This window comes from Arachis hypogaea, chromosome 16, assembly GCF_003086295.3.
Source record: "Arachis hypogaea cultivar Tifrunner chromosome 16, arahy.Tifrunner.gnm2.J5K5, whole genome shotgun sequence".
Classification (NCBI taxonomy): domain Eukaryota; kingdom Viridiplantae; phylum Streptophyta; class Magnoliopsida; order Fabales; family Fabaceae; genus Arachis; species Arachis hypogaea.
In genome coordinates, this window is record NC_092051.1 from 124,535,993 (window position 1) to 124,608,081 (window position 72,089).

General features: G+C 35.5%; 5 protein-coding genes and 1 long non-coding RNA gene across 7 annotated transcripts in view; 1 reads left to right on the forward strand and 5 right to left on the reverse strand.

Moving 5' to 3' along the window:
• The window catches only part of LOC112754860 (uncharacterized), a 3,387-nt gene extending 2,450 nt beyond the window's left edge, over window positions 1-937 (reverse strand). Inside the window, exon 1 of the long non-coding RNA XR_003178790.3 lies at window positions 327-937. This is a non-coding gene — a long non-coding RNA (uncharacterized lncRNA). The remainder of the gene's footprint in view (window positions 1-326) is intronic.
• Window positions 938-14,671: 13,734 nt separating this feature from the next.
• LOC112757483 (protein MAIN-LIKE 1-like) lies at window positions 14,672-15,391 on the reverse strand. Its single transcript, XM_025806061.1, has 2 exons — window positions 15,321-15,391; window positions 14,672-14,978 (listed from the first exon to the last, which is right to left on the reverse strand). The coding sequence occupies exons 1-2, from the start codon at window positions 15,389-15,391 to the stop codon at window positions 14,672-14,674; spliced, it is 378 nt and encodes a 125-aa protein (XP_025661846.1).
• Window positions 15,392-35,836: 20,445 nt separating this feature from the next.
• On the forward strand, window positions 35,837-37,896 carry LOC112754861 (group 2 truncated hemoglobin 3-2). 2 transcript variants are annotated; one of them, XM_025802656.3, is made up of 4 exons: window positions 35,837-36,206; window positions 36,280-36,410; window positions 37,197-37,341; window positions 37,426-37,896. In XM_025802656.3, the coding sequence occupies exons 1-4, from the start codon at window positions 36,070-36,072 to the stop codon at window positions 37,508-37,510; spliced, it is 498 nt and encodes a 165-aa protein (XP_025658441.1). In that variant the 5' UTR covers window positions 35,837-36,069; the 3' UTR covers window positions 37,511-37,896. The 2 variants fall into 2 exon arrangements, with proteins under 2 accessions (XP_025658441.1, XP_025658440.1); XM_025802655.3 differs by having other exon boundaries at window positions 35,898-36,206; window positions 37,197-37,896.
• A 1,965-nt stretch (window positions 37,897-39,861) lies between these two features.
• LOC140180205 (uncharacterized) lies at window positions 39,862-41,604 on the reverse strand. Its single transcript, XM_072220648.1, has 2 exons — window positions 40,876-41,604; window positions 39,862-40,314 (listed from the first exon to the last, which is right to left on the reverse strand). The coding sequence occupies exons 1-2, from the start codon at window positions 41,602-41,604 to the stop codon at window positions 39,862-39,864; spliced, it is 1,182 nt and encodes a 393-aa protein (XP_072076749.1).
• Window positions 41,605-41,708: 104 nt separating this feature from the next.
• Window positions 41,709-42,395, reverse strand: LOC140180206 (uncharacterized). Its single transcript, XM_072220649.1, has one exon. It carries the CDS (start codon window positions 42,393-42,395, stop codon window positions 41,709-41,711), a length of 687 nt encoding a protein of 228 aa, XP_072076750.1.
• Window positions 42,396-51,405: 9,010 nt separating this feature from the next.
• LOC112754862 (large ribosomal subunit protein uL10) lies at window positions 51,406-53,733 on the reverse strand. The gene is made up of 3 exons (XM_025802657.3): window positions 53,334-53,733; window positions 53,157-53,225; window positions 51,406-51,913 (listed from the first exon to the last, which is right to left on the reverse strand). Exons 1-3 carry the CDS (start codon window positions 53,577-53,579, stop codon window positions 51,665-51,667), a joined length of 564 nt encoding a protein of 187 aa, XP_025658442.1. The 5' UTR covers window positions 53,580-53,733; the 3' UTR covers window positions 51,406-51,664.
• Window positions 53,734-72,089: the final 18,356 nt, after the last annotated feature.

Genomic DNA, 72,089 nt, shown 5'->3' on the forward strand with positions numbered 1-72,089 from the left:
TTCCAAGTTTTCAAGTGCTTATACACAAGTGAACATTCATTTTTCTGCATCATGTTAAAAACAGAATTTCCACATGTACTTTCTATCATTCATTCACATAATAAATCATCATTCATCATCATCCAACTGGGTTAGTTATAACAGAACCCATCTCAAGCACAACAACTTATACTACCAACTAATTCAATCATAAAACATGGCCTTGCCTTCAAGTAAATTCTGCACATAGCAACTTAAAACCCCAAATAACATTATCAAACCTACAATTCACCAACAGCACCATCAATCAGTCACAAACATATCCTTCTAAACACTCAAACCCTTACCTCTTTTGAAGTTCAAAATTCTGTTTGTGCTTCTTCCTTGAATTAAAAATCCTAGCCACACAAAATTGAAGTTTCGGTCACTCCTCCCTTCTCCCTCAACTCCGTTTCATTCTTTTCTTTCTTCTGTTTGTGTGTGTCTGTGATGACCCAGATGAAGCAAGCACTCATATAAGTAGAAGAAAAAGTGGAGGAACTTGTCCTGTCTCTCCTTCTTTCCGTCTTGGTTCTGCTCTCTCTCTCCCTCTCTTTGCTGCCTTCTGTTTCTTACGTTGAAAAAGGGAGACCCAATAGAAGCGGTGGGCGTATAAATAGGAGAAGAAGAAGTGGGGTGAGGTAGTGAAGAGAGTTACGTGGTTCTTCCTCCAGAGAACACCTAACTAAATCCCATTATCATATGAGGAAACCAAGAGGTGTAACCTTGGTTGGGGGGAGGCTTCTCTCTGTTTCGGTCATCACAGGAAGAATGAAGAAGATTAGGGCTTTAATCATGGTTAGATTTCTGATGATGCATATGCTTATGGTTTGGTTGAACTGGAAAAAAAAATGGTTTAATGTGTGTTGGTTCATACTTCACAAATCTTAATGATATATCTATACTGTTCTTTTCACTTATCAAGTCTAAATCCACCTTATTATTTTATGGTGAGGTGATTCTCGGATATTTATCGAATTTCTCATCACAGAATTTCTGAGATTAACTCTGTAGAAAATCGGGGTGTTATAGGGGGAATTAGGTTTAGTTTTTGTTATGTTTTCTCTTAGTTTCTAGAGAGAGAAGCTCCTCCCTCTCTCTAGAATTAGAAATTTTAGCTTAGTTTCCTTTTAATTTCAGCACTTTAATTCTTGTTTTAATGTAATTTCATTTATGTTTCTATACTTTATTGTCTTTATCTTCTTCATCTCTTTTATTATTTTCTCTTTTATGTCAATTTTTATGTTATGAACACTCTTGTTAATTTTGCTTCTAATTAATACAATTTATGTTTTCATGTCATTTATTGCTTTCTCTAGTTGTTATTGTTACTTTATTGCCTTGCTGGTTTTAGAATTTATTTTATTGTAATTTAATATTATTTTATTTTCATGCACACCAAGTGTTTGGTAAAATGCTTGGCTTAGTTTTCACTTAGTTTTTCTACACTCTTGGCTTGGAATTGTTGACTTCGGTGTCCCTTGAGTTATTGATGTCCATTCTTGTTTGATATCTTAGAGTAGTTAGTTAATTTGGTTTCCCTTGACTCTATGTGACCCAAAAAAAATTTTTTCGGCCTTCTGTGCGTGGGCACAGCCCTGTGCCCACGCACACCTCGAATCATGCCCTCTGGTGGCGGCGTTTGCACGCACTGTGCGAACGCACAAGCATTTTGAGTTTTCCCATTGACGCGTACGCGTCCCTCACGCGTACGCGTCACCTTGCTTTTTCCCTCAACCACGCGTGCGCGTCCATCACGCGTACGCATCGACATCCCTTCTTCGCCCAACCACGCGCACGCGTCTAGGACCGTACGCGTGACTCCTCGTGCATGCGCACATCCCTTTGTGCGTATGCACGCCCTTATTTTCTCACTTTTACACTTCTTTTCTTCTCTTCTCTCTAGTTCTTCTCTTCTTTTCTCTTCTCCTCTCCTCTTCCCCTTTTCAAACAACCCTTCACCACCCACCGTGCTCACCGTTAGTTAGTTAGTTTGTAGTTAGTTAGTTGTTATTTGCTTAGTTAGTTTAATTTTCTATTTTGATGCTAAGTGTTAGATAATTGAGTTGATTTATTGAGATATTGCTGCTGAACTATAATTGTTGTTACTATTTATTGAGGTTGTGAATTGTTGCTTGGTGTTAAGTTCTTCATGTTTGATTTTGCACATCCAAGTTCTTATAACATTGCCTTCATGAACTTCTTTGGACTTCTAAATTGCATGTTTGATCACCATGTAATTTGATTTCATTATCTTTAGATAGGCAATTTGTCCTTAGTTGATGCATTTTTTTTGTTAGGTGGTGCTTGTTTATGATTGACTTCTTTTATTTAAGTCACCTATTTGATGCATTAACATTGAGAATTGTGAAATTGGATCATGAGCCTACCTAATGACACTTTTTGAGCTTTTTAAACTTTGTGGACTATGCTTGTCATGTTTTCCATTTCATGTCAATTAGGTGTTGCTTTATTATCCAATTCACAATTCCTTAACTCTTGCTTGAATACTTCCATGCTTCTTTATTGCTTGTTTGTTTATCTTGGCATACAAGTTTCTTTTATAGTATTTCAAGCACACTAGGATGAGTTAAGTGCATGTCATTTTGTATACTTGTGACCTAGTTATCCATGCTTGTGTGTGTGTGTTCTAAATCGTGCACAAATTAGAATTCACACACTTATTTTTCATGTCACAAACTACTTCACTCACTCATTCTAGTGCTTATCACCTCATTCTAACACTCCATGCTTCCTTGTACTTGCATTTACTTGTCTTTCCATCCTCTTTTCTATTTTCCATGGATGAGTTACCATAAGTGACAAGGAAAGCGGGAGGAAGAGCAAGCAGCAGCCGATTGATCCACCAGCTAAAAGTGGCAATCCGAAGTCACCATACCCCCGTTGCTCGCCTCTAGTTGCACCACGGACGGTGCAAATCCTTAAGTGTGGGAGGTCGTCTCCGAGCGACATCTTGGGTGACATACTCTAATTCTAAACACTTGCACATTTTACTTTTCTTAGCTTGTATATATTTTAGAGATTTAATTGCATTTCTCTTAGTTATTGCATTTCTTTGCATATACATAATAAGCTTAGTTAATATAATGAATTTTTCCAAGAAAAACATTCTTGATAGAGCAGTATCATCCTAATTGATTTGAGTTGAAATTTTTTATTGAAACTTGCTTGAAATATATTGTGGAACATGTTTTTGAGTTATGAACACACAACCTTGTGAGTTTTTGAGCCTCATTGTGTGGTTACATTATATAACCACTATCTTTATTCTTGTGTGTTATTCTCTTTTTATGATTGCAATCTTTGATTTGTTTGATTCTTTATGTCCATTGTTTGATGTATATATGCATTTATGTGATTGAGGCCACCTTTTCATTAAGCTCACTTATCCCAAATAGCCTACCCTTTTATCTCCCTTTGTTAACCAACTTTGAGCCTATTTCAATCCCCTTTTATTCTTAAAGTTAGCACATTACTAGACTTAAAGTGAAAAACAATAAATGTCCTTTATTTGGATCTTTGATTAGTTTAGGCTAGTGAGAGTGTGTATCATCTAAGTGTGGGGAAGCTTGAAAACTTTGGTTGAGGTAATAGTGGATTTGTGTACTTTGTTGGAAATCTTGGGAATTGGGTATATACTCATGCATCAAATGCTTAAGCCATATGTATTGTCACTTTTGTATATATATTGTAGTTTAAAAAAAAGAGAAGAAAATAATAGAAAGGGGACAAAATGCCCCAAAGTTTGAGAAATAAAAATGCATATGAGTTGTGATTAAAAAGAGAAAATGCATGAGTGTATGAGAAAAGTAAGGAATGGGTAGTTAGGTTTGCTTTGAGTTGCATAGGTTGTCAAGTAGGTTTGGTGAAGAGCTTAGACTAATCAAAGATGCAAATATCAAGCTCACTTAACCATATATAACCTTACCTTTACCCTAACCCCATTACAACCATGAAAAGTCCTCATGATACTTGCATGCATGCATTGAATAATTGTTGATTGTTAGATGAAAGACAAATCTTAGAAAGCATGATTAGAAGAGAAATGAGTGAATTGACCCTAAACACTTGAGTGATTAGAGCGGATACACATCCGGTGAGGGTTCAATTGCTCAATTGCATGTTTTCACCTTTGATTATCTCCTTCTTGCAAGTTTGTATATGCTTTTCAATAACTCTAATCAATTATGGATTTGACTTGATTGAGATTACTTTAGCCCTAATGTTCATATATGCTTTATTGGAGATTGATTTATTTTGACTAAGTAGTTGCATTCATATAGATAGATTGCATGTAGGTAGTTTACTTGCTTTGAATAAATGTAATATCCCTTGTTTCTTTCTTGAGTATAGCATGAGGACATGCTATTGTTTAAGTGTGGGGATGTGATGAATCCATATTTCATGGTATTTATTTGCTCTATTTGGGTGGACTTCATCAACTTTTTCTACACTTATCCATTGAAATAGCATAGTTTCATGATTTCTTCCTAAATTGTGCTTGAAAGTGAAAACATGCTTTATAGGCCTTGTAATTGCTAAATTTTATCCACTTTAATTTCAGATGATGCCTTGATGTGTTTGTTGAGTGATTTCAGGTTTCCAAGGCAAGTATGAGTTGAAGAAGTGACAAAAAGAGCATGCAAAAGGGAAGAAACTAGGAAGAAATAGAGTTTGGAAGATTTAGCACGCGTGCGTACGCACAACAAGGATTTGCGAGCGACGCGTATGTGTGGATGGATTTTTGCGCAAACGATGCGTATGCGTGACCCACGCGTACGCGTGACCTGAATTACGTCAGCTCATTAATTGCAAATCGCTGGGGCAAATTCTGGGCCTCCAAAACCCAGTCCAACTCATTTATGAAGCTATTCCAACCCCAATTCAAGTGGAAACAAAGGGGGAGCAATTAGAGTTAGTTTAGCATTATGTAGGTTGTTTTCTAGAGAGAGAAGCTCCCCCTTCTCTCTAGAACCTAAAGTTTTTAGTTTAATTTCCTTGTAATTGCTACTTTTAATTCTTGTTTTGATCTAGTTTTTTCTACCTTTCTTTACTTTATTGTCTTAATTTCCTTATTTATCTTGTTAATTTCTCATTTTAGTTGTCTTTTATGTTTATGCACACTCTTGTTATTTTCATTTACATTTAATGCAATTTTATGTTTCATGTCATTTATTACTTTATTGAGTTGCTATCTTTATTTTCCTTGCTTAGTATTTGTAGCATTTATTATTTCTTATCATTTTACCATGATTTCTTTACATGCCCACCAAGTGTTTGACAAAATGCTTGGTTGGGTTTTTACTTAGTTTTTCACACTCTTGGTAGGGAATTTGGGTGTTTGGGTGAACTTGAGTGGTGGATGTCCATTCCACATTGTGTGAGGGTTGTTAATTAATTTGGTCTTCCTTGACTCTATGTGACCCACTAGTGTTGACTTAGGACTTATGGATTGAGATCAATTACACCCTTTGACTAATTCTCAAGAAGGATTGGCTAGTTTGGATTGATTCCACACAATTGCCATGTTTGTGGTCCACAAATAGGATAGGAAACCTAGATTATCCACTTCTTGCCAGGAGTCCTTTTTAGCACTTAATTTCTATTTCCATTACTTTAATTGCTTTCCATTTAATTCCTTGCATGCTTGTTTCAATTCTTGCTATTTACATTTCTTGTCACTTGCTTTCATTCGCGATTCCCCATGCTCTCTCCCATAGCCAATAATTGTACATTTCATTGCAACTCCTAGGGAAGACGACCCGGGAGTTAAATACTCTCGGTTATTATGTATTGAATTTATCATTTGATATTGGGAATTAGTTATTGGTCTAGACTATACTTTCAATGATGAAATTCTATTTTGTGAAAATCTAGACTAACAATAGTTCTCTTTATCAGGAATCTTCGTCCTTTGCAGCTGATCTCAATTGCGATGGCGATGGAGAAATAGGTGACAATCAATCTTTTGGTTAGCTTGCTATTATGATGGTGGGTACTCCTGTTATGGTCCCGGATTCAAGGGATGGTGGAGAGCCAGATGTCGTCGAAGATGTACTACAGGATGACAACAATGTAGAACCTGCCATGATTGATGAGGATAGTGATGATGATTTAAAGAGGAGTATTCCAGTTGGAGGTGGTGGAGCGTCAAATTTGGGAAGTCAGCAATATTTCCCGCAGTTTTCGATTTTAGACTTGGAGGTCATGACATAGTAGGGGTTCCTAGGTGTACCATCTGGATTTGGGGCGTGACACAGGATACAACTGGTCTAATTGAGTTCCAAGTTAGTCAGCAGTTTCAGAATAAAGAGGATGTCATGTTAAGTATGAAGACTTATAGCATCCACCATGGGTTGAGTACAGATTGCAGGAATCAGATCATGTCAAATACCATGGAAAGTGTAAAGAGTTTGGAAACTATTGCCAATGGTTGATTCAGATCACTCTTCGCCAGCAGAAGGGTATTTGAGAGGTAAGAAGGTATAATGAACCTCATACATGTCTGGCCACGTCAATATCTAGTGATCACAAGATGCTTGATTATCATGTATATCTGCTTTCATCTTTTTTATGATAAGAGCTTATACGGCTGTGTCGATTAAGGTACTGCAGCATGCAACCAAGGCCCATTTTGGATTTAGACAGACTTACAGGAGGGTTTGGTTGGCTAATCAAAAGGATGTTGTGAAAATTTATAGATATTGGAAAGATTCATACAATGAATTGCCAAGATGAATACTAGGTGTGCAGATAACAATGTCAGGTAGTATTGCGATGTTGAAGATGAGCCCTGTGTGAGTTGGAGGTCAAGTTGACGAGTCATCATCTTATTTCCATCGGATTTTTTGGATATTCCCATCATGTATCGAGGCATTTAGGCATTGTAAGCCATTGGTTAGTATTGGTGGGACCTACTTGTACGGAAAATATGGGAGTACATTGATAGTTGCAATTATTCATAATGGTAATTCTAATATCATTCACATTGCTTTCGCACTTGTAGAGGGTGAGAATGCAGAGTCATGGTCATCTTTTTGTTTCACCTTTGGCAGCACGTAACGCCTCAACCAGGTATTCTAGTAATATCGGATAGGTACAATGGAATCAAGGCTACAATGGAGGCTCCTAATGGCAGATGGCTTCTGCCTAGTGCCTATTGTATCTGCCACGTTACCGCAAATTTTTACTTTAGTTTTAAGGGTAAGGATGCACAGAGGTTTTTAGTGAGCACAGCTTACGTGAAGACTGAGGTCGAGTTTGACTACTAGTTTGACATTCTCCGAAGCAAAGATTCTAAAATGTGCGATTGGGCTAACAGGAATGAGTATGAGAAGTGGACTCAACACCGGGACGAAGGCTGTAGATTTGGACATATGACAACTAATATCTCCGAGTGTGTTAACTCCATCTTGAAAGGTATAAGAAACCTTCCAATCTATTCACTGGTGAAGTCTACTTACGAGAGATTGGCCGAACTCTTTGTTTGTAAGGGAAGAGAAGTAGAGACTCAGTTAGGAATAGGGTAGCAATTTAGTTAGTATTTGATGAAGGCAATAGAGGCTAATTTGAAGGTATCAAGGTGTTTCACGATGAAGTTGTAGGGATAATTCTGATTTTGATGTGACAGAGACTACTCCGACTGGTAACTTTTCACTTGGCTCTTATAGAGTATCTCTAAGGGACCAGACATGTGATTGTGGGCACTTCTAAACACTTCATATATGTCTGGCTGCCCCTCTCCTAGTGTATAAGCACTCGAGCTGCCAAAAAAATATACACCCCTTCCATCAGCACCACCATTTAACCCACTATCATCACCACCACCCGTACCACTATCACTACCGCCCCACCACCATAATCACCACCTAAACCACTAACATCACCACCTGCTCCATCAGCACTTCCTCTACCTCAACGATCGCCTCTACTTCCATGACCATCTCTACCTCTACACCCTAAACGACCTCTACCTCGTCTAGAGGGTTAACCCCTCCCCTCCATAGCAGCAATCTCATCCTCGAACCACCTCCACTTACGCTCACTTGCTCATTTACTTACCTAGATTTGCCGCTCAACACGACACCTATCTGGGATATTAGGGACTTGGTCCATGGGAGGTGCCCGTCCCGGACCTCTTTGTGCAGCCTCTGATAGAATCGGAATAGCTCAGGGGTCACCGAGGAAGAACTCTCGTGACAAGAACCTACGCCCATGATCATACCATCACTCCAAGTATAACTGTGATGGACCTAGGTTCTTGACAACATCAAACCGGAGAACATGATGGCCTCTGTTAGCTCAGTGGAGGTGCCAAGACTATAACATGCTAGGAAACCAACAATCACCCCCTGTCATCCTTTGCCATCAAGAAATTGATATCCAGGGCTGCACGAGGTTGATGTTGTACCCCCTAGCTGTGGTAGCACCCGATCCACCTGATACTACTCTATCACTGCAAAGTAGATCAATGCAGTCACCGTTCTCCATAACATCGTATGTCGAGGCTCTTGTATCTCAGGATGCACTACCTAAACAACTTCAGGTGAGTTATAGGGCATCCATGTGAACTGTTAGAGGAAAATAGTGTCAAAGGTCATAAATTAACAATAAAATCCTCAGCAGTACAAACTATCAATGTAAGCCAAATGATCACTTACATCCCCCGCTTGCAACAAGTCTATCCTCAACCTCTAATGCGCCACTCTAGGCCCTTTCTTGCTCAATGTTGGCTGATAACCCAACCACCTGCCATCGAATACATTAGTTTAATAATAGCAAAGTAACCGAACGATTATTAATCGGCATAAGAAACATAAGTACCTCGAGACTAACGACCAGTGAAATGTATCAAACCCACCAGGCCTGAAACCCAAAAAAGGACAAAAGATCCATGATTGAAATAGTTGCAACAAACCAGCCAACTTAATGACGTGCCTATTGGCAACACGGCACATACATCGATATAACCATGAATGCGCGGCAGACCCCCACCTGTATCTACCCAAGTTCTCTAGCCTAGCTACATAAGGCAGCCACCGGATGTGAAGACATGTCCTAGACTTGTCCCCAATAGCTGAGTTGATAACAACACCATGATGTATGCACTCGTAAACCACCTCATAGTCTCTTCATCTGCATCCTCAGGCAGCTCACTGAATGTACCTTCATCCATGTACACTTCACGGTGAATTTGTCAATACAATCTGGTGGAGGTAACACACACAATTGCTCCTCAAACCAAGTCCATGGAGGTCGACCGCCCTTAATGTACGTCTCGAAGTTTGTCAGACATCCACTAACGCACTCACCGTCAATAAGAAGACCTAGCTGGTACGCCACATCTTATAACGTAATGATGTACTCCCCAAATGGCATATGAAAAGTATGCATCTCCAGACGCCATCTCTACATGAAAGCGCTAACTAACGGCTCATCCAGTCTAAACCAGTGGTCGTTAAGTCTCGCAAGTTGATTCAACCCTGCAATCTGTGGGTATGATATGATCCGCTTGTCAAGGGGCATACCATGCTGTCTCCTTATGCTAGTAATACATCGGGTCGGCTGCAATTATGGTAAAAAGAAGTTAATGAAATCGTGATCTTACATTATATTAGAAACTTCTTAACAAAATTGATGACAATATTATCCCAAAATGTCAAAGTCTGATCTAAAAGCATACATCTTACTCTAGTCTAACCTTACTAATAGAAACCAAATCCTCACTAAATTTATGTTCAACTAACACTAACATTTCTAATTCATAAAATAAACTTTAGGTTATGTCACTACTATCACCAACATTTCTAATTTAAGATTTCTAACAAAATTTGTTCTCACTAAGCGATCTAACATTTATAGCCAAACACTACTCAATAAATATTGCTAACATTTTTTATCTAACTAAAAAAAAAACTTATTTACTTACATCTTCGTTGATGTTATCAACAATATGTGCGACTCCGTCCAACTGATAGATACGATCCGAGTCGTCCTCTATATCCGGAGTTTTCAAGATTTTCTTAGAGAATTCTCTCTAGGTACATGTGGTTATTGTTTAGGATAAATATGGCTATAATTCGTATATACCTAATTCAAACTCTTTTATAGAGTTTGCCACTAGTAATTCGAAATAACTAGCTTCGATTTACCTAGGGCCGCACCTTGTATAAATCGAATTTGATGGATTCGATTTACCTTGGGCCTAAAAACTACTAAATCAAAACTACTTCATTCGATTTACTATGGTCTCCCCTAAATCAATCCTATTTCATTCGATTTACTATATTTTAAGCTAAATCGAATCTAGTCCATTCAATTTATATGGAGTAGCTTCGATTTACAGAGTAACCATTCAATTTGGACATGCATATAACGTGTATGATTTTGGGACATTCATATAATATTGAATGTCCTTCTAATTGTTTAGGTGCTTTACCTTATTTTTATTATACTCAGTATAAAATATACCGATTTATCATTCTATACCTCCAACTGAATTGCTGTAAAATATCATGATTTATCACCCTATATAACTCATTTAAATATAAATTTAAATATATACATATAATAATTTAAATAAAACAAAGTAGAACAAAATGTAATCAAATTTGATGAAAGACATCAAAATAATATTGGGACTTAATTCATTTTATTTAGGTGATTTAGTGAAAAAAGATATTTATTAATAAGTTTAACAAACATATATCTTAAGAGTATAAATTAAATTTATTATTATTAAAAAAATTTAAATTTTATATTTTAACAAATACATAATAATTACATAAAAAATTAATTTTATATATGAAAGTTCTCAATGACTTAAAGAAGGGGGTTGAATCTATGGCTACTTTTAAACTTGAATGACTTAATCACATTTACAAATTAAAACTTAGTTGATGTTTAGTCTGCAATGTCTATTATGCAGGATACAAATTTATTTTGTCTCATAATGATGGAAATAAAATTGAGCAGAGAAGAAAGAATAACACAGCCATGTATCTTGCTTCAGCCACCTTTTGCATTGTAACCTACATTCAATCTCCACCACAACTATGGTGGAATTTTCACTATCTTTGACAAAGATACAAATACCAATTCCAAAGAATTCTACCTAAAACCAAACTTCTAACCAAGCTTGATTTGACTAGGTTCACTACCTAGACTCTCAATAATAAGTGCTCACCCAACTTAGCAAGGGAAACCTCTCAAGATTCAAGAAAATAAAATAGAAAAGGTTACAAAAGAGATTGACATAATTTTGGCTTTTCTCCAAGCTAACTCTCTTGCATTTTCTCTCTACATCTTTTACTGATTCCTCACAAATATGCCTTTTTCATTGAAATAAAACATAAAATGCTAAAACTGAAGAACAGAACATTTCAATTAGTAACCACGAAGGAGAAAAAGGATAGCTGAAATGCTTTGAAAACACAAATGGTGTGTTTTTACTCCTTACTTCAATTTCTGGCCGTTTACCCTGTTTTGTATGTGGACAAAGCTTCCAAAACTTGAGCTTAGTGTGTCCGGTCCACTTCTGAGTAGTTGACCATCTATGAACTTTTTCTCTTTTTCTAATGAGTTCAGAATAGTGACGCAGATGGGGAAGCAATGGCAGCGGCAATTCATGATTGTAGAGTTGGCTTGGTTCAGATCTAGCCTCTTCTTCTCTTTCTTACCTTTTCTTTTTCCATCAATAATCTTCACCATTGATCTTAGCTTTGGCTCCAAGACTTGTTCTCAGCCCTTGATTTGAACAGAAAGAACGAGCTCCTTTCTCTTCTTCTTTTCCGAATTGAGCAACATTGAGAAGAGTAACTTCAACAAGCTAAATCGGTTGCATATAAATGGAATTGAAAATCTATGATATACTTCTGAATGAACATTTGATTTGATCTTTCCTTGCAGCTTTAGTATTTGACTTTTCTTCTTTGATGTTTGATGTTGAAGATCACCTTTTTCATTTTGTTGAACTCTAATATGAGATATCTTCATTTGTTTATAATGTTGTTTTTTCTTCCTTGGTTTTTTATCAGCACCGTTGGGACAATGGTTGGTGCAAAGGAGAATGCTTCCATTTAGCTTGGGTCCCTTCTTGGTTGCAAATTACTTGGGCCTATAAACCATTCACACACATCACAAATACAATTGGACTTTCAACCCAAACAACAAATGTTTATCATCATCAAAATTTATTAATTTTTCAAACTCAACAATATATTTTTTAGGCTTTTTTACTTAAATAAAATAAAGTGACTCCAAAATTACCTGATTCTCCTAAACCAATTTTGAAAATGTGAAGTTCCTATTTCTATTAATATATAAATCATTCCAGGGCTATGTGAATTAGATTATATATCAAACGTTATACCCTAGGATGATTTATGCTTAGAATTCTTCTCGAAAAATACACATAAATCGTCCTGGGCTAATAAACTTGTCAAAATAAACGTAAATCGTCCCACCTTGTGACGATGTATGATTTTTACTCATAAAACACAATAGTTTGAGATGATTTATATTCAAACCTAAACCTCAGGAGCCTTGTGATGATTTACATGTTAGAAGCTAACCTTCAAGACCTTGTGATGATCTACGTGCGGATTGATAAATCTCAAGACCCCAGAACGATTTATGAAGATAATGAGTCTATAAATAAACGAGTATGGTGAACAACGGGCCAAATATAAAGTGAGAAACATGGGAGAGATGGTTGAGAGTGTATTTTTGCTAGTTTATCACCGAGAAAAAATTGATAAAAACACAAGTGAGGGTATTACATTCTCTAGTAAAAATCAGATTAATGTGTTCATAAATCCGTCAATGAGTTTGATGGATTTACAAAATTGTATATTATAGAAGTTAGAAAAGTGTGGCAAAAAACATGTGAAGCAAGTTTTTTTTGGATTCCTATCTCACTCAGGCAAGGTTATGTTAAGTTTGGAAAATATGAGATTCTAGCCGTTGACGACATGCGAGTTATATTTCATGGTCAAGCTAGATTTCCAGATTTGGACGCTATAAAGTTGTTTGTGAGAATGGTTGATGTAGAGGGTAGCTCTGGTGGATCTGCTCTGAATCCACCAACCAGTGTGATAGAAGGGAGTTCTAGCGCCATTCCAGTAGGTCAACAAGTTACTGCCTATGTTTCATCTCCATCATTTACAGTAGATTTTCCCGTCTAGGCAGATAATGCAGATGACTTAGGTGATGTGCGTACCTTTGGGGAGCTTGCAGCTGCACTAAGAGCAACACCTATATTGGACGGTGCACCCGCATTCCAGGAGGTCAGAGATAGAGATCCACTTGCAGAGGCTACAGGAGATGATGGATCGAATTCGGAACCATCCATTATTGGTGATGATAGCAATGGCGAGGAAGACACAACACCTGTCGGGAGATTGCAACCCAGTCTAGCTCTCAAATAGAACAGTATCCTCCACACTTCTCTAATTTGGATCTTGAGGTAATGAATCAATCTGCAAATCCATATCAACAGCTCCCTGCTAGTCATAGAGACGATCTTGGCATGGTTGGCACAAACGAATTTCAAATCTGCCAGTAGTTCCAAAGCAAAGAAGAAGTTGTATTGACAGGAAAGAGTTATAATATTCATCGGGGTGTTGAGTATAAAGTGTGTAAGTCTGATTAATTAAAGTATCATGGAAAGTGTGTGCAATTCAAGAATGGATGTAATTGGCTGATACGTATGATTATGTGGTAGAGAAAAGGCTACCGGGAAGTTAGAAAGTATAATGGGCCACAAACATGTCTTGCAATAGAAATATCCACTGATCACAGCCAGCTTGATTATCATGTCATCTATGCGTCAATTCTATTGTTGATCATGGAAGATGCATCAATCTCCATGAAAGTATTGCAGAATGCGGTGTCATCAAAATTTGATTTCAAGCCCATAATAGCATATGCTCAGGCCTGATATATTAGGATGGACTACTTGGATAACCTCAAGAGCATTGTACAGGATCCAAATGAACTGCAATATGATAATTAATCAGATTCAAGTATTCTGACATAAACAAAAACAAGATTCAAGTATAATCAAAAGCGAGTAATGGAAGCTTATACTTACATCAACTACACTCAACCTATCTAGTCTATGTCGAGTAGCGATTACCCGAGGACCTTTCTCATCTGACGATGGTAAGTACCTACCTCACTTAGAAAATTTATAATGATAAGTATTAAACTCAGAAAAAATGTATATTTTTTTAGTGCACTATAAACCCCTTTCATGAAAAGTACTAACCTCGATGCAAGCAACCAGAGAATGGTGTCAAATCCTCTGGGCCTGGACGTGGGGAAACGCCAAAAAATCCAAGACTGCAGCAATGCTAGTGGCCTAGCTAGGTTCTTAAAATTCCGGTTAGCAACTCTGCAGAAACACTTGTACAACCAGGACAAAGTGGCCGAACCCCAGCTATACTTGCCGAGTTCGTCGAGGTCCGCAACATAGGAAAGCCATCATAAATGAACTCTAGCACCAAACTTGTCCCCGAAAAGCATCGTGAACAACAACATCATAATGTAACTATGCACATAAACCTGTACCGTGGCCTCTGATGCATTAGCTGGCATGACTCTGAACTTGTTCACCAAAAAACTCTTCGAACTACACCTGCGTAGGCTTTTCCCTCTCTATCAACTGCTCAAAGTCGCTGAGACATCCACTAACTGCAAATCCATCAACAGGGAGCCCAAACTGATATGCCACATCTTGTAAAGTTACTGTGCACTCCCCAAAAGACATGTGAAATGTGTGGATCTCGGGACACCATCGCTCCATAAATGCACTAAACAGTGGCTCATCAAGATTAATCCAATAATCATTCAGCCTTGCAACATGTAATAATCCAGCACTATCTAAGTACAGTAGTATACGGTCATGCATTATTATCTTCTGTTGCCTACGAGTGCTCCTAACACATCAAGTTGGCTGATAAAACAAGAATATACAGTTGCAACTCAACAACGCATAATAACAAAAATATATATTAAAAGTGAAATCCTTCATAACCCTACAACAACTTCACAATTTCTAAGTATTTTAAACCTAAAATATTAACAAATAACTAATTTATAAAGCAGATGATTTGTTTAACTTCATCACTAAAAATTTCTATCATACGAATACACTTATGGCCAGTTACAAACCACTAACAGACTGCTCTCGTGTGATATACATGATAAAATTACATTAAAAAATTTTAATATATTACTATCATCAACTATATAGATTACAAACAAGTTTGGCAACTAACCTCTCGTCAATAAACTCCGCAACATGCGCAATACCGTTTAACCAGTACATGTCTCCATTGTTCCCCGCCATCTGATGCCTAGGCATCTTTAGTTATTTTTAGGTTTCTTTTTCATTTATTTTTTTAGTTTTAAATCAAAGTTCTTATGTTTTTAGTGAAGTTTTCATGACCAATCATATGTTTGGATTTGTTTTGGAATGATTGTGTTTTCAGGATATAATTAAGCAAATTAGGATGGAATTCAGAAGAAAACACAAGGTTTGGTGGGGTTAGGCTTCAAGAGGCCAAGCCCAGCGCCTAAACTCCAAGCTGAGCGTCGAAATCCAGAGCCTACCTCCAAGGACTGGTGCCCAACACCCTATCTCCCAACTCCCAAGCCAGCGCCCAGTTTGGGCACCCAACTCCTCCAACACCTAGCCCAGTGCCCTCATGCTTGGGAGAATGCAAAGTGGGCTGGCACCCAGTTCCAGGGAATGGAGCCTAGTGCCCAACTCCGGAGCCCAGCTCCAAGTGCAATTTTCACTCTCAGTGATCCAGAAAGCTTCAAAGCCCAGCGCCAAGTACCTAACCAACTCCTAGGAAGCTCTAAATTGAATTCAAGGTTGAAGATTCAAATAATTAGTTAACAACAATCGCTTTTAAAAAAATAGAATTTGGTTGCTAGGATTTAGATTAGATTAGATTAGATTTAAATTTGGATAAAATTATCTTTCTCTTTAGAAAATAAGATTAGTTTTTCAATTTCAACTAGTTAGAAAGTTAGATTATAAATAAGTGAACAAGATTCACATATAGGGGAAGAGATACCATCTTAGACCGAATCATACTGGAGCCATCCAGCACCTCTTCAGTTTAGTTATTTTCTTCTCTACAATGAGTAACTAAACCTCTCTTATTAAAGGTTAGGAGCTCTGTTTTATTTTTATGGATTAGTAATGCAAGTGTTTCCTTTATTTTGATTCATACTTTTCTACTTTTTCAAGATTGAGTTTCGTTCTTCATCTTTAATGGTTAGAAGTAATGGAAAATACTCTAATTTTGTCTTGAATTCTATTATTACTTTGGAAAATTTAATATCAGAATTAGCTCTAAACTCTTTCTCATTATTTTTAACTTGGCTAAGAATAGTATTTTAAAAATTGTTGGCTTTAAATCGAAACAATTCTTCACCTCTTCTCTTAATTAATTGACCAAGGAATTGGCAATTAATTAAGTTAAGAGAAATTAAATTATCAAGAAATTAGAATTTGATTATAAATGATTTACTGTGAAAGGATTTTTGCATGAGTCAAAGTAAGGAAACACAAGCATTATTTTTTCTAAGAATTTAACATCTCTGAAACCTTTAACATTCCCTATCCTTGATTACTTCTCTAAGATCTCTAAGCCTTTTCTCGTTCTCTTAATTCTCTCCTACACTGTTCTTGCTTCTAATTCAAGATCCACAATCCTCTTGCCAAGGTTTGATTGATCTAATTAGTAATTCAATTAGACATTGCTTGCTTCAATTCGTTAATCCTCGTGAGAATGATATCCACTCACTGTGGTATTACTAGATGTGATTTGGTGCACTTGCCAATATCCGAGCATATCAATTTTGGCTCATCCCCATATTTCAGTGAAACTGCATGGGAAACTGTTCGGTAGGTCGGGTACCGGACAGTTCGGGTTGGGACCTTGAGGTCAACGCTTGGGATGATGGAGAGGCTCGCTGGGTCGTGGTTTCCTGGTCCCGGGTGTGCGAGGTCCCGAGCACTTCATATGGGGAGGAGGGGTGCCACCTGCAAAGACACTCCGATGCCCTTGTCAGAATATGTGCGGGCGGAGAGGAAATGGTGTGAGAATGTGACGTACCTTGGGGGGAGAGCCAGTCTCCCCGTTATATACATGTCAGTAGTGGGCCCTTCCAGTGGGCAGGCCCATACCCTCAAAGGTGTTGTCCCACGGCTGTGTGCAAGCCGTACGGGACGCGTGTCTGGGTCGGGTGGAGGGTGCATTATTGGGCCGGCGAGAACTCGGGTCGGGTTGACCCGCGTGAGTTTGGGCCAGGCCGTAACAGAAACCTTCCTCACCGTCAAGGGGGTTGTCTTTGCCAAACGTAACTCATGGGAAGCTATTAAGGGTTTCATTCTATGAATAAATTGTTACAACCTATTGTGCATTAGCTTAATACATATAAATCGTGCTAGGCTCTTATGTGTTATGGGATACACATAAATCGTCCTACCCTAATGTGTTTTAGGGTAAAAGCGTGTAAATTCGCTTAGCCTGGGACGATTTATGTTGAGTTTGGGAAGGTCATTACACTGGGACGATTTATGTGCAATTTTTTAGAAGACTTTTAGGCATAAATCATCTTAGGACGTAATATTTAATATATAATCTAAATCACACAGTTCAGGGACGATTTATATATTAATAGGAATAGAAAATTCACGTTTTGAAAATTGATCTAGGAAAATTAAATAATTTTGGAATCTCATTATTTTATTTAAGTAAAAAAGCCTATTTTTTAATAATAATTATTTTTATGAATAACATTTTAAAGCTACATGTTAGTTAGATTTTTATTAATAAAAGTGGTAGAAATTATTTATTATATTAGTTTATTTTTAGTATTGTGCATGTGTATGGTGCACATAGCTTCTCGCAAGGAACAAGCACCTGACGTTGGCATCACGTAGACCATGAAAAACTGTAACACATGTCATGGGGCCAGCTGGGGTTCTACTTTTCCTACTTTTATTACTTTTTGCGACCTACGAGAAGAGCTTGATGAAGACACGATATATGGTTAAAAACAATTATATTAAGGGCAAAAAACCATATTGAGCCAAAGCAAGAATTTTGTAACCAAAATGCGCCAAATCCAATTTCGTTTCAGCAATGAGCCAAAGTGTATTTTAATATAATTCGAACCAAGCTGGTTCGAATTGCACTCCTTCATAATTCGAACCAACATGGTTCGATTTATTGTTGAACGTTTTTGAATAATTCGAACCAATAAGGTTCGAACTTCTCTCATACATAATTCGAACCAAGGTGGTTCGAATTATGCTTTGAACTCGATTCCATGTAATTCGAACCAGGCTAGTTCGAATTACTCCTAGTGCACTCCTTCATAATTCGAACCAGGCTGGTTCGAATTAGGTGTGATTCGACTATATAAGGAGTTCGAATCACCCTCATTCGAACCATTCTCCCTCCCCCCTACCCCACAAAATCTCAGAGAAAACGACCCAGATTCTCTCCGAGGAAGACCTGAACGGACTACTCTGCTGATGGGGGGACGATCCGGCACGGTTATATCGGTTGGACGGAGTCGCTCATATAGCCGGGGTCATCAACGACGAGGTTAGTACGGAAATATTTTTGATTCAAGCGTTAGTTGTGCCTTAGTGGTTTTGTATCTTGGTTAGACGGTACTTTATGTTAGTGGTTTATGTAGGTGGTTTAGGTGAGGGGATTATGTAGGTGGTTTATGATAGTGGTTTAAGCTAGCGGTATAAGTTAGTGGTTTATATTAGTGGTTTAGGGTGGTGGTTTAGGGTAGTGGTTTTTGTTAGTGGTTTAAGTCAGTGGTTTTTGGTAGTGGTTTATGTTGGTGGTTTATGTTAGCGGTTTTTGTTAGCGGTTTTTGCAAGCGGTTTTTATATGTGGTTTAGGGTAGTTGTTTAATGGTAGGTGGTTTAAGTAAGCCGGTTTATTGAATTTGTTTCTTGTTAATGGCTCTCGTTAATTGTGGTATATGCTAGCGGTTTAGTTGTGTGGTTTAGGGTTTGTTTTCCAGTTAGTTATCTTTCATGTAATGTTATGCTGTTTAATTTAGCAAAATGGTTAATATAAACCGGTTTATGTAAACCGTTTTATGTAAACCCGTTTATGTAAACCGGTTTATGTGAACCGGTTTACTGTAAAACCTGTCTAGTTATATATCTCAGTATGCGGTTATTTTCATGCGCAGCCCGAGCGATGCATTAGGAGCATGAGGCGGCAGCAGGGCATGCGTCTTGATGACAGATACGTTCCATACTTGCAGCCATGGAACTGGAGCCAGCTGCCGTGGCTACATTGGTGGTATTCCGGTTCGAACCCCCTGAGCTGGATACCACATCAACCAGCTTTGCCAGCAACTCTGGTGTGCGGACCTCCGGAAACTGCCTCCGACAAAGAAACATGACTTGGAGGTCCTCATCACTACCAATCGTGAGACAATCATACTTCACCGTATCGTGCAGGATCGTGACTGGAATGCGATAGAAAAACTTCTTAATCCGCTTCGCACCTTCCAGGCCAAGTTTCATCAGCACAGATCTAACCAGGTCATCATAGCTTGTCGTTCGATTCACCACAATATAGAGAGGATTCTTATCTGTGAACTTCACTCCGGACCGAGTTTTCCTCTTGATGGATCCTCTGTGGTGTACCAAAACAGCAAAACTCTCCTCCTCACTAGCCATCTTACGTCCTCTAATGAGAGCAAATCACGTTTACAGGGTTTATATAGAGCTCTGAGTCCTACTAATTCGAACTAACCTCGTTCGAACCATGATACATGTAATTCGAACCAGCCTGGTTCGAATTACTACAATCAACCTCTCTCCCCATAGTTCGAACCAACCTGGTTCGAACTAACCTGCTTCGAACCATGATACATGTAATTCGAACTAGCCTGGTTCGAATTACTACAATCAACCTCTCTCCCCATAATTCGAACCAACCTGGTTCGATTTATTACACTAAACTAATCTCCACATAATTCGAACTCAACCGGTTCGAATTACATGGTCACCTGGTTCGAACCTAACCGGTTCGAATTATTTACATTTTTCCAGTAGTAGTTCGAACTTAGATGGTTCGAATTACTTGCTAATAGAGTTCGAACCTTGGTGGTTCGATTTATATAAATATGCCTCTTGGCTTATTGCTGAAACAAATTTCTGTTTGGCGTATTTTGGTTAAACATTTCTGCATGTGGCTTAATATGGTTTTTTGCCCTTATATTAATATGTTTATGCTAAATATATTGTTAAAAAAAATTGCTAGATATATGAATATAGTATTATATTATTAATACATAAAGTATTACAAAAAGTTAAATACTAATAATATATAATTAATAATAACAATAATGGAATATATATTAATTACAGTACACGTATAATTACATAATATATATATTAATTCAGATCTGCTACACATTTAAGTTTTATTGTTATCCAAGTTTAACTAAATAGGCCCAACACTAACAAAAACCACTCTCATCAAAAGAGCGTGTAACACACACTCGAAACCCCAAACAAACGTTACCTCTCGCTTCGCGTTCTAATATGAAAAACCGTTCATATCTCTTACTTAAAACTACAACAAAGAAATTTGAAATCTCCCCCAAAATTTCTCAAAAATCTTTCAAATTCTCTGCGAAAATTATAGGAAAATCCGGTGCTACGTTTGAGATCATCAACAAAAAACATAGAAAAAGAACAACAAAGATTTCTCAAGTTACTGACAAAACTACTTGTTCATTATGTTCAATTTTTTCCTTCGCATTTCTCGCATTTCTACTAGTTCGGTTTAGGGTTTAGTGGATCAAGTTTGTTTATTTTGTAGATCGAGTTTCTCTGATTCAATTTTTTTCTTGTTTTTCTCTGTAACTAGAGCATCAAATGAAACTATAGTAGTTGTGTTGCATTTTAATTGAGGTTCATTTGGTTTCGTTCCATTAAGTAATTTCGGTTCATTAAGTAATTTCAATTTATTTCTTAGTTTAATTGAGGTTCATTTGATTTCGTTCACTTGAATTTGCTGAACTTGTTTATCTGTGCTTATTTAGTTAGTTATAGCTCTGATATGTCGATTGTATACACTTAAATAATTTATAATAAGATGTAATTTTCCTTACCATATATGCGTTGGTTGTGATTTTTTTATCACTCATTACTCTAATAATATTTTGTCAAGGGATATGTTTAGTACTTAGTAACTATTTTTGTTCTCTCTTTTAATGAATGTTAGGATATAAAGCTTTTTTTTCACTGTAACATTTTGCTATTGGTTCAGATTTTCTCTGGTGCCATAATTAAATAATTTCAGTTCATTTCTTAGCTTATTTGAGGTCATTTGGATCTAGAAATAAATTCGATGTATTTTTATTTATGATTTAGTTTTTTTGACTGCTTGTTCAAATCTTAACTAATTTCGATTCATTTGTTACTTAACTGAGGTTCACTTGATGCTACTGTTAAGTGTTGACCAAATTTTTAAACATAGTTAATCCTCTACTTCTAAATTAATACATATTAATAAATTTCTTTCAATTGTAGGAACAAATTGATGCTTTCAGACATGAATATGGTCTAACCATTCTCTTGGACAAGATAAATAAATTGAGAGACAAAGTCATTGAGGGATCTGAAGGCATAAGAATCTCAAAGCCATCCGCTGTCCTCTCAAATCCTTTCTGTAGATTATCATCTGTAGATATAAAAAGTGAATAGGTTCAATCTTCTAAATTGTAATAAATTTCTATTAACATTCTTGAACCCTATTTTGTAACGAATTGTAAAGAGGTAAACACTTCTTTGACTCTTTGTAAATGTTAATATATATATATATATATATATATATATATATATATATATATATATATATATATATATATATTTGAAAATCTTTTCTTAAATTCCTTTTGATTTATTTGTTGGAAATATCTGGGTTATATTGAGATCACATTAATTTGAATGAATTTAGGTTCACACTAAACAAAAACACAAATGAACCGAAATTTAGACACAAATGAATCGAAATTTATTCTAACAGATACATAAACTGTTTACCACAATATCAATTGCATAAACTAATTTGAAAAACCAAAAAGTGACTATTTAATAAAACATAACACAAATAAGAAATTAACCCTCATTTTCATCAAAGAAGAAAATATTATATGAGTAAAACATAAGTAAACCGAAATTTATTTTACTAAATACCGAAACTTCTATCATAGTGCATCATATCCTCTCCAGGATAATTCATATTCTGTGCATGATAAAGGCTGGAGTTTGACTGAATTATTGATCCACCATCTAAAAGGTTCAACTGAAAAAGAAGTAAATCATATATTAGCAAATGTACTAATATGCACAAACACATTTTTGCCTAATCAAAAGCAAATCAATGTTACCTCACTTAAAGCTGCCTTTTTCTTTTTCTTTGATGTATTTGCGATCTTTTTTTTCATATTCGATCCCAATTCATTCTGGGACATCCTCTTGTTCTAATACGTGGGGAACTTTGAAGGTCGTTAACATCATTCAACGTAGCATCTTCATGAGATAACGAACATTTACCTTTACTTTCACTTGATATTCTTGCATCTCAGCCATAACATATTATTATTATTATTATTATTATTATTATTATTATTATTATTATTATTATTATAACAACATCATTGTGTAATAACAAATAAACCGAAAATTTTGCATTCTATAAATTCAAAAACTCTTGCATTCTATCCAAATTCAAATTCATAAACATCACTGATTTTAGTAAAGAAGAATGGAATTATTCATTATCACTTTATTCAATTGTATTAGATTTCATTCCATTCCATTCCATTCAATTTATCTTGAAAGTCATTCCAACCTTTGGGATAAATTGTTCATCGACAACATACCTGAACTGCAAATGAACCGAAATATTATTATAACAACACTATTGTGTAATAACAAATGAACCAAAAATTGTGTATTCTATAAATTTAGAAACTCTTGCATTCTATCCAAATTCAAATTCATAAACAACACTAATTTTAGCAAAGAAGAATGAAATTATTCATTATCATTTTATTCAATTGCATTAGATTCTATTCCATTCAATTCAATTCAAAATTGTTGAAGAATGAAACCAGATAAAATTAAGAACGATTCAAAACTCGTCCACTTGATTTGATTAAGAAGAATAATCCAAATCGTCCTCATTCAACTGATTTGAACTTGAATCATTCATTATTTTGGAACACGCAAAACCTAAACGATTTTAATTATACTGTTCAATTTAAAAAAAAAAACAAATACAGATTGAAAATCTAAAGAGAAAGAGAATCCGAGGAGAACACAAGAAAATCGAAGAAGAAAATAAAAATCTGAAAAGAAAGAGACAATAATCAGTCGAAAACACAGAGAAATCAAAGAAAAAGGAAAGGTTTATGTTGAAGAGGAATGAATAAGGAGAGGTTTATGTTAAAAGTCTGTTATAAGTAGCGCGTGACTCTAAATCACTTAGTTGGACTTAGTTAATGAAATTGAGTATTTCTGATATTAATTACGGCACATATATATATTTAATTATATATTAATTACAGTACATATATATTAATTAATTACGACATTATTTTCTAAAACAGAAAAAGGGAAAATTTCTTCTAGATTTAAGCGAGTTTCTATTTTAAAAAGTTTAAAAAATATAAAAAATTATTCTCACTTTTAAAGATTTTTTTGGTTAATTTTTAAAAAAATAAAAAATATTTCGTACATTGAAAAAAGAATGAATCTACCATCCCATCTTTTAATATTACTAGTAAAGTGTCTCGTGGTATGTATGGGTACGATAAATTTAATGAAAAGTATTTAATTTTAAGATATTGTTAAATTAAGTACCTAAACATGGGACTTTTATATTACATTAGATCATAAAAATAAAGATATATGATTTTACTTTCTAAAAGAATGCAAAAATATATAAGATAAAATTAACAATGTCGCTTAATTATAATAAACATATTATAGTATAATAATTGTATAATAAAATTGGAGAAAAACCCAAATCAGCCCCTGACAATTACCTCGAAAGACAACGAGGCCCCTGACAAAAAAAAAACCCCAATCCGGCCCCTGACAAAAAAAATAAACCCAACCCGACCCCTGACAATTACTTCGAAAGGACAACGAGGTCCCTGTGCCAAAAAAAAATAAATGTTATTTTTTTTGGCACAGGGGCTAATCTGTCCCAAAAAAAATTTATCAGGGGCCGGATTGGGTGTTTTTTTTTCTTGGGGGCCTCGTTGTCCTTTCGAGATAATTGTCAGGGGCCGGATGGGGTATTCACTCATAAAATTGTTAACAAAACAATCTAATATTAAAGTCCCATAAAAATTTTAACTACAAAACTAAAATTTTAATGAATAAATTATTACCTTAATATAACAACAAATATTTGATGTTCATACCATGTTTCAAAGACACTAAGTCAGACCCAAAAAGAAGAAAAATCCGAAAAAGATGGTTTCTTTTATTCCTACTCGACCTTATAGAGATCGGACACAACGATAGCCGTCCTACTTATCTGAGTCAGCAACTAACTCCTAAGATATCTCCCTCATTTTTAGAAAGAAAATTTCAACAACTTTCCCATATCAGAGGAACGGCCTTCCACGACTAACGGTGAAATAACACTAAAAGGTGGTTATAACTAGTTTTAATATCTTAAATTTCACTAAATAAATATAGTAGTTATTTTAAATATTTTAATCTTTTAGATCTCACTAAATAAATATAGCAGTTATTTAAAAAAAATTATATTAAAATATTAAGATTCAACAAGTGATTCCACAAATCGATTTTTTAATTATTGAGTTCTACCATATAAATTAAACAATAATAAAAATTATAATTTTAAAAATTTAAAAGATTTAAATTTTAAAATAACTACTATATTATTTAGTAAGATTTAAAATGTTAAATTTTTTAATATATAATCAACAATAATTTGACAAACTCGTTTAAATAAAAAAATTTTACTATAAAAAATTACAATTTGAAAATATAAAATTTTAAAATATAAATGACAAAATAACTTTATAATAATTTAATTATATTTATTATTTTGTGTAAAGAAAATTTTGTTTAATAAGGTCTAAAATATAATATTAAAATTGGTCCTATCAAAAATATTTTAAATTTAATATTATGAAGAAAAAATAAAAAAATTTATATAAGGAATAATTTGATTAATTTTTAAAATTTTAGGGATAAAAATGACTTACGTCTGGACTTCTAGGGACTATTTTTATTATAAATAACTTTTTTTACATGTGAAGTGACACGTGGCGTGCTAGGTGTCATTGATCTGACACGTCAACCAATCATCTTGTGACACGTGGTATTAATCTACCATGTCATCATCTAACAAATGGAATGACTAATTTAACTTACGTTTTATCTTTCAAGGACTAATTTAACTAAAAAATCTTTTGAGAATTAATTTGAAGAATGGGTGATCTTTCAGGATGAATTTGACTATTAACCCGTGAAAGTATTGAACAAAATAAGAGGGAAACAAATAAGATCTGACCACATCTCAATCAATGTCGGTAATGATGATGCTGAACAAAAAAACTAATAGAAACACAATAGAGTGGATACAAATCTCCCATAGTAGCTGCAGCAAGAACTTCTTTTGTCTTAGTTCCTAAATTATTCTAAAATTACAAAAGGCAGGACATCAAAAACCAAAAGAAAAAATGAACAGTTCATGCTGCATTTTTTAGAAATCTCATTTGCTTTTATATGTTTGATGCAAATTGAATATAAAAGAGAAAAAGATTAAAACTTTTTGACAAATTGCAAATAAAATTCTGGCAACAACAATGAGATTCTAGATTTTCTGCCTCAGTAGCTCCACACCAGACAAATACAACTATGCACAACAACAACAACAATTACAACAACATTTTAAATCTTGCCAAAATTAGAACATATACACCAGATCAAATAATAAGGAACACACATAACTCATCATCGCAAACCATTATGAATCTGTGATTGAAAAGAATTATGAATCTATGATTGAAAGCCTCTGCACAAACTCAGTACTTTCCAGCGATCTCGGCTTTCATAGTCTCACTGCATGTGCTCTTTATGGCTGTCATTCAGTACTTTCTAGCGATCTGCTTTCTTTCGCCGCTTCCTTCTCCGTATCCATCACCACAGCATCGATAACCACCATGAACTCTACCGCACCCACTATGACCACCACCGCCGTACCATCATCCACAACCATAGCGGTCGCCACCTCATCCACCGCCGTAACCCTAGCTCCACCATTGGCGTTGCCTTTACCATAACGACGTCCCCTGGAGGTTGGAGCCACGAGTCACAGTGACATCCTCTGTTTTGGTGCGTACACAAACTCTATAATCTCCACCTTCAACTCTGATTAGAAACAATAAGAATAAGAAGAAGATACAAAAATAAAATCAATAAACGGAGGAGAAAAAAAGAAGAAGAACTAAAGATGAAGAAAAAGAACCAAAAAAAAGAGAAAAAAAAAGAAACAAAGAACGGAGAGAGAACATAAATGATGAGAATCATTTTCTTTTTTAATTTTGATCTTGAATTCAAAATTTAAAATTTGAAATTTTAGAAAAATGCATACGCGTAAAGTAAGCTGAAAAAGATGATAAAAAAAAGATATGATCATGAAAATGGTGGTGTAATAAACTTAGTATAAACGTATGTGTGATATAAACGAAGGCATTCAAATTTTGATCATAATTTTGATCATGAAAATTATGATAACTTAATAAGGGTCATGATGACCGAAGGCATTCAAATTTTAGTAAATGAAAACATGTGGCTCCATTTTTTCTATATTATAAACGTATGTGTGATATTCAATGATATTTTAGTGGTATTGTATTTTACTCTATTATGGGCTTGCTTCAATTTTTTAAAAGGAACAAAACATCATCAATGTTTTCTGGGTGGGTGAGTTTTTTTTTAATTAAAAAAAAAAAGTAAAACGGTGTCGACAGATTGCATAAATTTTTTTATAATTTAGCATGGACAAAACGTCAGCGACGTATTGTATATTTTTTTTTAATTTTACTATGGGCAAAACGTCAGCAATGTATCATATATTTATTTTCTTTAATTGACGCAAAGGAAAACGTTAGTGACGTTTTGATTGAAGACATGTTTTTAAGTTATTTTTTGGTTAAAATGCCGTTGACGTATTGAAGAAAAAGTAAAAACGTGAATGACGTTTTGTGAAAGCGTCAGTGACGTTTTGTGCTATGAGGAATAAAAAATATAAAATTAATTATAAAAGAAGTTTTGGATTGTGCTAAAACGCAAAAATGGAGTATGAGAGTAAAGTTGTACATAGAAATGGAGTAATGAGAGCTTTGTTCTACAAAATGTTCTCAATTTGAGAGAGAAAAAATTCCGTGAGTGAGTGTGATAAGTGTATAAAATAGAGGGTTATATTAGTTTAAAAATATACTACAATGGTCAGATTTTATCTCATACACATGAAGGCATGAGTTTTTATGTGAGAATCCATGTGTTATTGTTGTTCCTCTTTCAATAACATATGAAGGACGTAAGAGTATACTTACTCAAAGTATAGATTATCAAGGGCAAAAGAGAGTCTTAAATATTCTGTACAGGCAGCCTGTGCTAGTATTTGGTGGTTTTGGCCAATTTCAAATAATGCATGTGATTGATGAAGCTAGTATGCAAAGAATATTTTTTACCTATCATCAAACTAGAGCACAGGCCTCACTTATCGAGTTGTATGTTGAGTTTCGAAGAAACCGATGATGTTGATTTTTCAGAACCCAACGTAGACTTTGGTGGGTTATAATACTGAAAGGGATGAAGAGTTTGAAAGTAATTATGAAGTTGTTGGTCCAACTTAAGATATAGAGGAAGATGAGATAATGGTTGAAGGAGATGTGGCTGATGTTGCAAATGCACTAACTGGACAACGTCCATCTGGAGAGCCATCTTTTATGCATGCTTTGAATCTTGATGCCATGCATGCACCGAAATTTTCTTAATACGTCAATACAGGTAACTTTGTTGTTGTTGTTGTTGTTCACTTTTTTAATATTAGTAATATTATTATTTGTTTTGTTTTTATATTAGTATTTTCTTTATTTTTATATTGTTATTACTATTTATTGTTGTCATTATTATTATTAATAATAGAATATTATTTAGATTTATTTTTGTTTTATTATTGGTGTAGCCCCAACTGTTGTAGCTGACGGTGAATCCGCCGTTGGAATGGAGTTTAACTCTAGAGAGGCTGTTATTGCATCAATTAAAGAGTATACCATTCGAAGAGAAGTTGATTACAGGGTATATGAATAAAAACCAACAACATTCTATGCTAAATGCGTACAGTACGGAACAAACTGTGATTGGCTTATCAAAGTTAGTCTTATGAAAAGACAGTATTGTTGGGTGATAAGGAGGTACAATGGTAGTCACACGTGCACCAGAAGTACCATATCTCAAGATCATGCTAAACTGGACTCTGATACAATTACAGAAGCGATAAATCCATTAGTTGAAGCTGACCCATCCATAAAGGTGAAATCTGTCATTGCTGAAGTGCAATTGAAGTTCAATTACATGATAAGTTATCGCAAAACATGGTTGGCCAAGTAAAAGGCAGTTGAAAAAATATTTGGTCGGTGGGAATCTTCATAAGAAGCTTTGCCCACATGGTTTGAAGCAATGGTTGCAAAAGAACCATCAACAGCTGTTGAGTACAAAACTGCATATGGCTATTGAAGGGATGAGTTAATTGAAGATCTCTGAATTCTGACACGAGTCTTCTGGACTTTCTACCCGTGCATTAAAGCATTCAGAAGTGACAAGCCAGTGGTCTAGATTGACGGCACACATTTGTATAAAAAGTATAAAGGAGCTCTTTTAATTGCAGTATCACAAGATGGCAATGAAAATATCATGCCTATTACATTTGCCCTAGTCAAAGGTGAGACTGCCGATGCCTGACACTTTTTTGTTAGCCATTTGCGAACGCATGTAGTTAATCGGGATGGTGTTGCCCTTATCTCTGATCGACACGAGTCAATTATCTCAGCTGTAGATCGTAGTAATGGAGTATGGGAATATCCAAGAGCTATTCACATGTTTTGCATCCGACACATAGCGTCCAACTTTTTGAGGAGTTTCAAGGCACCACTCAATTTTCAACATTGGCTATTCTAGAACAATGCGTAAATTTAATACGCATTACCAGAGATTATGTGAGCGGAGGGAGGCTTAGAAGCAGTGGCTAGACCGAATCCCTCGACAGCAGTATGCCTTGGCATATGATGGTGGACATCGTTGGGGCCATATGACAACTAACCTAGTTTAGTGCATTAATGGAGTATTGAAAGGGGAACACAATCTTTGGGTCACGGCCCTTGTTAAAAAGGCAACTTTTTACAGGATAAATGCGTTGTTCACAAGGAAGAGAGTTGAGGCTGAGGCTCGTATAAGTGCAGAACAACTATTCTCTGAATATGCAACTCAAAAAATTCTGTCAAATCAGTGTTTAGCGAGGAACATCCAAGTTACCTTATTTGATAGGCAGAACGAGGTATTTGAAGTGCATGAGATGTCTAGTGGTTTGGAGTTTGCAATAAACTTGCACCTTCAGCATTGTGATTGTGGTGAGTTTCAGGTGGAACGAATTCCGTGTCGCCATGTATTTACCTGCTGTACAAACCAACACCTGGATTGAAAACACTATGTACACCAGGTTTACATGATGGGAGAGATCCGAAAGGTATTCAAAACCCGATTCAGGCCACTAGAAAACCTAACAACGTGGCATGTGCATCAAGGACCAAGACTAGTACCCAATCTCCACCTCAAGCGAGTGGCCAAAGGTCGTCCTAAGAAAACTCATTTCTTGAATAAGATGGATATTCGTAATCTACGTGGTCCTAGACGTTGTAGGCTTTGTGGCGGTGAGGGTCTTAGCCGAATAATTAAAATATTTTTCTAAAAAATATTTGAAATGAATAAAAATTTATTATAAATATATCTATCCTAATTGTTAACGTTAATAATTATGTTTTTTATTGAAAAAATATTCCAAAATAATTAATAATAATAAAAGTAATGTAACTATAATTAATTCTATTTCTAATAATAGTTCAAATTTAATTAGAAGATATTTCAACCAAAACTAACATCACTAAAAATATAAATTAATAATAATTGAAACTAATATTTTATGTAAAATAAAAAATTAAAATAATTATTAAATAATTCTATTTTTAATACATTTTATAATAATTCAGATTTAATTAAATATTTCAAGTAAAACTAAAATATAAATTAATAATTATTGAAACTAATGTTTTACGTAAATTAAAAAAATTTCTGAAAATTATTAACTAATTCTTTTTTAATTCTATTTTTTTAATTAATAAAATTATAAATGAATTATAAAGTAAAAAAAATTCTTAAAAAAAAGACCAAACATTAATAATAATCCATTATTAATACATAAATAATCTTGTTTTAGAAGATAGTTATTTTAAATAACACTAACCTAACTCTAACACTAACACTGAGTCACTAACAATAATTAATTTACTAAAACTAACCCTAACACTAACTAACACCTATACTAACGCCAGTACTATTACTAACAATTAATTAACTTACTATTAATTAATAATAAAATAACCTAAAAAAATTACAAAACCTTATCCTCTAAAAATTTTGTGTCACATTTTAAGTTAAAAAAAAAAAAAGCAATAACTAAAACATACAAATATTTACTTGAATGGCTTTGGTTTAGTTGTGGTGACTGATTAGTATGGATGTTGCTGTTTTGTTTGTTTTTAGTGGATTTATTTATTTTTGGTGGGGTAAGAATGACAATGATAGAAGAGAGCTATTTTGTAGATCTAGGAAGACTAGAAAAAAAAATAAGAAAGAGAATATAGTTACTAAGGTGAATTAATTTCACGCTGAAAAGAGAGAGCCCGTCAACCACGTGTTAACCATACACATAAAACGTCATTGACGGTTTTGTGCAAAATGTCGCTTACATTTTGTGTAAAACATCGCCGACGTTTTGTTGAAGAAGATAGTGACGTAGATGGAAAAAAGGCAGTGACGTTTTTCTGTAGTCATCAGAGATCCCACAACAATGTTAAACACAAATTTTTCAACATTTTGGTGGATTACACCAATTTGGGTTCAATATTAAAAATAAAAAACTCAAAACATGTGATAGATATCGATAATGAACCTAATAAAATCACACGTAAGAATTTTATAATGGGAATAATTTTTTTTCAAAGGATGTTACAGGATACATTTCCACTTTTGACAATAAAAAATTTTTCAAATTCAAATTTTTTTTGCTACACCGTGGACGCTAGTATTATTAGAAAGAGGAGCACGGATTTGGTACGCTTAATATATTTGCGCATCGAAACGCCAAAAAGTTGTTTAGCGCACCGGTCAGCCAGGCAGGCGCAAAATAAAAATGTTCATTTTAGTGGAGTCTTCTTTACAATTACTTAGAAAATAGAGGGGTTATTTATTAATTTTTTAAATGAATATATTTAGTTTAGTTGTAAAATTAGTTGGACCATTAGTTAACCATTATTGCCGCCTCCCTCCTCCTCTTGGTTCTCTTCCTCTTCTTCCCCCACCGTCGCAAGCCGCCCCTTTTATTATCTTCATCGCCAACAACTCAAACCTTTCCACTGCCTCTCCTACTGGCTCCTTCGTTGCGCTACCAACTCCTTCTCCTCCCCACTCAGACATAGTGACTTCGGCATTGTCTTCTCCGGCACGTCCGAAGTCCACTGCCTACACTCCTTGGTTTCGTCTTAACAACCTTCTGCCGCGAAAGGTTAGTGTTCCTCGAGCTGACGTAACTGATAGGACTAGTATTCCTTGATCCACCACCACACCTTGGAGGGGAAGCTTGCTTATAGCATCTCCCGTCTCTATAAAAACCTCCATTTTCTACTAATTGACCACTATACTCACCAGAACCTGCTTCAGAAGAATGCTCAATACAATCCATATTACTCCAATTTCTTAAAATTCCTAAAAATTTCAATACCCCAAATCAAACAAGATTCCAGATTCAGATTACTGTTCCAGCATCACAATGACTAAAGCAATTTCAGTAATAACCATAAAATGCGTTGCGTTATTCAACTCTTCGACGAACATCACTAAACAAAAAAGAATGTGGTGGGCCATCACAATAGGAACCAACCGAAATGCCTCTCCCCACTCTTCCTGTAGCAAATGGGCAGATTCCATTCGTTATAATCATTTTATTAACTATATAGTAATATTCTCTAGAAAATTAGTTTTTTTAGACTAATTCTATTTATTATAGTTAAACGATACAGAAAATAATTTTATTAATTATAATAAAATATCATGTGAAATTAATAATTTTTTAGAATAATTTTATAAGTTATAGTAACATAATTTAAGAAATTAATTATTGTTTTGAGTAATTTTATTAATGAGAAATTAATAATTATGTTAGATTATTTTTATTAATTATAGTAATATGTTATTAAAATTTATTAATTATTTAGAGTATTAATCACAGTAAGATGTTGTAAAAAAATAATATTTTTATTAAGATGCTATAAAAAAATAATATTTTATTAATTATTTAGGATTTATAATTTAGAGTTTAGGGTTTAAGGTTTCTTTTTTTTTCTTTTTTTTATCTTTGATATGCGTCAAGAACCTTAGAATTTACTACATATTAATTTCCCATATTATATTATCGTGATTAATAAAATTACTTTAAAATTTTACTAATTTCTCATATTATATTACTATAATTAATAAAAAAGAACTAATTTCTTAAATCAAATTATTGTGACCCATAAAATTATTTTAAAAAATTACTAATTTCACATAATATCTTTCTATATAATGAATATAATTATTTTTCACATCATTTAACTATAATTAATAAATTAAAATTAATATAACAAAATCAATATATATATATATATATATATATATAAAAGTTACTCTAAAAGTTACAAATTTAGGATTTAACATTTAGGATTTAAGATTTAATATTTTAAAATTTTTTTCCTTCTTATCCTTGATATACGTGCATTCTTTCATTTGAGCATTAGAACTTACTACATATATTTTTATTATGAAAAAGTATAGGTAGACAATGAAAATACTAAATAATGTGAACAATGGATATATCTGATGTTTAATTTAATAGGTGTGCAGATGGTTATCCTAATATTAAGATTTAGATGGGATAATTTGGGGGTGTAGTGTGTTTTTACTTTATTGGGCTCATTTTAGAACCTATTGACAAAAACCATTGTCTATCTAGTAAAGTATTTTTATCATTTTCGATTTATTCCCCAAATCAGCGATAACACCTATCAATTTAATAAAATTAATAAAAAAAAATTAATTTTCTAAATTATATTACTATAACCTATAAAATTATTCTAAAAAATTACTAATTTCACATAACATCTTACTATATAATTAATATAATTATTTTTCATGTCATTTAACTATAATTAATAAAATAAATTTAACAAAATCACTCATTTTATATATATATATATATATATATATATATATATATATAATTAATCAAGTTACACTAAAAGTTACTAATTTAAAGTTTAGGATTTAATATTTATGGTTTAAGGTTAGGGTTTACTGGTTTAGAATTTATGGTTTATGGTTTAAGGTTTTAGAATTTTTTTTTTCTTATCCTTAATATATGTCCATCCTATCATTTGATCCTTAGAACTTACTATGTATATTTTTTCTATTTTCGATTTATTCTCCAAATCAGCGGTAACACCTGTCAATTTAATAAAAATAATCTAAAAATATTAATTTTTTATAGCATTTTACTATAATTAATACTTTAAATAATTAATAATTTTTTATGACATATTACAATAACTAATAAAATTACTTTATAAATTTACTAATTTCTCATATTATATTACTATAATTAACAAAATTACTAAAAAAAATTTATTTTCTAAATCATATTACTATAACTTACAAAGTTATTCTAAAAAAATACTAATTTCATATAACATCTTACTATTATAATTAATTAAATTATTTTCTATATCATTTAACCATAATTAATAAAATTAATATAACAAAATAACTAATTATATATATATATATATATATATATATATATATATATATATATATATATATATATATTATTAATAAAACTAAAAGAGTACGTAATAAAATTGAGAGAGTACATAAAAATAATTTGTGTATTTTTTTCATAGACGTTTGAAGGTGGTTGATTCAATAATTATAATTAATTAAATTACTCTAAAAATTACTAATTTAAGATTTAGGGGTTAGGATTTTTTTTTTCTTTTCCTTAATATACGTCTATCCTTTCATTTAAACCTTAGAACTTACTAGGTATATTTTTTTTATTTTCGATTTATTTCCCAAATCAGCGATAACACCTATCAATTTAATAAAATTAATCTAAAACATACTAATTTTTTATAGCATTTTACTATAATTAATACTCTAAATAATTAATAAATTTTTATGACATATCACTATAATTAATAAAATTAATCTAAAAATTACTAATTTCTCATGTCATATTTTTATAATTAATAAAATTATTTTATAAATTTACTAATTTTTCATATTATATTATTATAATTAATTAAATTTCTAAAAATAGAACTAATTTTCTAAATCATATTACTGTAACCTATAAAGTATACATCTCCATGTAAAAAAAAATAGTCTATACAAATTTAATCTTCTTTTTAGATGGGTATTGCCTGGAAATAGATCCTCTCCATTTTTTTTTGTCACTGGAGAGAATACAGTGTAATCTCCCACCTTCAATTCTTTAAGTGGGACCAGAAATAAATGAGAGAGAGAATGCAATGAAGGGTGAGATCTTCCATTGGATACCATCCAGTTTTTATTCCACTGGAGAGGATCCACTCCCGGTATTGCCTGAATAGATGCAACCAAGTCCAACCCAACTATGTGCTAATATGATCCGACCTGAAACATCTTTTGCCTCTCCTTGGCCAGTCTCTCGTCCACCATCTCCTTGCCGTTTGATCCTTCGCCGCTAATTCTCTCAGACAAAACTAAACATCTATCCAAACCAAACCACTAGTATTTGTCATTCATGTTCCGACTATGATAGTAACAGACTAAAGTGATAAATTTTTCAATTTTATCGAGGCAGATGCGCGTCTAGTGACTGTACAAATTCTTGACCGGCGATTCTATATAGAGTAACTTCCTGTAACTCGAACTGCATAAAAGTCACGAAGGTGAGTGATAGCAACAGACAGTACACGAAAAATCTATTTTCTCAGCCCAACTTCATCGTTCTTTAGTTTAACATAAAACAAAATAATTATCTCTAATTAATTTAAACTTACAAAATCATAAATTTTTACTATATTAAATTATTAACCCAAATAGATATTAGATCTATAATAATAATCATCAAAAAATTAAAATTTTTAAAGTGATTCCTATGATATAAAACCTATAAAGAGTATTTATTAGCCAATTAAAAGAGACAAATACCAGGATAATCTCCACCGTTAAATTAAAAAATAAAAAAATCCAACGACTCTTCTTATTTAGCTCTCTGGCAGCCAAAATTAAATGCTAGGCACACTGATCAGCCAAACACGCACGGTGCATGGAATCCGTGCCCTAGAAAGAGAGTGAGTCAGACGAACACATTGTTACCTCACTATTGCAAAACAAGCCGCGCCCACAGTTTGAGTACTAACCTCAACTTAAATTTTAAGTAAATAAATAAAACAAAAAATAGCGTGGAATCCACGCGAACTCTGCGAGCCTTATATATATTGCAGATTTGCAGTAACAGCAAGCTACGCATAACAAACACTAACACGATGCAGAGTCTGCAACAGAAAGCGGCGGAATGGAGCGGAGTGGCAACGGACGACGCTTTCGCCATCGACGAAACCAATCTGTTTCAGAAACTCGGCCTTCAAACATTCATTAACCTCTCCACCAATTTCTATACCAGGTACTTACTTACTTAATGCTCACTGCTTCTTTCTTTCATTTCAAATGTAATGTTGGTTTGACTTGGGAGATAGGGTTTATGATGACGAGGAAGAATGGTTTCGTTCAATCTTCGCGAATTCTAAGAAAGAAGACGCTATTCAAAACCAATACGAATTTTTCGTCCAAAGAATGGGAGGCCCTGCTCTCTATTCTCAGAGACGAGGTACTCTTCTTCCACAATAGGGGAAAATGCTCCACGAGAATATGTGTGATTATGTAATATTTTCAAGTAATCTTATACGTGATGACTTTTATGGAGAGAAAGGATTAGTTATCTTTATGAAAGATTTGATAGATCCCTAAATTTGAAAGTGAAAGAGAAAATCTCAGTACCAGTAATTTTATTTTTATTTAGAGTAGAGTGACAGTTAAATCTTTGAAGATAGCAACTGGAAATAATGCAAAACAAAAACAGAATTGTTGATGTATTTTGTTATTTACATTAGTATATTGAAAACGATTTAGTTTTTGGATAGTAAAATATTTATTATCTTTTAAAATTTTCATGTACTTTTCTATTTATTACAAATTCTATCAAAATAAGTGAAATTTTAAATTTTCATGTACTTTTCTATTTATTATAAATTATATTAAAATAAGGGAAATTTTGCTTCAAAAGTTATTACTATTTTTCATAGACAAATATAAATTGATAAAAAGACATCATGAATTTACTGTTTGTTATCTTTGAGGATTAAATTAGTACTTTTTTTTTCTCTTTAAGTATTAATTAGTCCAAAGTCAAAATCTTCAAGACCTAATTGTCACTTTATTCTTTTATTTATATTGGCCATTGATTTTAGCAGTATATGCACTCTACTAGTACATTTGGGTCTTTTTCTTAACATCATCTTAAAATTATAAAAATATGTGTAGTTTAATCAACAAAAGTTTTCTCTCTCGAGTGCAACTAGCTACCATATAAGCTTCTTTCTTGATGTATTGCCAGGGCATCCTGCTCTAATTGGTCGACATCGACCGTTCCCGGTCACGCACCAAGCTGCAGAGAGGTGGTTGCATCACATGCAACAAGCATTGGACACAACTACAGATATAGATGATGACTCAAAGATTAAAATGATGAACTTTTTCAGGTTTATTTTCTGTCACACAGTGCAACTTCATATATATAGATGCTTGTTCAGATCCTATTTTGGTTTCCTTGTTATTTTTTTTAGGCACACTGCATATTTTCTGGTTGCTGGAGATGAACTGAAGAATCAAAACCAGCAAGTGCCATGCAAGCATGCAGCAGGAAGATAACATTAACATTCACCATAATCTTATTTTCATTGCATATTTGGAGATCAGCTAAGGAATCAATCATACCAATACCAATGGCCATGCAAGCGTGAACCTGGATCAGAAGGTAGAGCATCCATGTGTAAAGATTTAACATTTTTATCACAATAGGATGTTCAAAAGAATGAAATGGTCATTCTCTTTGGAATATTAAAAATGCTCTTAATATTATGTATATTTTTAAGCACCATTTATAAATGTTATCCATGAATAAGGCACTTCTCAGTTCTAACATTTAGATGTGGTTTAACTTTAGGGTTTTCCTGCTTGTTTGTTTGCAATTTACAGCAACTAGATCGATGTCAGATTCATTCTTATAAATCTATAAATTTATAAATTTTGATTTATCAGTGTTAATTTTTAAGTCTTCACACACGGTTTAGTTAAATTTAAGCATATAGCACACACATAAGATCTTGAACATTTTGTGGCCAAAGTTGGAAAAGTTGCTATGATTGTAATGAATTGCAGGGGAAGGCATGTAAATATGTAATGCAAGAATGAAAATTGATACATTTGTGGTGGCAATTAAAGTGGGAAATGACGGTATTTGATGCTATTTGCCCACTTTATCTTCAACACGCATACCAAATTTGATGTAACCTAACTTTGATTTATGCCTTATAATAGTAAAAAAGGAAAAATGGATTGATGATGCCCTAAATGGCAATTAGTAAGGCTGGTTTCTTTTATGAAAACTCTAGGGGTCAGCAGTTTTGTTGAATTTTGGCCAGCATGTAATCAGTAGAGAAAGATGAGTCATTAGATGAAATCTTACACCAATCTCACACCATTAGATCATCATTGATGGTTATTTGATGGCTACCAATCACAAAAGTTGCTGGCTCCCTAGCATTGCTCTTCTTTTATATATATATAAAAAAAAATTCAACAAAACAAGGTGAACATGGAAAGAAATAGAAAATTAGACTGCAGAAAATATACAACAAAAAGCATATGATTACTATTCCTACATTATCTTTAATATGGTGATCAATAACTATTGGAATCAAGCATCATGCTACTATTATTTACTATGGTAAAGTATTAAATTGATCTCTTATGTTTGGATGTATTTCTGTTTTAATTCTTAAAGTTTAAAGTTTTTTTTTTCAAAGATAAATATTATTTTATTAATATAAAATAAAAGTGTTTCCATAAGGAAGTACAAAAGAATTGGGTATTCCCATTTATCACCAGCTGTGACTGAAAGACTAAGAGCTTAAAGAAGAGTAGAAGTAAGAGTAAAGAAAAAGTAGCATCTATCAGGTATGGTTCACGAGTTCACGCACTAAATTGCTGGCTTCTTTCACTATCTCTGGTGCTGGGCTTATTACCTTCTCAAAAACACACCAATTCCTCGCTTTCCAAGTGCTCCAACACAGCGCCGCTATGAGGAGGGTCTTTTGTCTACCGTCGAATTGAGCCGCTGCCCAGGATAAGACTCGTTGCCACCAATTGAAAAAAGTTTCTTCTTCTCTCATCCATAGGTCAGGGGTTATTAAGCTTAGGCTCCATATTATTGAAGATAGGGGGCATTGAAACAAAGCATGAGAAATTGATTCAGCCTTCAACATGCATCTTGGACAAGTGGCAAGAGTGGATGCGAACCGGCTGTGAACTTGTTGCAACACTGGAAGCTTTTCATGAAGACTTTTCCATAGAAAAATCTTAATTTTATGTGGTAATTTCAACTCCCAAATGCTATTCCAGACTCTGTTGTGTATGTTCTGGGGCCTCAATGAAGTAGGAGAATGAAAGAATCCATAAGCAATTTTGTATCCTGACCCAACTTCATATATACCAGATTTTGTCCAGCACCAATTAACTTCATCCTCCTCCTCTGTTGGTTTGATTGAAAAAATTTTATTGCATATATCAACTGAAAAAATCGACTCAATCAGATTTTTATTCCAACTTCTATCAGGATTTAGTAACGCACTAACGTAATACACTTGCATATTTGGCGGGATTGTGAGTGCATTTTGAGGGACATTAAGGGGCACTGGTGGTGGGAGCCAGAGGTCATGGAAGATGCGAACATTAGTGCCAGAGCCTATTTTCCATAACAAGCCTTTCTCGATCACCTTGCGCCCTTCAAGAACACTTCTCCAACCCCACGACGGTACGCTACCTATCTCTGCATGTAGGAAATCTGTATTTCTGAAATATTTAGCTTTGAGCATTCTTGATATAGTAGAATTAGGGTATTTCATTAGACGCCAACATTGCTTGCCCAATAAAGCCAAATTTTGCGCCCTTAGATCCTTGATCCCCAGCCCTCCATCTTTCTTTGGTCTCGTCATTGTGTCTCATTTAATCCAAACCATTCTTCGTTCTGCGCCTTTTTGACCCCACCAAAATTGCAAGAGCATGCTATGAATCTCAGTCAACAGCGTGTCCGGGAGCTTGAAACAAGAGAGTGTATAAATAGGAATCGCCTCCCCCACCGCTCTCAATAGCGTGTGCCTGCCACCTGATGACAATATACTTCTTTTCCAACCCATAATCCTCTTCTGAACTTTATCCTTGATAGCTCCAAAGGTTGCTTTCTTTGATTTTTGAACTATAGAGGGCAGTCCCAAGTATTTGTCTTGTGCTCCGATATGTTCAATATTTAGTGTTTGAGCAACTGCTAGTCTTGTGTTCTGAGGAGTGTTGTGACTGAAAAAGATAGCCGACTTATTCAAATTGACTTTTTGCCCACTAAAACCCTCATAGGTCTCTAGCAATTCTAGAATGCTTTGGCTTGTATTAGGTGCGCTCTTGCAAAAAAGGATTGAATCATCAGCAAACAAAAGGTGATTAACTGTTTGGCATCTCCGATTAACTTGAACTCCTTGAATTAATCTGTTTTGCTCTGCCTTGTGTAGCAAGAAGGAAAGTCCTTCTGCACAAAAAAGAAAGAGATATGGAGATAGGGGGTCACCCTGTCGGATGCCCCTATTTGGCCTAAAATAGCCAAATGGTTGACCTTCCACAACAACAGAGTAAGAAACAGTCGTTACCAATTCCTTAGTCCAGTTAATCCATTTAGCATCAAACCCCAGCTTATCCATAATATACCATAAAAAATGCCATTCAACCCTATCATAAGCCTTGCTCATGTCTAGTTTAATAGCCATCTCATGCTCTGCCCCACTTCTCTTATTTTTCAAATAGTGCATACATTCGTGGGCAATTAGAATATTATCTGAAATGAGTCTTCCTTTGAGAAACGCACTCTGATTTGGACTTATAATTTTATTCATAATACCTTGTAATCGGTGCACCATAACTTTAGAAATAATTTTATACATAACTGAAGACAAACTGATCGGTCGTACCTGAGTCATGTCACTGGCATCTGGCACCTTTGGAATTAAACAAATTTGAGTATGATTGAAGCTTTTTAAAATCCTGCCACTGTGAAAGAAACTTCTCACTGCCTTAAAAACGTCACCTCCAACTATATCCCAGAAAAAGTGAAAAAACTTAGCTGTAAACCCGTCATCACCAGGAGCACTCTGAGCATGAACACTAAATGTAGCTCTTTTGACCTCGTCCATAGTTACTGGTCTTTGGAGCCTACGGTTCATGGAAGCTGTAACCTTAGGCTCCAAATCCTCTAAGTATGGATTCGGATCAGCCGAACAAGAAGAAGTAAAAATATCGCAAAAGTAGTCCTCAGCTACCTTTGCAATATCCTCCGGTTTCGATGCAATCTCATTGTCCCTCCCCACTAATCTCCAAATTCTGTTCCTTCGCATCCTTGATTGAAATTTCTGGTGAAAGAATCTAGTGTTCTGATCTCCTTCTTTTAGCCACTTGATTCTAGATTTTTCTCGCCAATAGCTCTCTTCTTTCAAATATGCCAGCTCCAACTTCTCCTCCAAACTGGTAACCTCCTCTCCCCCATTGATTCCAGCCACCCGCAACTCCTCTAGTTTAGCTTGAAGGTCCTCAATTTCTTTCCGGGAGTTTGCTTTGTGAGTTTTCTGCCATTGAACTAGTCTATGTCTATAAACTTTCAACTTTTGGGCCAAGGAGAACATAGCCGAGCCTACAACTTCCATTCTCCACACTTCACTGACAATTCTCTTGACATCCTCTTCTCCACACCAACGTTCCTAGTATTTAAACCGCCTTTTACTTTGCCAGGATTGAGGTTCGGTTTCCATCAAAATTGGAGCATGATCCGAGCTGACTCTGTGAGCCTGTGCACCACTGCATTCGGAAACTTCAACTTCCATTCCATCCCAACTAAATAGCGGTCAAGCCTCTCCTTCACCAAATCCTCTCCTTGTCTTCGATTTGTCCACGTGAAAGGGTGCCCCACCATTCCAATATCCACCAATTCGTTACTGTCAATAAAATTAGTGAATGTTGCAATGGTGGTTGCTGATTTTTGGCCTCCACCCTCCTTTTCCGCTTGGCTTGTTATAGCATTAAAATCGCCTGCTATTACCACTTTTCCTTCCATGTGTTGGCTCATTGTTATAAGCTCCTCAAACTGTAAGGATCGAATTTGTTCTGAACAACTCAAATGGACACCAATGAACGCCCATACCTCACTGCTTCCGACTTCCTTAATTTCGGCTGCCACAAAGAATTCTCCACTGCTAATAATTTGAACATTGATGCTGTCCTTCCAAGTTAGCACAAGTCCTCCTGCCACTCCTGCCGAGTTAACAATATGCCAGTTTTCGTAGCCGCATACCCGAAGTTTTGCTTCCACCTGTCGAGATTGGTTCTTTGTTTCACTTATAAACACAATCTCGGGGGAGTGGGATTTACAGATCCCTTTTAAGGTGTGAATTGTCAGGGGTCTCCCCAAACCCCGACAATTCCAAACTATAGTTCTCATGGTGCCTTGGGTGCCATTTGTAGGCTGGCACCCTCCACCATCTGTTCAACTGCATTTTCATCCTCTGTTCTTGCTTTCTTTGTAGTTACTTCAGCTATACCACTCATCAACCTTTTTTTGGGTTCACTTTTAGTATCTGACTCTGCAGCACCTTGTCTTGCTAACCTTTTCCACTTCCTACCTTTTTCTGTGGTGAGACACTCCCCGATAGCGAATTGCATAAGCTGCCCTTCATCCTCCTTGGTATTGGACTGACCAGCTATGATAACCTCCATGCATTCTGTTCTAGAGTTGGCTGATTGAGGTGACTCAGGTGCTGCCCTGTTACTAGTGTCTTGTGGTTTCAAACTTTGTTTCCCTTCTTGCATTGACATCCCTGCAAATTCTTCCAATAAGCAGTTTAAGACCGGTTTTTTCTTACGTTGAGTGGCCTTATTCTGATTTTGGGTTGAGTTGTTGAATGTTCTTTCTCCTTCAGAGTAGATTCGCATCCCCACTTGGCTAGCTTTAACCCATTCGCCAATGTCATCCTCTTTTACCATATCACTCTCTGTGTCCTTCAGCAGATCATGGCAGTTTTTCACCTCGTGCCCCAATTTTGCGCAATAGGTACAGAACTTTCCAAGTCTCTCATAGCGCAGTGCCACTTCTACCTCCTTTTTATTAGGTCCTGCCACTATTAACTGATCTCTCACTTGCCTGGCAGCATCGATATTGATTTTGGCTTTCACAATCCTAGTTTCTCTGCCTCGCATCTGAAATTTACCTACCTCCAACACTGTGCCCAGATTCTCTCCCAATTTACGTCCAACTTCGAGGGTTTTAAACGATTCTGGCAAACCCCAAAATTGAACCCAAACTGGAATTATTTGAATCTAAAAAAATTTCATTTAATTTCAATGTAGTTCTAATCTGAGATCAAAGTTAAATAATTAACAGAATATTCTACTTGACAGCATTGCAAGAACAAGATATATAAGCTCCAATGGTACAAAATTAATAATAGATATATCAATACATTTATTTATTATTCTCCTTAATTATATAGAAAATATTTCATTTAAATTGTAAAGAGAATGATAAATAAATGTATTGATGCATTTATTGTTAATTTTGTATCTTTGGAGCTTGTACTTATTTTTGACATTTCGTTAATTATTTAACTTTGACCTCATGGTGGAACTATATTAAAACTAAATAAAAAATTTTTAGATTCAAATAGGACACTTTAAATCTTAAGAATAAAAACAGAATTACACTAAAAATAAAATTAATTTAGTACTTTACCCTATTTTCTATTACTTTTGAACTGCCTTCTTGTCAATAATTTCGGTCACTTACGGTGTTTTATTGTGAAAGATGCTTCCATGCTTTTAGCAAATATTTAAAAAAAAAATCATTCACATAAATAAATAATTTAGAATTTAAAATTATACAGATATTTTAAATTAATTTATATTACACACTTGTCTTAAATATCTTTTGTAAATCGAATTAATTTATACTATTTATACGTAAATCGTCAAATCAAATCAAATTGATTTGATTTATTGTTGAAAAAATATATCAAATTAATCTTATTCGATTTACCACTATATAGTATATACATAGTAAATCGAATCAGTTTGATAATTTATCATTTAATTAGTATAATATTTTAATTATTTATAAAATAATTTAATTAGTATAATATTTCATAAATTACATATTATATAAATATAGTTGATTATTTTATATTGTATAATTATCTATTACATTTGACTCGAAAAAATTTAAGTTTTAATAATCAAATTAATTCAATTTACTATATATATTTTATATAATGATAAATCGAATCAGACAAATAGCATATTTGATTCGTTTTACATAAAAGTACTTAGATCAGACATATAACAATAATTGGTTTATGATATCTTTATAATTTTAAATTCCAAACTATTTATTTATGTGAATTATTTAAAAAAAAAAAACAAAAACAAAAAACAATCATCTGCTTCTCGCATGCTTTCTTTTTCATCGAAATTCCTATCTAGCCGACCATCAAAGTGTTTCTTTATTATTCTTGGCAAGGTTGGGACTTGACCAAAATAAAAATTCCAAGCACGGCACATTTGTAAAGTAATTTCACAAACAATTCCTTCCTAAAAAGTACACGAACATTATCACTCTCTTAAATAATACCCAATCTACTTACATGGTCTTTAATATTAACTCGATAACTAAAATAAATCAAGTTAAACATTTTAACTCGGAAGAACCAATCCTCTGCAGATGGCTTCAGTGTTATAGCTTGTTATATCTTTCGAAGGAGCTTCTACATACAAAACTGCACAAATAAATTAACAAAAAATACGAATTTTTTTATTAAATTTTTACACAATTTTGTCTTTGCTTCATCTTATCAAATTCTTGATTATAAATCTCTGAAGTTGATTTAATAGCTTTAGCTTCCATTGGCAAAATTCTCGCCTCTATTAAAAGTTCCAAAGCCACTAGTTTGCTTCATTGCTTCATGGTTTAGATGTGAAACATGAAATCAAACAATAACTACATTTTCTTGAGAAATTGTTAAATAGGTTATCTTCATGAATCATGATGAGAATCTTGTAGTTGTGGTACACATTTGACGGTTCCGTGGCTCATCAAATTAAACATAACACAAAGGACTATTGTGAAATAAATAACTAAAGGAGGATATAATAAATATAAATTTAAAAAATATAAATAAAAAATTTTAGTATTAATATTTATCGTGTCAATATTTCACACTAATAGAAATGTATTAATATTATATATATTAATACTTATATACTAACACCCACGGAGAGAGAAGAAAAGAGAATTTATATTATTGTGTATGAAAGGAGAGAGATAAAAATATTTATTATTGTTGTAACTGTGTGTATATTATCTCAGATTCATATCCTATTTATATTTGCTTAAGATTCTCTTTTTCAAAATACATTAATATAGAGTCTATCCTGAAAAAATAAAGCACCGCTCATAGTTAATATTGCACCGCCCAAAATTAACTTGATTGGACATTCATATTGCAATACTCTCCCTTGAATGTCCATTAGGAATATGCCTCATTAAAACTTTACTAAAGAAAACCCAATGGAAAAAACTTTAGTGAAGGAAAAAGAGTACAATATTCTTTGTGATGGGGACTGCCTCGTTAAAAACCTTGTCAAGAAAAACTCAATGGGAAAAAACCTGACAAAGGAAAAAAGAGTACAGTCTCCCCCTCTTGTCGATATTATTTTATATCTCGAAATCGGCGCATCCCAATCTGATGTACCAATCTTTCAAAGGAGGATTTTGGGAGTGACTTTGTAAACAAATATGCCAGCTTTTCACTTGAGTGGATTTGTTAAATATCAATTGTCCCTTGATTTTGAAGATCATGAGTGAAGAAGAATTTGGGAGAAATATGCTTTGTTTTGTCACTTTTGATGTATCCACCCTTAAGTTGAGTAATGCATGCTGTATTATCTTCAAACAGGACAGTTGGAGCTATCTTATGATCATTCAGCCCATATGATGATAGAATATATTGAATTAAACTTCTCATCCAAAAACACTCGCGACTAGCTTCATGAATCGCTAGTATTTCAACATGATTAGAGGAGGTTGCTGCTATCGTCAGTTTCGTGGACCTCCATGATATAGTTGTTCCACCATATGTGAACAGGTATCCTGTTTGAGATCTCCCTTTTTGTAGATCAGACAAATATCCAGCATCTGCATAGCCAACTAGTTGTGACTTGGATCCATATGGATAAAACAATCCCATGTCAACTGTTCCATGAAGATATCGAAATATTTGTTTGATGAATAAATATCCCATTTTTTATATGCTTGATTTGAAGGTCGAGACAAAATTTAGTCCTTTCAAGATCTTTCATTTCAAACTCTTCTTTTAGAGTTTTTATAATTGTTGGAATCTCTTCAGGAGTCCCAATGATATTTAAATCATCAACATACACAGCAATTATAATGAATCTAGATGCAAATTTTTTTATGAAAACATATGGGCAGATATCATCATTCTTAAATCCGTTTTTGGTCAGATACTCAGTAAGACGATTATACCACATTCGTCCAGATTGCTTTAGACCATATAAAGATCTTTGCAATTTGACTGAGTATAATCCTTGTGAATATTCATTGGATGGTTTAGATATCTTTAATCCTTCAGGGACTTTCATATAGATATCACGATCTAATGAGCCATATAAGTAGGCTGTTATCACATCCATTAAATGCATATGTAGTTTATAATATGCAGATAAACCGACCAAATAACGCAATGTTATCGCATCCACTACAGGGGAATACGTTTCTTCATAATCTATATTGGGCCTCTGTGAAAAACCTTGTGCTACAAGTCAAGCTTTGTAGCGTACAACTTCATTTTTCTCATTTTATTTTCTCACAAATACCCATCGGTATCCAACAGGTTTTACATCTTCTGGTGTACGGACTACAGGTCCAAAGACTAAACGTTTTGCAAGTGAGTCTAACTCAACCTTCATGGCTTCTTTCCATTTTGGCCAATCATTTCTTTGTCGACATTCTTCGACTAATCTTGGCTCAAGATCCTTACTTTCATGCATGATATTTAATGCCACATTATATGCAAATATTTCATTGACAATTGTCTTATTTCGGTCCCATTTCTCTCCTGTAAAGACATAATTTATCGAGATCTCGTCATTTTCACAATTCTCAAGTACCTGAACATCTTCTGGCGTTAAAACTATATCAGAATTTTGGACAACTGCAGTTGTCTTTACTATATCTTTTTTAACAGGAGTAGTATTTACCTCTTTTCTTTTTCGAAAATTTTTGTCTTTGGAACCGACAGACCTGCCACACTTCTGACGTGAATTTGCTTCGGTGACAATTTATCCGACTGGGGCATCAACTCGAATCGGAGCATTTTCAGCCGGTATATAGAACTTAGTAATCCTTTTCGTATCAGAAAATGCATCAGGCAATTCATTTGCTATTCTTTGCAAATGTATAATCTTTTGAACTTCTAGTTCACATTGCCCTGATCGAGGATCTAAATGTATCAAGGATGATGCATTCCAATTAAGTTCCTTTTCAGGAAGCTTATTCTCTCCCCCTAATGTTGGAAATTTTGATTCATCAAAATAAAAATCCGCAAACCGGATTTTAAATACATCTCCAGTTTGTATCTCAAGATACCTCACTATAGAGGGAGAATCATATCCAACATATATCCCCAATTTTTTTGGGGTCCCATTTTGGTGCGAGAAGGTGGTACAATGGGAACATATATCGCACACCCAAATATTCTTAAATGGAAAACATTTGGCTGCTGGCCAAAAGCTAATTGCATGGGAGAGAACTTATGATAACTTGTTGGCCTCAAACGAATAAGTGCTGTAGCATGTAAAATAGCATACCCCCAAGTCGAAGTTGGGAGATTCGTTCAAATGAGTAAGGGTCTAGCAATTAATTGGAGGCATTTAATAAGTAATTCTGCTAACCAATTTTGTGTGTGAACATGAGCTACTGGAGTTCAACACTTATTCCATTAGCCATACAATAGGCATCAAAAGCTTGGGAAGTAAATTCACCAGCATTATCAAGACGAATTACTTTGATTGAATTTTCTGGAAATTGTGCTTTTAATCGAATAATTTGAGCAAGTAATCTCGCAAACGCCAGGTTGCGAGAAGACAATAAGCACACATGTGACCATCTCGAAGATGCGTCTATTAGGATCATAAAATATCTAAAAGATCTACTTGCTGGATGAATAGGTCCACATATATCGCCTTGAATCCTTTCTAAGAATTCAGGGGACTCAAATCCAATCTTTACTGGTAATGGCCTTCAAATTAACTTTTCCTAAAAATATGCAGCATAATAAAATTCACTAGATGTAAGAATTTTCTGATTCTTTAGTGAATGTTCATGGGAGTTTTCAAAAATTCTCTGCATCATGGTTGTTCCCGGATGACCCAATCGGTTGTGCTAAGTTATGAATTCATTTGGGTTAGTAAACTTCTGGTTTACAATGACATGTGATTCAATTGCACTAATTTTGGTATAATATAACCCAGATGAAAGTGAGGGTAACTTTTCTAGTATAACCTTCTTATTTGAATCATGAGTTGTGATACATAAGTACTCATGATTTTTCTCATTCATAGTTTCAATATGATATCCATTTCGGCAAATATCTTTAAAACTTAGCAAGTTCCTTAGAGACTTGGTAGACAATAGTGCATTATTTATTATGAATTTTGTTCCCTCAAAAAACAAAATTATTGCTCTTCCGGAACCTTCTATCACATTGACCGAGCCAATAATAGTATTAATATATTTTTCTTTTGGCACAAAAATGGGTAAAGTATATATTACTTTTGAGAATAGTGTGCGAACTTACACTATCCGCAAGGCATACATTTTCATTATATATCCTTGCCATTTTCTTCAAAGATAAATAATAATAAAATGAGTAGTAATACATGCACAGTCAAATTGAATTCTTGATTGGAATTATTTTTCTAATAAACATTTTACATAAAAATAATATCATATACTAAAATTTTATTATTGTCACTATTATTATCATTATTATTTTTAAAACTTGACACATTTAATGATTTCAAAATTCTTAAACATAAACATTTATATTTCATTATTTATATACATCATATTTGAAACTTAAATACATAGAGAATAAAACTTAACAATAAGTTTCTTACATTATTTATTTACATGAATGCTTAACAATCTTGCATATTAAATTATTCCATCATTGATCAAATGACCAATATTTTCTTTAGGATCCTCAAAGAAATCTGACATATCATAATGAGTGGTGGAATTTTCAGCATCATTTGAAACAAAATTCGTTTTCTTTCTTTTGTCATCCTTTTTCAAAGATGCTTGATAAAGATCGACTAGGTGCCTTGGGGTACGACAAGTACGCGACCAATGACCTTTTCCACCACAATGGAAACATTTATCCTCTATTGATTTATTTTGCTCAATATTTCTTTCTTTATCCCACTTCTGGTGAGATCCTTTCTTGTAAACATAATTCCTTTTCCTTCCATAATTTTTCTTGTTACCAAAATCTTGCCATTTACCTCTTCTAAGGTAATGATTTGCCGCTTTTACTTCAGGAAATGGGGTGGCACCAGTTGGGCGCGCTTCGTGATTTTTTAAAGGCAACTCATTGTTGCGTTCAGCAACAAGAAAGCAAGAAATTAACTCAGAATATTTTTTAAATCCTTTTTCTCGATACTGCTACTCCAAGAGCACATTCGAGGCATGAAAGGTCGAGAAAGTTTTCTCCAACATATCATTATCAGTTATCTTTTTTTCACATAATTTCATTCGTGAGGTGATTCGAAACATTACAGAATTATATTCATTTATGAATTTAAAATCCTGTAGACGCAAGTGCGTCCATTCATATCGGGCTTAAGGAAGTATCACCGTCTTTTGATGATTATACCTGATCCGTCACCTTATAACTCGGTCTTTATTGTGCATTATGAGTTATAACTCGGCCTTAATTATCATTCATTCTGTAACTGACACCTTCATTACTGACTTAATGACCATTATTCTACTTAATGATCAACGGTCATATCATCAATTCTATTCATCAACTCTATGCCTATAAAAGGCACCAATCTCTATATACACTATACATTCTAGATACGTTCTAGAGACATTCTAGAGACATTCTAGATATATTCTATATTCATATAATTATTATAATATACAACACATGATGATTTCTATTTCATGTCTTACATTCTATATTCATAGAATTATTCTTATACCTCTTAAACACTTACTGACTTGAGCGTTGGAGTGTCTTTTGCAGGTACCCACCCCCTTGTTCTTTCCTTGCCGATGTATAACTCATTCCGACGAGAAGCTTGAAGAAATTCATCGACGGACGAGCTATACACCGGTCAACCTCAGCAAGAATAATACCTTTCTTCAAGGTCTTTCCAAAGATCTGCAGGATCTTTTAATATGAGATATTCATTTTTCAATCCTTTATCAAGATGACGACGAAGGAAAATCATGACTTTGACTTTATCCTTTTGGGATGCATTATTTTCAGCCTTAATGGTATCTCCAAAATCTATTGAATCAAGATGAATTTCAGCATCTAGTATCCATGATAAATAGTTGTTTCCAGATATATCAAGGGCATTAAATTCAAGATGAGAGTTTCGACATAATGAAAATTTGTTACTTGAGTCTTCTTAAAATTTGATCAGAGTCTCGTGCTGATAATATATTGTGAAATAAATAACTAAAGGAAGATATAATAAATATAAAATAAAAAAATGTAAATAGAAAACTTTAGTATTAATATTCACCACATCAATATCTCACACTAATAAAAATATATTAATATTATATATATTAATACTTATATACTAACATCTACGGAAAGAGAGAAGAAAAGAAAATTTATATTATAGTGTATGAAAGGAGAGAGATAAGAATGTTTATTATTGTTATAATGTGTATATATTATCTCATATTCTTGTCCTATTTATATTTGCCTAAGATTCTCTTTTTCAAAGTACATTAATATAGAGTCTATTATGAAAAAACAAAGCATCTATTTATATTTACCTAAAATTCTCTTTTTCAAAGTACATTAATATAGAGTCTATTCTGAAAAAACAAAGCACCACTCAGTTAATATTGCACCGCCCAAAATTAACTTGATTGGACATTCATATTGCAACAAGGACTTCGTTTTAGTAAAATTGTAGTAAATTCTTCGTTATAATTAGTCTAAATTTGCTTGTGCTTCTCTTCTATTACCACGTTTCCATTGAAGAAGATATGCATTACCCCCCGAATTTTGTTTTTCTGGTTAAGCTTTCCCAATTTTTTTCCAATGAACTAAACTAATAATTGGAAAAAAAAAAATTGATTAGTGTTAACTCAAATAATACACACAAAATAAAAAAAATGTTAGTCATTGGGTAATACACTAGTTCTAATATTCTTATTGAAACAGCGAACAAATTCCTGCAATAAAATTCCCCGTACCAAAATCCCCATTCCCAAACACAGACCCTGATACAAAATGGAAAAAAAAAAAAAAATTCATTCCTCATTTCGTAACAAGGAGGATTCAGCTCTAAATAAACTAATAAAGTCAATGGTGCTCAAAGAAAATATGTGAAACTCATCCTTCGCATAAACCATTAGATCCAAATTACAACACTTTTTCCACATCACAAGCTCCCAGCTAAAAGGAGAAGAGGAGACCATACACTCATTGCCAAGAACTGTTTTGATCTCTGCATGAAACAATGCTGGTGCGGAGTGAATTTTGAGCATACAAGAAAGGTCTCCGAATCCTGCGACGACTGCTGATTACAACACTTGAGGCCCAAAGGTAACTGTCCAGATTGCATGTAGGAACAATTGCGGTACGATTCATATGATAAGTACTTGGGGCACATGAGAAGAGGATCAACAACCTGTGGATATAGTTATTGAGCAAATATTAGGCTCATAGGTTCCTTGATAAATAAACATGTTTCTCTACTTGCAAACAGACCCAATATTTATATCAGCAACTAAATCAACAAATATGAACCAGGCCCAAACTTGAGCACTACAGTAAAAATTTCAATGGCTCCACCAGTCAAGTTGATAAAAGCCTGAACCCAGAATATTAGGAGTGCTAATTTCTTACTTCTAGTTCAAGGCATAAGATAACAATGAACATTAGTAGTAAGTTTATATTGAATATTATTACTAAACCCCACCCTAGTGTCTTGTACTAACTAGCATAGACGGATGAGCTAGCAAAATTGTTGGCTAAAATCTAAGGGTGCAGAATCAAAAAACAAGGACAGAATAGGAAAATGTCAGTAAGCACCGCCGTTGTCAAGTCCCAAAGGCATACTTAATCTCGAAAGTACTCTCTTGTGTATCAACTGATATATAAACGTGCCTCTCAGCAACTAAGCTGTAATACCATAGCTTCTCTACTAAGGCTCCTTATCAATTACCTAGACTGTCATTCACAACTTCACTATGGACAATCTTATTAAGTGAAATCCTGAACATAATTGCAAAAGGATGAACCAAACTACTAAGTGTGTGTTTGGCAGAAGAAAGAGATTTACCTTGATTGTTGAAGATGAGGGAAATGAGTGTGTGAAAAGAGTGAGGAAGGATAGTTGAGAAATAAAATGAAGATGATTGTAGAAAAGATGAGGCATGAAGGTGAAGAAGGGTAATTAAAAAATAAAATAAAGATGACAGTAAGAATTGAAAGCAAAAGCTACAAAATATTGCTTCAATTAAACGTACGTTTGAGGGTAAAAATCATGTTGAAAAAAAATCATCCAAACAAGTTTGGTCCAACGTTCAAGATGTTTAAACGTGTGTTCATGCTTCTGAACACTAAGAAACCATCAAAAGAAACCAACACCATATGCCAGCAAGACTATTCCAGAATCTTCTCCAAATCTCCTTGTATCTTTCCGTTAGTACCATTCAGATTTTGTGAATACTAATAGCAAGTTTTATATATAGTTATTGTACCAATCATTTGTTTTCTGAAGAAAGCAACAATATGATACGTTTTTTTCTATTCTCTGCTACTTCCTCTGCTCCAAATTTTAATTTGCTTCTTTCATTAACTACCATAACGAACACCAGTTAACACACAAGCATAGATTGATTGAGAGGCACAGAGCAAGATTACTTAACCTTGAACTTGGCAACCTCATTGCTAACCTCCTTCATATCCCCTTTCGTGAAAATCAAAGCCACATTTCCCTGATCCAATTCACAGAATAAGCACTACATAATGAAAAATTCTATTCGAAAACCTAAGATTCAATTTTGAATCGATAATCCAGAATTAAAAGAGTTTCTAGTTTATACCCTAAGAAGAGGGATAAGGTTGAGAAAAGACTTGTTTCCAGTCCTCTGAGCTTGGAGCGTGAAAGAGCGTCTCATCATGGAGTTCTTACCCATCACGACCACAGAATCGCCCTTCAAACCCCTCCGAATGCCGTTTATCTGGTTGGAACCGACGTTATCGGAGGTAACCACCAGGACCTGGCTGTAGTCCCTCAGTAGTTTCCACATCTTAGCGTCGAAGGCCGCCTTCGACACCTTCCCCGCCATCGCCAACCACCACCACTAGCTACTACTATCTGCTCCGCAAGAAACAAAGAAACAAGACCTAGATCTGATGACTCTCTCAATGCTTCAATCCAACGGCTGGCATAAAATGACAACAAAACTCAAAAATACTTTACAATGTTTAAAATAAAGACTTAAACTCACCCTCTTAATTATTAAAACATAAAATACTTGTTTTCTTAATTATATCTAATTTACTATTATTAATTTATTATACACATTTAGTTATTAAAAAAATAGATTAAGTATATTAGTACTTATTAATACACTAATTATAATAAACTTGTTATATAAGAATAAGAGGAGTGGTCTTTATTTTTTTTGTGACTAGTAATTTATATTACAAGCATTTATACGATAACAAATTATAGAATTATATAAAATTTTAAAATCATAGTACATTCAGTGGAATATTTTAGGAAAAAAATATTTTTGGAATTATTTTTAATAGTAACTAAAAATTAGTAATGAAATGTTTAAACAAAAATGTTTTTCTTGGAAAAAAAAAAACCATAATGACAATATAATGTAATCAGGACTTAGTACGAGTTTTTTTATTAAACGAAATTTATGCTAAATTGTATGGAATGTGGAATGACTTACAAGTAATAATAACATAAATTTAATTTTTTCTTCAAAAAAATCGAAAAATATTTATAAGAGTAAAATCTTAAATTAGTCTTTAAAAAATTTTTTAGTTAGACACTTTAATTTTTAATAGATTTTAATCATTAAATCAATTCTCAAACTTTTATTTGGTTAAAAAAATTAGTACCCATAACTAGGGGTGCACATGGGCCGGGTGAAGCCGGGTTTGATGTGACCCAGACCCGACCCGAAATATACACCGGGTCTATTTATTAGACCCGAACCCGGCCCTAGACCCGATGAAACCAATACACTTTCGGGCCACAATTATACCGGGTAAAAACCGGGTGAAAACCGGGTGAAAACCGGGCCGTTAACATTACATTACGTTGATACCTTCTTGTAAGCTAGCATGTAAAAATATCCAAATTTTCAAGACTCCAACCATTATTTAATATGGTAAAATTCACTTAGAAAAATATAACAAGAACCAACCCTTCTTCAAAATTAAAGCATAACCACAATCAATACTAAAGTATAACCACAATCAATACTAATATTGTCTAATAATACCAAATATTTAAATCAATACAAATAACACAATATTATGCATTAGTCTAAAGTCTTATACATTATAAACATAAAACATTAACTTATAGTTTTATAATGACTAATAACACAAAATATTAAGATTTACAATACTTAAATTCCACATAAGATTAGTCATGATCCATCACTAATAACACAAAATATTAATTGTGTATGATGACCGGGTCACCGGGCCGACTTCGGGTGACCCGAGCTATGACCCGGACCCGACCCGAAATAATGACCGGGTCTATTTTTGAGACCCTTACCCGACCCTAAACCCGATGAAATCACACCAAATTAGCCCCAAAAGTGTTCGGGACCGGGCCGGGCCTTCGGGCCGGGCCGGGTCTGTGCACCCCTACCCATAACAGATTAATTATTTGTTTATATGGACTATGGAGGGACTAATTTAAAAATTTTAAACAATTGTAGAGAATGTTATATTTTTATTAAATAATGATAGAGATTTATTTGCTTAATTTTCTACCAAAATTTAACGCGATGATTGATATGTGTAACAAAAAAAATAAAAAAAAAAATAAAAAAACTGATGTTGTGATTAAAAATTTATTGAAAATTATAGTCTAATTAAAAACTTTTTGAAAACTATTAATTGGATATTACGCTATTTATAAAGAGAAATGCTAAATGATCATTAAGATTTATTATTTTCTTACTATCAGTTAATCATCAATATTTAAAAATATAGAGTTAAAGTGTATTATTAAATTGCTAGACTAAAAAAATTAAATTAATAACTAAATAATGACTAAAAATAATAAATTTTAATGATTCTTAACATTTCTTATTTATAAATACCGGTTGTGTATGAACTAGATAAAAATTTCGGACATTTATTCTTAAAAAAACTTCACATAGTTTTACACATTATAATATTCTTCTTTATCTATTTTATCAATTTACTAAAAATAATTGCACCCAACATTTTTATTTTGCCTAACACAAAATAAAAACATAGAATCATCATAAAGTTTCAACTCTCAAATATGAGGAGTCATAGAATAAGTACAGTGCTACATACTTTCTATAAAAGGATATCGAAAATGCAAAAATTAATTTTGAGGTGGAATTAATATTGATATATCTCAAATGCATGACATAAGAGGGTGTTTTGCCATCGTATAGAAAATTTGCTTCTTGCATCATGCGAGAAGCTTACATTATATTTCACTAGTATAACATCTGGACTACCTCCGGATTAAATATTATTCTATTATAAAAATTTATTAGTATTTATTTATTAATAATAATAGTTGTTACTTTAATTTAAAAACAATTTCATATATAAAAAACTAAAAATTTATTGTATAATATATAAGATTATTCCATCTTTTGTTTTTAGAGGCCAAAATAATTTTGTTATTTTTCTAGTCTATATATATTAATAGATTCTACTTAAATAATATAAAAATTATTATGTTTGTATATATTTAAATAAATATTATTACATTTTGTTATTATTATACAATTAAAAAAAATTAAAAATTTAATAAAAATGATTTATATTGTAATCATATAATGTACGAATACTAACTAAGTGACATTTAGTTATATTATTAGACTCTTAATGTATGGTTTGCATTACATGCAAATCTTGTACTTAATTTATTTTATTATATTTATGTATAATTTGTATACAAAAATATTAATACATATATTTATTAAAAAATTTATTTATTTAGTATACAAAAAAAATTTTATCTCAATTTTTTAATTATATTAATATTTAATTCGATAATTTTTTTTAACTTACATCTTTTCTATTCCTAATAACAAATAAACGAAAAAAAGTTAATGAACAAATTATTTATAATTTTTATTCAATAACAGACAAATATAAATAAGAGAATTTACAACATTTATGATTGGTGTTTCACAAACATAATTATGCATGATACCAACTTCAACCAATTTGCACACATAAACTCTTAAAAAATATAATTTTTATGAACCAACTATCTTATAGAATTTAAATTATGTTGGAGTATTATCAATGAATTTTTTTAGCATAGCTAAATGATAATTTTTTATTGATAATGATATGAAAATGAACAAAAGAAAATATATACTTTGTTCAAATTTTTTATTTTTTTGTATTTTTTTTAGTTTCTTTATTTTTCTTTCTCTTACTTTTTTTTATTTGATGTGTCAGTGTCCTTTATTTTTTTTTCCTTATTTTTTTGCATATGCATATTTCTAAAAGAAAAAGATCTTTTATGTTGAGCTTTCACCTTTTTTTAAATCCTTAAAACGTGTAACTAAATGACTTTGTTTGATCCAAATTTATACATTTAGAAGTCTATGATTAAAAAATGGTATAGTAAAATTTTTTAAAACCAACTATTGGCCAATTGTCCTTGCAATTACTATAGACTATATAATACAATATAATTTTTTTTATAATCTTTAGCAGACGACTACCGAAACTCGCTAATTGATATTTTTATTTGTAAATAAAGGTAAGAAAGCATATATAAATCATATAAAATTAACGAATTAGTTTTCTCACTGTTTCAATATCTTAGAGACATTCAATAAATATTATTTTTGTTATCTTTTGTTCGTTACCTGATGATCTCAGGTACTCGATGGGTCGGGTGGTTATGAGTAGAGGAGAGGAAGAGACCCTGAGCTGACGTGGAGCGAGGACTGATGCGTGCTGATGCCGCCGGAGGCGGAGTGGAGCACGGGGGGTGGCCACCTGCAAGGACACTCCGACGATCGACTCAGAGTCCGTACGAAAAGATGGCCGAATTAGGTAAAAGTATGACGTACCTCGGGGGAAAGCTTTTCTCTCCCCTTATATACTGCGCTGGGTGGGACTAGCGGTGACCTAGCCCATTGGTTAAGGAGCTTGTGAGCTGTCCTTAGTCCACGTGGGAGCTCCAAGTCGTCCCGGACTCCGGGTCGGGGGCTCGGACGTTGTCCCGAGGATACCGACCCGGACGATGGCATGGTTCGTACGGGTGGTGGGTCGGGCGTACCTTGGGGCGGGTATTAAGAGCTAGCCCGTTGAACTGTGTTGGAGGTTTGGGCTTGGGTCGGGGTGGTTGATGCGTGAGCATCTTCCCTATCTTTTTCTAGTGAATTTGCATTTAAATTGTTCAGTTTAATCAAAAATTAATTATCTTTTAGCCACTATGAATGCTACTTTGAGTCTTGTGCAATTCTGTTTATTTTAGGTAGCATTCAACTGGATTTGATGGAGTTTCTGCAGAAGAAGAGATGAAGGCGAATGATGCTGTCAACCCTGACCTCTCTGCACTCAAACCTGCATAACTTGAGCTACAGAGGTCCAATGGACATGATTTTAGAGGCGTTGGAAAGATAACTTCCAGAGCTTTCCAACGATATATAATAGTCCATACTTCTTCTCCAACCACGCTGCCAAGGCTGCGCCTAACTTGAGATTTCTCAAGTTAGGCGCAAAACATTAATAAGCATGCATAAGGATTAGGCCTCCATCAAGTTAGACGCAGCCCATGGCCAAGTTAGGTGCATCCATCAAGCCCAACATGCCCTTCCTCACTTCATTCACACCAAGTAAGGCGCAGCCCATCACCAAGTCAGGCGTGGATCCTGCGAAGCAAGTGGTCCCCATTCATCAATTGAAGGCTTGCTGATTGCCATAATTAATTCTGATTTAAATTTAAATATTATTTTAAAATAGGAAAAGTTATTATTTAGTTTTTAAAATTTGATTTTAAATTTATTAGGATTAGATATAAGAAGAGAACATTAGTTAACTTTTCATTGAACCTGGAGGGATCCCAACAGGGTGGTTCCAACACAACATTATTCCAATTCCAGACTTCCAATTTTATACAAATGTACATTCCGTAATCCTAGTTTTCTACTCTGAACCATGAGCAACTAATCCTCCATTGTTAAGGTTAGGAGCTCTGTCTAGTTGTATGGATTGATTTTATTGCTTTATCTATTTTAATTCATGTATGGATTTATAATTTAAGAATTGTTTTCGCTCTTTATCTTATGAATTTGGGTGGAACGGAAGTATGATCCTCTTTCTATTTGAATTCTTGTATAACTTGGAAAAGCTCTTTACTTGAACAACAGCTTGAAAACATATTCTCCTAAATTTTAATTATCTGGATTTAACGGGATACGTGACATATAATCCTTTTATTTTTGGGTAATTAGAGTTTTTGTGGCATATAAACTGGAATTTGATCATGTAGCTTCTAATTGGAATTAATTGACCAAGGAATTGGCAGTTAATGAATTTTAGAGGAGACTAGAAAAGTCTAAGAAATTAGGGTCTAGTCACATATAATTTGCCTTAAATTAAATCCTACATGATTAAAATAGTTAGTAAGAAAAATTAATCCAGAAGCCTTAACTATCTTCTCCATATTTTCTTCCCAAAGTCTTTACTTGCCTTTCTTCAATATTCTTTATATTGTTTAATGTCTTTTATATTGTATCTCAAGACCATTTTTTGTTTGTCTAACTAAACCTATCAAACACTATTGTTGCTTAATCCATCAATCCTCGTGGGATCGACCCTTACTCACGTAAGGTATTACTTGGTACGACCCGGTGCACTTGCTGGTTAGTTTATGGTTATAAATTACCACACCAAGTTTTTGGCACCGTTGCCGGGGATTGACTGTAATTAACAACTATTAGTTGTTTGATTGCTTAGATTAGACGTTTTAGTTTTAATTTTATTTAAATTTCGTTTTATTATTTTCGAAAAATAAAATAAAATAAATATAAATAATTAATATTAATTTTTTTTTCTTTATAAATATTTTTTTCTTTTAGTTAGTTTTATTTTAGTATCATTAATTTTTATTTTTCAATTTTTTTCCTTTATTTTTTTTCTCATTTTCGTTTCCCACCCCTGTCCCCGTTTTAATTTTTTTTTTAATTCTTTTAACTTTTGAATTTTTTTCAGAGCCTTAGTCCGTTTTTTTTACTTTTCTTTTTATTTTTAATTTCTGTTATTTTCATTATTTTTTTCTTTTTTTCTATATTTTATTAGTTTTATTTTATTTTTATTTTTAATTTAAAAAAAAGAATATTTTAAATAAATAAATAAATAGCATTAATATTTTTTTTATTTTCTGAAATTAAGTTTGGTGTTTTCTAGTTAGTTTTATTTTAATTTTTTTTTATTTTAATTTTTAGAATTCTGTTCTTTTTTCTTTGCTTTCCTGTTTATCACATGATGCGTTTAATCCTTTTTGGTGTTTTGTGCTAAGAAAAAATAATGGAGAGAGATCATATGGGTTACTACTCACACCCGAGTAGTGATTCATATCATTATGAATGGGGAACTACCCAAATTTTGGTTGGCAAGGTCAAAATCAAAGACACTTCAGTGCTCCATGTTCTAACTATCAAGAGCCACCACCTCCCTATTCATATCAAGAACCACCATCTCCATATACATACCAAGAACCATCATTTTTCTACCCATATCAAGAGCCACCATCTACCTATTCTTACCAAGAACCATCTTCTTTTTACTCTTATCAAGAATCATCACCTCCTTCTTATTCTTATCAAGAACCATCACCTCCGCCTTATTCATCTCAAATACCATCAGATCTTGAGCTTCTCATGAAAGAATTCTTACATGATATAAAGACGAGCGTCAAAAATGTAGAGAAACATGTGCAGTCGATTATCAAGTCACAGGAAGAGGAGCAAGCAAATTCCTTCCCAAGAGATATAATACAAGATCCTATAGAAGAAAGTGAGAAAATCAATCAAAGGAGTTCATACTCCAATGAATTAGAGAACTTTCAACCCTCACACATGGAAGAAGAAAATGATGCAAAAACAAAGGAGGTTGATGCACCAACAAAGAAGGAAGATGCACAAACAAAGGAGGTTGTAAGGGATGAAAATAATTATGGGAATCTACACTCCAATGAAGCAGAGAGTGGCATGGAGAGTGAGTTTATTGAACCACTAATTCAAGAAGTTCTTGATGAAGGGTACACTCTAACCATCACACAACATCCACATGTTGGAATCAAAGAAGTGAAGATAACCAAGGGAAGCACTGAAAAGGGGATTGTGACCAAGAAACAGAAGAAAATATCCATGAAGAAGAAAAGGTCAACAAAAAGCAATCCAACCTCTACCCCAACAAGCATGGTGAATCAAGCTAATCACAATAAAAGAAAGCTTGTTAGGAGGACTTCATATCAGGGGGCACTAATCTTCACCTCTCCCCCCTTGGAGACATTTCTTTTAACCAATTGGAAGAAGAGAAAGAAACTTCAATAATCAAGTGTCAAGCTAGTGACGTTAAAGAAGCGCTTGTCGGGAGGCAACCCGATAATTTCATATCCTTAGTACTTTTCGTAGTAGTAGTTTTCTTACTTGATTTTTTATTGAGTTTTTACTGTTTCTCTAATCATGCAGCTATTTTATCACAGGAACCAGACACCTCAGTTCTTATTTGCTTGAGGACAAGCAAACCTTTAAGTTTGGTGTTGACGCTTTGCTTAAAGGTTTTCTGTTTATTCCTATGGCACCAAAAGGGAGGTGAATCTCTTTACTGAGGAGCACAACCTAAAGAATAAAACGACCGCTAGGATAACTAAGGTGGTTGAGTTCCTTTCATTTTTTTCCTCCCCTCTTTTTCTATATTATGTTCTGATTTTCTGCTATTTTTGCTTTGTTTGTTGCATGATCTTTTATTAGTTAGAATCCTAGGTCTAGTTTAGTTTTCTCTTATTGCTTTAAAAGATGTCTCACGTATTATTCACTGAGCTTGAATTCAAATAAAAAATACAGAAGTGATGTATTGCATGAGAAATTGAGTTAATTTTAAGAGTAGTCTTATTTACTTAGATGTGGTAGCAATACTTTTTATTTTCTGAATGAATGCTTGAACAATGCATATTTTTTATAGTGAAGTTTATGAATGTTAAAATTGTTGGCTCTTGAAAGAATGATGAAAAAAGAGAAATGTTATTGATAATCTGAAAAATCATAAAATTGATTCTTGAAGCAAGAAAAAGCAGTGAAAAACACGAAGCTTGTGAAAAAAAATATATAAAAAAAATATATAAAATAAAGAAAAAGAAAGAAAAAAAGAAAAAAAAAACAAGCAGAAAAAGCCAATAACCCTTTAAACTAAAAGGCAAAGGGTAAAAAGGATCAAAGGCTTTGAACATTAATGGATAGGAGGGCCCAAAGGAATAAAATCCTGGCCTAAGCGGCTAAATCAAGCTGTCCTTAACCATGTGCTTGTGCGTGAAGGTGTCAAGTGAAAAGCTTGAGACTGAGCAGTTAAAGTCGTGGTCCAAAGCAAAACGAGTGTGCTTAAGAACTCTGGGCACATCTAACTGGGGACTCTAGCAAAGCTGAGTCACAATCTGAAAAGGTTCACCCAGTTATATGTCTGTGACATTTATGTATCCGGTGGTAATACTAGAAAATAAAATGCTTAGGGTCACGGCCAAGACTCATAAAGTAGCTGTGTTCAAGAATCAACATACTGAACTAGGAGAATCAACAACACTATCTGAATTCTGAGTTCCTATGGATGCCAATCATTCTAAACTTCAAATGATAAAGTGAGATGCCAAAACTATTCAGGATTGCAGTTGTAAACTCCACTATAAGAAGAGACATGAGCTTGATCGAACTCTCATTCTCATGCAAATTCACATCCTAAGCTTACATTAATTTTGGTTGCTTGAGGACAAGCAACAATTCAAGTTTGGTGTTGTAATGCGTGAGCATCTTCCCTATCTTTTCTAGTGAATTTGCATTTAAATTGTTGAGTTTAATCAAGAATTAATTATCTTTTAGTCACTATGAATGCTACTTTGAGTCTTGTGCAATTTTATTTATTTTAGGTAGCATTCAATTGGATTTGATGGAGTTTCTGCAGAAGAAGAGATGAAGGCGAATGATATTGTCAACCCTGACCTCTCTGCACTCAAACCTGAATAACTCGAGCTACAGAGATTTAATAGATGTGATTTTAGTGGCGTTGGAAAGCTAACTTTTAGAGCTTTCCAACGATATATAATAGTCCATACTTCTTCTCCAACCACGCTGCCAAGGCTGCGCCTAACTTGAGATTTCTCAAGTTAGGCGCAAAACATTAATAAGCATGCATAAGGATTAGGCCTCCATCAAGTTAGACGCAGCCCATGGCCAAGTTAGGCGCATCCATCAAGCCCAACATGCCCTTCCTCACTTCATTCACACCAAGTAAGGCGCAGCCCATCACCAAGTCAGGCGTGGATCCTGCAAAGCAAGTGGTCCCCATCCATCAATTGAAGGCTTGCTGATTGCCATAATTAATTCTGATTTAAATTTAAATATTATTTTAAAATAGGAAAAGATATTATTTAGTTTTTAAAATTTGATTTTAAATTTATTAGGATTAGATATAAAAAGAGAACATTAGTTAACTTTTCATTGAACCTAGAGGGATCCCAACAGGGTGGTTCCAACACAACATTATTCCAATTCCAGACTTCCAATTCTATACAAATTTACATTCCGTAATCCTAGTTTTCTACTCTGAACCATGAGCAACTAATCCTCCATTGTTAAGGTTAGGAGCTCTGTCTAGTTGTATGGATTGATTTTATTGCTTTATCTATTTTAATTTATGTATGGATTTATAATTTAAGAATTGTTTTCGCTCTTTATCTTATGAATTTGGGTGGAACGGAAGTATGACCCTCTTTCTATTTGAGTTCTTGTATAACTTGAAAAAGCTCTTTACTTGAACAACAGCTTGAAAACATATTCTCCTAAATTTTAATTATCTGGATTTAACGGGATACGTGACATATAATCCTTTTATTTTTGGGTAATTAGAGTTTTTGTGACATATAAACTGGAATTTGATCATGTAGCTTCTAATTGGAATTAATTGACCAAGAAATTGGCAGTTAATGAATTTTAGAGGAGACTAGAAAGGTCTAAGGAATTAGGGTCTAGTCACATATAGTTTGCCATAAATTAAATCCTACATGATTAAAATAGTTAGTAAGAAAAATTAATCTAGAAAAAATAGATAACTCTGAAGCCTTAACTATCTTCTCCATATTTTCTTCCCAAAGTCTTTATTTGCCTTTCTTCAATATTCTTTATATTGTTTAATGTCTTTTATATTGCATCTCAAGACCATTTTCTGTTTGTCTAACTAAGCCTATAAAACACTATTGTGGCTTAATCCATCAATCCTCGTGGGATCGACCCTTATTCACATAAGGTATTACTTGGTACGACCCGGTGCACTTGCCGGTTAGTTTGTGGTTATAAATTACCACACTAGTGGTGCCCCAATCCGTCGGCTAATCGGGTTGGACTCGGCGGTCCGTAACAGTGCCCCAACGCGCTAGCCTTGAAGTTTGGAGCTCGTGGCTGGGCGCGTTTGTCCTGCTCGCCGGGGTGGGATGTGTTCACCTCGACCCCAGCACTGCTTTCTTGGCTCCCGCGCTGGGCATTAAATGCCCATCATTTCATTGATTCAAAATTTGAATGAAATGGCGAGTATGCCCCTGTCTTTTGGCGCTCTTCCTCGGCGGTTACGCTTTTTCCTTATTTTTGTTTCGTAACCCCCTCACAACTCTATTCTCCCTCTTCTTCTTGTTTACTTGCGCTGCTGTTGCTTCTGCTTCTTGCTCTTGCTGTATCGATTCCCTTTTTCCTTCCAGTGCCCTTTCTTCCTCTTGGATTCTTCGTTTCTATTCATCATTTTGCGGATTCTTCCTTTCTGGTACGTTTTATGGTTTTTTCTTTTGCTTGCTCCTTTTTTTTTTGTTTTCGCGTATTCCTTTGTGCCTTCCCTCCATGCATTCCTGGGTTTCTGTTTTGTTCTTGTTGTTTTTTCTTCTAGAGGGGGTGCCACTGGGTTTTTGCTTGCATTTTAGGTTAGTGTAGGAGTATCTAGAGGGTGATTTGGGGAGTTGTAGCCTTTTGCTTTTACTATTTTGAGGGTTCCCGACCTCCCGTCTTGACTAAGTGGTGCCCTCGCTGTAGGTATGGCCGAGCGCCTTGTTCTCCCGGGTCAGGCTCAGCGCCTGCTAGCCGACTTTGTTGACCATTACACCTGGGTTTCCTCTGACGTGAAGGATACCCCTTCCAAGGTCACAAAGGAGGGCCTCCAGAATCTGCGCCAATCCGGGCTCTTATGTGGAGGTGGTCCCGAGGAAGCGTTATATCAAGTTTACGTTCCTGCTGGTCGGGAGCGTGTATGTCAGAAGAACTTGGCCTCCCCTCGAGTTGTCGACTGGTTGTGGGTTTACGAACCCATGTTCACGACCTTGGGGGTTCGTTTGCCCTTCTCCCCCTTTCGTGATGGGTTTGTTGAACTGCTGTGATGTTGCTCCATCACAGCTTCATCCGAACAGTTAGGCTGCCATCCGATGCTTCGAGATGGTTTGCGAATATCTGGAGCTCCCGACTTCGGTGAACGTTTTTCTCTACCTCTTCCTGCTTACGAACCCTTCTAGCCAGCGAAAGGTGAAGAAGGGGTATATGTCTTTTAGGGCCTAACAAGGCCGTAGGATTTTTGGCCTTTTTGAGGATTTCTACCACGGCTTCAAGTCTACCTTCTTTAAGGTTAGGCCAGTTGAAGGTCATCAACCTTTCTGGCTTACTGCCGAGGAGGCAAGGCGGATCCCGACCTACTGGAGTTTCGGGGCAGGATCCGACTATTTGATAAAAGTATCTTATGATTGGCTGAGTCTGGAAGATCGCAATATTGCTGATATTTTGTTGGCAATTTTCGACGAGAAAAATCTTAACCTCGCATGGTTATGGGGGATCGGGAGGCCGGTCGGTCGTATGTTGGTGAGTTCTTTATTTTTGTATTTCTAGCGTTTTGTTCTTTTATCATTCATACCTTTGCTTTTTCTTCCTTTGCTTGCAGTTTCCATGGCTGGTGGGAAGAAAACCTTGGCTGACTTGATGAACCTCATCAAGGGGGATGAAGAGGGTGACGACGACTCCTCGGTGACTCCTACGGCGAGTCAGGAGCAGGGGGAAACCGGGGAGGCCTGTGGTTGGGCCAATTCGGTCGATCAAGGTCAGCTGAAGGAGGCAGAGGTCCTTCCTGAGAATACCTCGGCGAACCCGGGTGTGGAGACAGAAACTCCTTTTGACAAGGAGGATTTAGGGTTTGGTGATGATGATTTGAAGGTCGTCAGCAACCCTAAAAAGAGAAAGCGAGATTTCGGGAAGGCGCTCTCGGTAATAGAGAAGAACTTCGATGCTGGGGGTTTAATTGAATCCCAGTTGCTCCCCGGCACTGAAGAGTTTTTCCATGATGCCGACCTTTCTGGGCAGGCGAGGTGGATTTATCGTAGTCTTCTCCAAGCTGTAGCTATTGCCAAGAATGTGGAGCCTGTGTTGGGAAACTATCATGCTATGGAAGTGAAGCTTCGGGATTCCCAAAAAGATATGACGGACTCACGATCTCGGGAGGAGTCCCTGAAGACTAAATTGTCTGAGCAGGAGAAGAAAGCTGAGGAAGATGCCAAGGAGATTAATAGGCTGGTAGATCGGGATATAGCCTTGATGAGGGATTTGAACGCCTCCCGTGGTGAGACTGTTGTTGCCAAGAAGAAGGTTGAGGAGTTGGAGGAAAAACTAAAGCTGGCGGAGAGCTCGGCAGAGGCTGCTCGTCAGGAGATGGCTGCCTTGAAGAAGAAAAATAAGGATCTTGCAAAGGGGGCCCGAGAGGCCGTCAAGCTGACCGAGGAGGGAATTAAGCTCCAGGTGGCCGTGCTGGCTCCCGACCTTGACCTTTCTCAAGTTGGGGCTATGAAGACAGTGGAGGGCGGGAAGATTGTTGATATCCTCAAGCGTTGAGATACTCTCTTAGCTTTTGTATTCCTTGCTTTATCTTTTGTAACTTGCTTTTATTTTGGGGCCTGTTTTAAAGCGCTCCTTGGTTGTAATGAACATTTTGGCTCTTTTATCCTAATTAGGCCGTTTTCTTGGTTATTGCTTGTTTGCTCGGGCCGTCGCGGCTTTGCTTTTACTATTTATGTTTATTCGGGCCGTCGCAGCCTATTGGTTTACCGTTTTTATGGTATTTACCGCTTTTGTTGCTTGTCGCCGAGTCGTTTTGCTTTTGGTCCTTACGGTTCCCGGGGTGATCAGTCCCGGGTTCCCGCTAGGTCGACCGTTCGTTATTAGTGCCATTGTGTCGCTTTGTCGTAAATCTTGCAAAGAACAAATTTCATTATATATATGCATATAGGAAATTTTAAAACAGAAGGGTAACGCGATATATATAAATAAAGGAGTAAAATTAAAGGAACTAAAACGGATGTGGCCGCATTGCCGGGCCGTCCGGTCACTTTCTTCTACGAGTAGAATCTTCTTAGGTTTGCCATGTTCCATGTTCTCGGCACTTCGCTTCTATCCAGTTTCTCTAGCTTGTATGCGCCTTTGCCGAGAACTTCTTTTACCCTGTAAGGTCCTTCCCAATTTGCAGCCAACTTGCCTTCTCCTGGGGTTGGTGGTCCTATGTCATTACATCGTAAGACCAGGTTGTTTTCCCTGAGGCTCCTCTTCAGCACTTTACCGTTGTATCTTAAGGCTATCCTTTGTTTGATTGATGTCTCTGTTAAGTGTGCCATCTTCCTTGTTTCATCAACTAGGTCTTTCTCGACTGCCTCACTTCCTCCTCCAAGGAGTAGCCTCAGACTCGGCTCCCCTATTTCGACTGAGATGACTGCGTCGACCCGGTATGTGAGTCAGAAGGGGGTTTCACCGGTAGATGATTGGGGGGAGGTTCTGTAGGACCATAAGACTGAGGCTAGCTCGTCTGCCCATGAGCCCTTCTTCCCTTCAAGGCTGCCCATGACTTTGTTGGCTGCTTCGACTTGTCCGTTGCTTTGAGGGTGCTCGACGGAAAAGAACCTTTGCTCGATTTCTAGTCCCGAGAGGAACTCTTTGAATTTTTTGTCCGTGAATTGTGTCCCATTATCCGATATGACGAACTCTGGGATCCCGAACCTAGTGATGACTTGCCTCCACAAAAAATTTTGACAGTTTGCTGCGGATATGCTGGCTAGTGATTCTACTTCCACCCACTTGGTGTAGTAGTCTACAGCTACTATCAAATATCTTACTTGTCCTGGCCCGGGTGGGAATGGCCCCAAGAGGTCGACCCCCTATTGAGCGAAAGGTCGAGGTGCCATCATCGAGCTGAGTTCCTCGGGTGGGGCTTTGTGGAAGTTGGCGTTTTCTTGGCATTTCCTGCACTTCCTGACGAACTCCTGAGTGTCCGACATCAGGGTAGGCCAGTAATATCCCGCTCGGATGATCTTCCTTGCCAACGACCTCCCTCCAATATGGTGACCACAACACCCCTCATAGACCTCGCTCAAGACGTAGTCCGTTTGGTCGGGGCGCAGGCATTTGAGCGAAGGTTGGTGGAGCCCTCGCTTATACAACTGCCCTTGTATAATCACATATTTGGGAACTTCTCTCCTGATGGCTTGTGCTTCTTTCTCGTTTTGTTGTGTTTTGCCTTTCTCCATATATCGGAGGATGGGGTCCATCCAGGAGGGGGAGCTTGGTGTTTGGGTTGCGCATAGAATGATTGCTGGCTCGGTTGCCAACCCTTGGATTAGTGACATGTTTCCTGCTCCAGGCTTGGTGCTCGCTAACTTGGAGAGGAGGTCTGCTCGGGCGTTCCTTTCCCTAGGAACATGCTGGATTATGACTTCGTCGAAGTTTTTGCATAGCTCTTTTACCTTCTCTAGGTATTTCTGTAGTAGTGTGTCCTTGGCCTGATAGCTTCCATTAATCTGGGATCTGACGATCTGGGAGTCACTACTTACCTCAATCTTTGACGCTCCGACCTCTTTGGCTAGAATTAGCCCTCTATCAATGCTTCGTACTCCGCTTGGTTGTTGGAGACTAGGAAGTCGAACCTGATCGACTGCTCGTAAGCTATTCCCGCTGAATTTTCCAGGATGATCCCGGCCCCTCCGAACGCTTGGTTGGAAGCTCCATCTACGTGGAGTTTCCACCGCGTGTCCGGTATGTCAGGTGCTTCTCCTGTGACCTCTACTAGGAAATCCGCCATTGCCTAGGCCTTGATTGCCTGCCTGGACTCGTACTGTAAGTCATATTGGGATAGTTCTACTGCCCATGCCATCATTCTCCCCGCGAGGTCGGGTTTCTAGAGGACTTGCCAAATCGCCTGGTCGGTTCTTAGGATGATCCTATGCCCTTGGAAGTATTGTTTGAGCCTTCTCGACGAGGTTAGCAAGGCATAGGCTAGCTTTTCCAGTTTGGTGTATTTTACCTCTGCTCCTTGGAGCACTTTGCTGATGAAGTATACTGGTCGCTGAGTCTTTTCTTCCTCCCGGACAAGGACTGCCGCCATGGATTACGTGGTTACTGCCAGGTACAGGTAGAGGGGTTCTCCTTCTTTGGGTTTGCTGAGTACAGGTGGTTCTGAGAGTACCTTTTTGAAACGGCTGACGCTTCTTCGCATGCCGGGATCCATTCGAAGGTGATTCCTTTCTTCATTAGATTAAAAAATGGGAGGGCCTTCTCAGCCGAGGCTCCGAGGAACCGGGATAGAGCAGTGAGCTTCCCGGCTAGTCGCTGTTTGTCTTTGACGCACCCTGGGCTTGTCATTTTGAGGACGGCTTCGCACTTGTCTGGGTTAGCCTCTACCCCCCCCCTTTGTGTTATCATAAAGCCTAGGAATTTCCCGACCTCCATGGCGAACGCACACTTAAGCAGGTTGAGCCTCATGTTGAATTTCCTTAGTGTTTTGAAGACAGTTTGAAGGTCATCCATAAGGCTGCTTGGTTCTGCCATTTTCACTAGGATATCATCAACGTAGACCTCTACCGTTTTGCCGATGAGGTTGTGGAAAACCTTACTCATCAGTCTTTGGTAGGTGGCCATCGCATTTTTTAATCCAAATGGCATTACTTTGTAACAATAAGTGCCTCTTGGTGTTATGAATGCTGTCTTTTCCTGATCGGGTCGGTGCATCAGAATCTGATTATAGCCAAAGTATGCATCCATGAAGCTGAGGAAACGATACCCTGCCGCCGAATCTACCAAGGTGTCGATGTTTGGGAGGGAAAAAGAGTCTTTAGGACATGCTTTGTTCAAGTCAGAATAGTCGACACACATTCTCCATTTACCATTAGCTTTCTTAACCAGTACGACATTGGATAGCCATGTCGAGTATTCGAGTTCTTTGATGAACCCGGCTTCAAGAAGCCCAACTGTTTGCTTGGCGACCTCGTTGGCCCTTTCTTGGGACATCTTTCTTCGCCGTTGTGCTACTGGCTTTGCGTCTGCTCTGACGGCTAGCCGGTGAGACATGACTTCGGGATCTAAGCCCGACATGTCTAACGGCGTCCATGCGAAGTGGTCGCCATTTGCCCTTATAACCTCCATGAGGGGGCCTTTGAGTTCGTGGGGTAAATTTTTGTTTACGAAGGTAAACTGTTCCGCCGACTTCCCTATTTGAAACTTTTCTATGTCCCCTTCCAGCTCTGGCCTTGGCTTGTCTTCTATTCTTACATCTAGATCGGCCAAGAACACGCCGGCCACCTTCTTGGATTCCTTCCTTAGGGAGAGACTGGCGTTGTCGCATGTGACCTCTGCTTCCAAGTCTCCCCTAATGGAGCCGACCGTTCCTTTGTCTGTCACGAACTTCATTGTTAGAAATTTGGTGCAAATTACAGCTGAAAATTCGTTGATGGTTTTTCTTCCTAAAATGATGTTGTAGGCCGTAGAGTCTCTGAGGACTACGAAGTCCGCCATTACCAACCTCCTAGCGTCACCAGCCCCAAGGCGGATTGGGAGTGAGATCGTCCCATCGGGCTTTATGTAGTTGTCGCTTAGCCCCATGACCCCGTGTTGGTGAGTCTTGAGGTCGGACTCCCTGAGTCCGATGGCATCAAACATGTTTCTGAACAGGATATTGGAATCAGCTCCAGTATCGACGAGAATTCGCCTGACCAACCCGGCTCCCACCATTGCCGTGATTTCCATGGGAGGGTTCTCAAGGAGGTCGTGAAACCACTGGTCTTCCAGGCCGAAGGATATCATGGGAGGTCCTCCGTTTGGGGTGGCGGGACCTCCTGTCGATATAGGGAAGATCCGGGTATCCTTTCTTGCTGCTGACTTAGATTTTGGGGGGGGGGGTATCGCATTCGACCACGACGTTCACCACAAAAGTTGTAGGGTTGTCAGTGGCCCCTGCGGGTTCTTGTCTTGCCTTGACGGTCCGGCTTCGATCTTCTTCTGAGCGCTCCCGTTCTTATCTCCTTGGCTCCCGAATAAGTCGGGAGAACTCACTCAACTTTCCTTCCCGGATGGCCTGTTCCAAGGCATCTTTGAGGTCGAAACAGTCTTGGGTCTTGTGTCCAAAACCCTTGTGATAATCACAGTAGAGGCTCTTATTGCCTCCCGTTCTCTCTTTCAACAGTCTGGGTCTGGATAGGATTCCATTGTCTGCGATTTGCTAGTAAACTTCCACTATGGGCGCCGTGAGTGGTGTATAGTTTGTGAACCTTCCGACCCGCGGAGGTTGTTTGTGCTGCTTGGCTGGGGTTCCATCCTTGGGGGCCTCCTTGTATCTATCGACCTGAGGGACCTGCCGGGCTGAAGAGTTAGGGAGCTACCGCTTATTGGCCGCTACAACCTGACTGACTTCTTCATCATTGATGTATTTCTTAGCCACGCTTTGAATTTTCTGCATGGTCCATACAGGCTTAGTTGTGAGGTGCTTCCTAAAGTCCTCATTTAGTAGGCCATTTGTTAGGCATAGACTAGCGACTGAGTCCGTGAGGCCGTCGATCTCTAAACATTCATCGTTGAATCTGTCTAGGAACTTTCTGGTCGGCTCCCCGGGTTTTTGGGTAACCCCTAATAAATTGATTTGGTGTTTTGCCTTGGCTATGCGTGTCGTGAACCGAGCCAGGAAGCTCTGGGATATGTCTGCGAAAGCTGTGATGGATCCTTGTGGGAGGGCGTTGAACCATCGAATTGCTGGGCCGGCCAGCATCACGGGGAATGCCCAACATCTGACCGCGTCGCCTACCCCTTCCAAGTTCATCCTCGCTTCAAAGGCTGTGATATGCTCCTGGGGGTCCTTGGTCCCATCGTACCTCATGTCCGTCGGCTTGTCGAAGTTTCTCGGGAGCCAGACCTTGAGGATCGAGGGGTGAAAAGGAGTGGCTCCCATGATAATGGGGTCCTGATGTTTTCTGGCTTTCCCCTTCTGGGATTTCCAGCAGCTTTCCGACCCGCTTTGGGTAGGTCGGGAAGTTGCTTGTGTGTGCG

What these genes read in the sequence shown, in the direction of transcription:
- LOC112757483 (XM_025806061.1), bottom strand. Translation starts at nt 15,391, where the DNA reads ATGGCGGGGAACAATGGAGACATGTACTGGTTAAACGGTATTGCGCAT. An exon ending in GCGGAGTTTATTGACGAGAG is followed by an intron (nt 14,979 to 15,320) that starts GTTAGTTGCCAA and finishes TTGATGTGTTAG; the next exon opens with GAGCACTCGTAGGCAACAGA.
- LOC112754861 (XM_025802655.3), top strand. Translation starts at nt 36,070, where the DNA reads ATGCAGAGTCTGCAACAGAAAGCGGCGGAATGGAGCGGAGTGGCAACG. An exon ending in TCCACCAATTTCTATACCAG is followed by an intron (nt 36,207 to 36,279) that starts GTACTTACTTAC and finishes CTTGGGAGATAG; the next exon opens with GGTTTATGATGACGAGGAAG. An exon ending in TCTCTATTCTCAGAGACGAG is followed by an intron (nt 36,411 to 37,196) that starts GTACTCTTCTTC and finishes ATGTATTGCCAG; the next exon opens with GGCATCCTGCTCTAATTGGT.
- LOC140180205 (XM_072220648.1), bottom strand. Translation starts at nt 41,604, where the DNA reads ATGGAAGTTGTAGGCTCGGCTATGTTCTCCTTGGCCCAAAAGTTGAAA. An exon ending in ATGCCAGTGACATGACTCAG is followed by an intron (nt 40,315 to 40,875) that starts GTACGACCGATC and finishes CTTTTTTGCAAG; the next exon opens with AGCGCACCTAATACAAGCCA.
- LOC140180206 (XM_072220649.1), bottom strand. Translation starts at nt 42,395, where the DNA reads ATGAGAACTATAGTTTGGAATTGTCGGGGTTTGGGGAGACCCCTGACA.
- LOC112754862 (XM_025802657.3), bottom strand. Translation starts at nt 53,579, where the DNA reads ATGGCGGGGAAGGTGTCGAAGGCGGCCTTCGACGCTAAGATGTGGAAA. An exon ending in ACCTTATCCCTCTTCTTAGG is followed by an intron (nt 53,226 to 53,333) that starts GTATAAACTAGA and finishes GAATTGGATCAG; the next exon opens with GGAAATGTGGCTTTGATTTT. An exon ending in ATGAGGTTGCCAAGTTCAAG is followed by an intron (nt 51,914 to 53,156) that starts GTTAAGTAATCT and finishes CTATATCCACAG; the next exon opens with GTTGTTGATCCTCTTCTCAT.